Below are 72,089 nucleotides of genomic sequence, written 5' to 3' on the forward strand. Positions count from 1 at the left end.
TCGAAGCAATACACAGATAATGTATGAGGAGACTCTAAGGAGGTAAGTTGATCACTCTATAATAATATCTAATTGCCCATAGCCTGTAAATGTGAGTGTTTCTCTGTGTTTGTCCAGTATCTTGCCTTCCTTCACAGTCATGGCGGGGGTTTCTCCACACTCTGGAGTTTTTAAATGTGGTTTGGGGTTACGTGGTGGAAAACACAATATAAGTCAAATCCATGAGCAATTAACATACAAAAAGTGTATGTACCATATTTGACAGAATAAGAGTTGGCTTGTCATCAAGAAAAGTATTAAAACTATACAGGCGAATACCATCTGTGACCACTAGATGTCACTGAATGACAAACGATAGCTGGCACAGTACCGCTGGAATATGTATTTGGCTGGATGTACAAGCAAAGTGTCGCTGAAAAAGAAAATCTGTGCAGCAGAATTTAAAGCAAAAATGGTCAAATGTGCATCATAAAACAGAAAGAGAGAAGCAGAAAGAGTTCAGAGCGGGAGAAACTGTTACTGTGATGAAGAAAACTAAGAAGGCTGCTAAAGACAGGATGAGCAGAGCGGAGGAATAAATTCACAGAAGCCTTTTGAAACAGAAGGATTATTTTTGTTTTGTTTCAACTTCACGCCACATTTTCTGACTCAGATGCGACTTTGCGAGTTAGCTTTGAAAAGTGGACATTGGCGTGTAAACTTTAGCCTTTCACGACACTTTTCTTCTCTTCATTCCTCTGAAAAAAACTGAAGTCTTAATATGTTTACCTGTGACTTAAAATCATAGCCAAGAATACTATTGACTTACCCATACCCAGCATCTAAAAAATAAATAAATAAATAAAAAGGAAGATAGAACCTGTGAGGGGAAGAGGCATTTATTGTATAAGTAAAATGTAGATAAGAAAAAAGAAAAGACGGATCGTCCTCCACGTCTTATTCTTCTAAAATAATTCAAAGAGACGCAGCAGATTGGACTGCTGTCGTTTCGGTGGTGAACGTTTTCATGAAGCCTCTTCTTCCTCTCAGACACTTGACAGGCTGAACGTGTGGCGCCGCTAATGGAAGAGTGTCCCATTCACAAACAGAAAACAAAACACACACTCTATTAGCAACTCGCCAAAAACAACCTGTCTCTTTCCTCACCGCAGTCGCAATGAAAAAAAATAAAACAAAACAGAAAACAGAAAAATAATTATTCTCCGCTCGCCGCCTGTCACAAGCAACAAAACGCTTGAAATTAAATTTTAATATTCCCACGTTTTAGCAAAAATGGGATGTCACCGCTCTTCAGTCTCTTAAATCGTTTTGCGGCGAGGAATCGTACCGACTTTTGTTGTTTTGCTTTTCGCCGGCGTCGGGTTACATCATTTGTAAAGACGGCTGGATTTCTGTGGCGGAGCCACACTGTTTCAAGGTTATGTGTTTTTATTCTGAGGCGTTGTGTAATACACAATAATACACAATGATACACAATAATACACAATGATACACAATAATACACAATGATACACAATAATACATTCTAACACACAATAATACATTATAATTAGTGCTGTCAAAAATAACGCATTTATTAAATTAATGGATTTGAAACGTTTTATTCGTTAAAGAACTTTAACGTAATTAACGTAGTTTTGTTTACTTCCGGGTTTTTTTGTTTTTTTCTCAGCAGCATGTGCAGCGTCTCTGGATGCAGCACCGTGACGACAGAGCAGCACAACACTGAGCTGAATTATACTCAGTTTCCCCTTAAAAGTTCCCTGACGGCTGATTGAGAAAGTGAAAGTAACTAGCTTTACTTTGAAAAGCCGAATTTTACGATCACAGTACAGTAGTAATTCTGCAGCAAAACAGCAGGTTGCCATGTTGGCTACCTGCCAACATGGCAACCTGCTGTAATCATGACCAGGAGACCCAAACTGGTAAACCTGGAGGAAAGAATTGCAGGTAAAATATTAATTTCTCCTCTTTCTCTCTTTCCCTGGCTCTCCTGTATACTGTGTGTGTGTGTGTGTGTGTGTGTGTGTGTGTGTGTGTGTGTGTGTGTGTGTGTGTGTGTATGCGCGCGTGTGTGTGTGAGGATATTACAGTAATAATTTCACAACTTTGTTTCTAGAAATATTCCAATTCTCAAAGTGCAAACAAACCCTGCGCTCTAACAAAACACAGACTTATGTTCGATGTGTATTAATCTATTAATTTATTTGTGTTTTTATTATTGTGCTTATCAAAAGCTAAAAGGACATTATAAAAAATAGTCTTTTAATTTAAATATAATCTCTGTGTGTTGAGTTGACATTAATTCTGTGGTTTTCCCTGAATAAATCATTACAAACTTCAGTCTTCAGGAGAAAAACAATGTGATCAATCGCAATTAAATACAGAAAATTGTGCAATTAATTAGTTCATTTTTGTAATCAAGTGACAGCACTAATTATAATACACAATAAAATGCAATAATAAACTATAATACACAATAATACATTATAATACACAAAATATGCAATAATACATGATAATACACTATAATGTGCAATAATACACAATAAAACACAATAATACAGAGGGGTATTCAATCAGAGATCAGGTTGTCTTATATGTGGCTTCAATTTAGAAGAAAAGCTTCACGATCCCAACGTGAGAGGAAAAAACTGAGAAGAAGGAAGTTTATTCAAAGTTAAAAAGAGTTGCATCTAAAATCACTTTCAGGCTCTAATTCACTAAAGTTCTGCAATAAAATTGTTGGCAGTGCGCATGTGCTCCCATCTTACCTGCCGTTTTCTTTCTCGCTTATTTTATTGTGACGTCACTTTGCTTTTATTTCCCAGGTGTGTTGGTGGGTTTTTCAAAGTGGTGCAATAAAGTCGAGATTGTTTTGTATTCCGTTGCCAAAAGAACCTGAGCCCTTTGAAAGCAAGTGCAGTGTGCAGTGTCTCGAACTTTATCTGCAAAAACGTCTCCCTTATTCAACTACAGATCCAATCACCACAGGAAAAAGTTCCGTATTACTGTTAAAAACTATGTTTTCCTTCTGGCGTCATCAATATTTCAAAGATTGGCCATTTATTTCAGGCCTTTGCTGTCTTTTGAATCAACAAAACACTTTATGCTCTTTGTATTGCAGAAAGAAAGTTTGGTTTGTGAGAGTTTTTGTATTGAATGTCTGAAAGGAAGAAAAAAAAATCCTCAAAGGGTTTTTTGTTTTTTTTTGTTTCTGTCTCACTCCCAAAGTGAGTCTGTGAAAGACGCAGTTAGTTGTGAATATTTGATGAAATGAAGCTTCCCTTCTCTTTGGGAAAGGAAAGAAACAACTATATGTTGCTTGAAATACGAAATCCAGAGTGTGTAGCGACTGGTAATGTCATAACATTGACTATTTTAGGTCTAATAGAGCCAATCATGGAATCAAATAGTAACAATATGTCGACAACCAATAACTGAGAAAGTGAGTAACATAGAATTAATCCCCAATCAATGAATATGACGACGATTCCTTCCACTATACCTTTTTTTTTTTTTGTTAAGCCAAGATGCAGAAAAAGCCAAAACATTTATTTGCTGGTCCACTTGACAATATAGGCCTGCTTATGTGATAGATGAGACACAAATGTTATGATTCTAGGACCCCGTTTACAGTGGAGTGGGAACATGTACACAAAAAGGAAGATTTGGGAAAAGTGTGCTATGGCTTTTGTTCATAAGTCAGCAAAACGTTTCTGTAAAAACCGTGAATAACTGCAAAAAAAAAAAAAAATGTCCCATTTAAAGTCGTTTTTGGTGAAAAACACAAAACGAGCCACGAGCTTTCGCCATACTTTGTGCTCCTGGTGTCATTTAACCTTTACAATGTTTTCCACTGTTACTGGTACTTATCAATACTTTTTCGCTTTTGCTGATACTTTATTATATTTATCCTCTATTGCTGGTACGTGATTGACACTTATTAATTATTGCTGCTATTTTATTGGTAACTTTTCACTATTACTGGTGTTTTATTGATACTTTACCACTATTACTGTTATTATTGCACATACATGTGCACCTCTCTTTCTCTATTGAGTATTGAGAGAATACTAGTTGGCTGCGAGCTGCAGGCATACATAAACTTTCATGTGGAATGTTCTAGTTTATGTTATTGGCTTTAGTGAATTTGTAATGGCCGAAAGGTACTGTGTTATGAGCAGGTGTTACCATTACTAATTTGCCGCATTTATATTTTTATTGTGTTGAATCAGAGTCGAGTCAAGGTTTATCAATAATGCACAATCTCTGACACCATTGCTGTACAGTTTATTCAGAGATGAAAAACAATTAAATGAGCAAAACCAGAACATATTTGAAATAATGTTGCAGTTTATCAATCAATCAATCAATCAATCTTTATTTCTATAGCACTTTTTATACATGAAAGTAACACAAAGTGCTTCAACAAGAATTAAAAACAGTGCAAAGATAAAATAGATGAATAAAAAGCAGGTGAACACACACGCACACATGCAGACACACATCATAGGTGAAGACATGCCTAGTGATATGGAGACATGGCAGGACACTGAGGACTAAGGTGAGGAAAGGGACATATTTGGGCCGTCCACACTGGGGGCGGCACAACTTCCGACCACAGGGGGCGCCGCCCCACAGATCCCCCCCCCCCAACCGGGCAGACCAGCCAATCCCACCGCATACGCGGGGGACCTGCCAGGTGCCCGGGCAGGGAAACCCATGGGACGGCTCCACCAGTGGCAAAAACCGGCCACCACCAGTGTAGCGCCCCCTAGAGGAACCACTGGAGATAAAAAAGAAAATTAGATAATTATCTGAAATAAATAAATAAATAAATAGAAGTAGATAAATACATTGATAAAATACATAACTATATACACACATACATGTATAAAATCAGTTAAAAGCCTGATTAAAAAGGTGAGTTTTTAACCCTTTTTTAAAAACCTCAATGGACTCTGCAGCCCTGAGGTTCCCCGGCAGGCTGTTCCACAAACGGGGGCCATAGGAGCTGAACGCAGCCTCCCCGTGAGTCTTGGTCCTCATTTGAGGGACAATTAAAAGGTCGGCGCCGGAGGACCTCAGGGCCCGCGAGGGTTGATATGATAAAAGTAGTTCGGATAAATAAGAGGGTGCAAAACCATTAAGACACTTAAAAACTAGTAAATCAATAAGATGGCATTTGTAGGTTGAAAGGTTAAACTCGCACAATACTGTATTGCTCTCTGTAAGGTTTGTTTAGGTTTTCATTCATTAGGTGTGCTTCTAGTTGGAACTGCTGTCAGTGAAGCAAAACCTTCCAAACTGTAATGGGACGTGACGGCTGGAGCTCAGGAGTCAAGAGAGCGGCTGTAAAACAAACTGTTTCTGTGTGACAGATAAAAGTACTTCCTAAATCTAGAACAAGTCTTCATTACGTTTTCATCCCGAGCTTTGGTCATTGTCGTCTGCTCCATGTATTATTAGAAAACTCGAGGATGAAGGTGAGCTCCTCCCCCTGACAGGACAAAGGATGAGGGTGTATTTTTTTTCATGGCCGACATTTTCAGGAAAATAAAACTCATCTCGGGTGAAAATAAGAGTTTGTCTAAGGGGGAACTGTGGAGAGGTTTGTGGTTCGATATGCTCAAGGGCACTGCTGTTTCTGCCCGCGTGCCAAAAGTAGAAAGCAGCTCATTCCTCCATGATCGCTCGTTGTGGTAACAGCTGCTCCTGTGGACCTTCATACCTCAGCACAAAGACTGGAAGGCTTAACGACGGACTATTCACCTGCGGCAAGGACTCCTATTGTATCTCCTCACGCGAGTATTTTTGATATTTCCACGGCGCGCTTCCGTCTTCATCAGAGATGTTTCTGGCATTTCTGACGAAGACGGAAGCGCAATGTCAAAGACATTGAGAAACCCAAATACTTGTTTTGAACAAACTAAAGGCTTAATGAACTCTCTGTAGTGTTACTGACAGCCACCGGGATAACAATCCAACTTGATCGTCCATTTATATGAATTATTGAAGTATGTTTCTGTGTGTGCATGTGTGTGGCTTCATTACAAACAGCGGTAACTAGTGGCCCAACATGAAAACTACATCGCTGTCAGCGTTTCAAAACATTGAAAACGATGCATTTTCACTTGAAACGCGGCGTAAATGGGGCCTTAATAACTCAACAGCTGCCCCATAATCACATCACATTTATATTTTCCTTTAAGAGATTGTTCAAACGTTTTGGGGGAATTGTTGGTTTTTCGTGTGCATTGGAAGTCAGCAGGTTGTTGATCTCTTGCACCCAGTAAATAATACAGAATATGACATATGTTCTGGAATAACCGCAAACAACTACATGGTCAAAATGTCCAATCAAACTGATATTTTGCAAAACAAATGTAAATGACACTGAATGTAGAAATACAATTACAGTAATAAACTCTGCAAAACTGTGTTTTGTTCAGGAAGCTGTGCCAATGTGAAGTTCAATGAGCTGCAGCTTTACACTTTGACACTGGGGCCGTGTTCCAAAGCGCTGGCTGCACTTTTCTCGTACCGTTACGTCTCTTATTGTGAGAACATCTCCCGATACGAGCGATAATGAGAGCCAACACAGGCGCATTAATAATAAACCATCTCGTCTTTGATTTCTGGACGTTTCCAGCGTTGCAGAAGAATCAAACCCAACTGATGCAACCTTGACTGAAAATCTAGTTAGTGGTCCTTTTTCCACAACAAAATAAAGAGTCAAAGTGGTTGCTTAGCAACAGATATATCACTCTGGCCTTCCTCCAGCGGCAGGTGCTGTTGAAGGGTGTTTATTCCAAGCCGTCACAGAAAGAGAGTCAGAAGTTGGAGATGTGAGAACACTGTGACGCCCCACTCCCCCCCCCCCCCCCCCCCCCCCCCCCCCGGAGGGAGTTGGTCTCATAATTTGGAAGGTCAGAGGTCAACAGAGGTAAAGACATGGGGATGAGGAAGAATTTCATGTTTTGTTTCAGAAAGAAGTCTTCTATTGCAGGAGGAGGAGCCTGAACTGTCATCCGCTTTCATTTCCTACCGAAAAAATTAATTCCAATTAAAAGTGCCATGCAGGAATTCCAGCAGGTCCCCCTGGTTCTCTGTGAAACCAGTCTTCATCGCACGGTGCCTCGTCTGCCCATATGATGGCGCCATTGCTTCACACCAGAGCCATGCTGCCTCTTCCCCCCCTCCTCTGCAGCACACATGGAAAAATAACTCTCTTCACATCAGCATGGTAATGGTGGTGGTGGTGGGGGGGGGGGGTTCTAAATACGGGCTTCACTATGTACCCTCATAATGTGGCGTGAGCACTTAGGCTAGTTGATCCTTTGATGTCCCAGAAATGAGGGTTTTGGATGCAGGTGTCATTAAGGGAGACTTTCAGAGAGGGAAGCCGATGGAGAGTCGCTCTCCCATCAAAGTGTGTTTGCTCCCCTTTTTCTATGAGAAAATTCCGGATGAGAGTTGCACTGTCAGAGTCGAGGGGGGGGGGGGGGGGTGTTCTTTTTTTTTTTTTCTCCACATCTGAAGGTAACAGAAAATGCCGTCACGCAGTCCTCAGAGCATTTCACATGTTTGGAGGCAGACAGAGTAGGACTGTATGTGACTTTACATTGGGAATTCTTCTTTCAAGTACTGCACAAAGAGATGACAGTAGACGATTATATAATCTATTAACTGCAGAATAAAACATCTCATGCTTGTGAAGACTGGTTCGATCCTTCATGCTGTATATTTGTGATATATTTATATTTCAGTATATGTTCAAGGCAAGCAGAAGCTCTTTTAATTCCTCAAAGTTCAATCATTCCTCAGCTATCGCCCAACATCAAGCCTGTACTCTTTTCTCATAAAGTCACATATTTCATAAGCTTAATAAGTTTCAGGAAGTCTGATTCCAAAAGTAAAATTGCAGATACTTTATATTAAATTGACAGTGAGCAAATAGGTGATAAATGTAAACAGATGCATGCAGGCTGCAGTTCATCATCCACTCCTGAGGTTGGCATGTCGACCGCCACCTCAATCAGTACAAGAGCCCTTGCATGCCACGTTTACAAAGGATAAAAAATGTGAATAACAACATAGACGAAGCCCACTGAGCTGAGTGAGAGTCAAACATATCTCCATGTTACGAAGATAAATACACACAGGATATGACATTAAATCTGGATCACACGATATGAAATGTTAATGCCGGGCCTGAACGCGCCCAGAGACACACTGGGAGGCGGGGCTTGACCACACAAAAAGACAGGAAACATGAGGAAATCCAAAATGAGAAAACCAGTAAAGACACAGAAGAAGGAAGACACTGTGACAAAGATTGGATTGAGACCAGAAACACTTTTACCCTTCACCAAAGCAGAGGAGTCAAACATAAGGGCCGTGGGCCAAAGCCAGGAAACGACCAAGCAAATTGTAAAAATCACAAAGAAGCCATCACATTTTTAACATAGTTTTCTGAAGAGCAGTGAATCCAACGAAATGCTGAGACCCAAACTGAGATATTAGTGATGCTGCCGTGAAACAGAGCTTCTTCCCTGCGAACAAACGAGCCTCAAGCTGTCACTGCAAACCAAAATGCAACGGTTTTAGGACATTGCACTGTATTTTGAACCAGAAAGTATCATTAAAATTGGATTTTTGTTGCTATTGCAGTAATGTTTGGTCCTAATTGTTTGGTTACCTGTAAACAGACTTTTTAAAACTTATACTCCACAACCAAGAAAAATGTAAAGTATATCTTTTCTGGCACTGGTTTACCGTTTGGGCCTACTCAAGATGAAATTGGGTGTTTCTGTGGCCCCTGAACTAAAATGTGTTTGACAACTCTGCATTAAAGGATCCAAAACACATTTGGCCATGTTCAGTTGACCTGATTCCGTTGCTTTGAGGCGTCTTCCGCCTGGATGATTGAAAAAATTTACACATTAAGTGGTCTGGCGAGTTTGCTTTTTCTCTTTTCTTTTCTTCATTTTGGTTTGCTGCGACATTTACATCATTGGCTCATTGTTGTCTCAGGAGTTCCATGTGTTTTTAGCATATAGGTCATATTTATTCATTTAGCGTATACATGCCACCACACTGTGTTCCCTGCAGAAAGAATAAGAAAGACATCTTTCTCTCATTTTGCTCCATCAACTCCAACAGGAAGAGAAGCTGTCTGATCTGATTCTCCTGGATGAGTTTAATATTAGATTAGGAGAAGTTTAAAAGGCTCTTTCTGTTGTCCTTTAAGTGATTTACATGTTTGGTAGCAGATAAGGAAGCTGTCATGACAGTTTACAGAGGATGTTCCACAGCAAAGGGTTTACATTGTGTGCAGTTCAAAAGATCCCCTGATACGACTCGCTGGATGACTGTAGAACCCTTTAACTGCAAATTAAAACATATGGATGAGGACTGATTAAATCTTTCCTGCTGTACATTTGTGATTTTTATTATTTTTGCTGTGTGTTCGAGGCAGGAAGGATTTGTTTTAAATCTCAATGTTCAGTGATTCCTCATTCATCACTGAACGTCAAGCTTTTATTGTTTTCTCTAAGAGTCATTGACAAATAGAGTTTGGAAAGTCTGGCTTGTGGAAAGCATCCAAAACATCAGATTAAAAATAAATAAAACAGAAATGTTGCATTGAGTGTTATTTTTTACCTTACTTTTGTGCAAAATTCTCGTTAGTTTGTATTGATTTTGAATCATAGCATCTCATATTGTGTCTTGTTAATGTTTTCATACGTCACATAATTAAATGTCTAATGAATAATATTGTCATGTTGATTCTCATTTATTATGAATTTACTTAGAAATAAACGCTGACTGTCTTTTGAATGAACCTGCCACTACAGAATAATTATAAGCTGTTGGGTAGAAGTAAACATGTCATGATGTACCACAGGTGAAAGGTTGTTTAATCTTGAAAGAGTGTGTAATTAACAGTGGTAACTATTTGTAACTATTATTAATTATTTGTAATAAAATATGTTTCAAAGTCATTGCATGCATTTATTTATATGCAAACAACTATCGTAGATGCATTTATATAATGGCTCAAACAGCATCCATCTTCTATGTGACTTAATATACAGTCACTTAGAGTCTCATGGTGCTGACGGCAGCCGACAATGTCACCAAATCTCAAACAGAGCAGCTTTGCCATGATGGAACAGGAAATTCACAAACGGATGTTCATCCGATACCATCATGTCAATATGGAGCCGAGTCTGTGATGGAGGTTTCCAGCAACTTGTTGAATCTATGACACCAAAATGAAGACAGAAATGAAGGTGGAGAGGGTTAGTTCTGCTACTAGCAGGTTTTACCGGATGTTGATGAGACGTCATGATTCTTTTGTGGCAGCGAGACTTGGTAAGATCTAAATGACACAAGATCTACCGGTAAATGTTTTCCTTGCATGGCAAATCTTCCTGTTTTCAAATAAGAACCTAAGAATGAATGAGTGGAGTTCCAAAATAATGTCTATTCTACAAATGGAATAAAATCAAATTATGAAATGAGACATAATGGACAACTGGATCTTAAGGAGCCGAGTCTGAGTCAAGACAAAGACCAGATTATCTCAAGACCTCGACAAGACAAGATTTTGAAAATGTGATCTTGAGACCGGCCTCAAATACTATAAAACCAAGAATGATAGAGAAACAAAAAAAAAACCCACATTTACTATTCATTTAATCCAAGATTCAGGAAACTAATGAGTTTCTAATCCTAAATCTTCTTACCCAGCGTCTTATGGTTGGGTTTCAAACTATTTCAGCCATACTTCTGACTCGCCCTCACAACATGTCGTAAGGTGTGAGAAACTCGTCCTGGATGGAATAGATAGTGCTGCTGTGATGTACGGTACTTTGACAGCCAAGAGGCTTTTTGAACTCTCACTGAACTGCAGTCAGCGACCGAAAAACCTCTTTCTGGGCACCTTCTGTACGTCCAACATCAAGTGGCGAGACATAGACAGGAGGATGATACAACCCATGAAAGTTGCAGAGCCTAGTCTGTCAAATAGTTGGCCTCTTGTCTCACCGACTGATACTGAAAGAAAGATGCCAAAGGAACTCCTTGTATATCTGTCAGAATGTTGATGTCCACACAAGGATAACACAAAAGCGTAGTAAAGTTCATCATGGAGAGCTCAAACCAGTATGCAGAAGTTGGGTAACTGAATGTCAAATATCTTCATCTTTGTCACATTATGCATTAGCAACAGAAGAGTAAAAGTATTTTCATTAAAATTTGTTTTAATCACAATCATTAGGAAAGGAGAAAGGAAGGACAATTCGGAAGCAGTCGTAAGGTACGTCCGAAAAGTCTCTCCCTTCTCCTTATCTATGGACTTTACCTTAACCCCGTGGGTGATGTCATGGGGTTAAGGAAAGGTGTTAGGAGGCTTCCTAAAGGAGTTAGTGAAAGGCGATCTCGTTAGTGTTTCAGTCGGACCGCACTTTCACTTAGTGACGTCATAATAATGCAACGGTGGCGCCAGTTAGTGACGTCTGCCGTGGTGGGGAAAGAACTACAAGTTTCCAAAAATGGACTATAAAAAGTACATTTGGGTTTTAGATTATTTAAAGTTGTTCAATGCAGATTATTGCTTTGGTTACTTACATGATCTGCTCCGTTTTCCGCCGTCATGATTTTCCGTAAACCCTCAGATGAGCAGGTCCCTTTAAATGTTGTTGCCGCAAGGAATTGTGGGGCAGCATGAGCTGGTCTCCTTTGATAAAAGAAGCATCAGTGCTATCCTAGGCTAAAGGAGGCTGTAAAGGAAGCAACCAGCCTCCTTTCCTTTGCTTATTGAGAATTCAGACAGGCCTTATCATGTCCGCTACACAAAACACTTCCGTGGTTCAGTGAAAGTCGATAGATGAGTAGTTAGGAGGGATATTTTGGATGTACCCTTTGTCTTGTCTGCATCTACTATTCATTTGTTGCTTCCTGTTTGATTTAACTCGCCTGCTCCTCCTGTTGGCCTCCCTCCAGTGCACCTCATTATAATGCATCTCACCTGTGTCTTCCCTTCCTCATTCTATATTAACGCCTCCTCTCATGTGCCATGCCAGATCGTCTTTGTTCCTTCGCGTCGAGACATCCTGTGATTTCCAGCACCTCCGCTTTGGACTTAGTCTCATCCTGCCTTGGAGATTGTGTTTGGGTTCAATCTGATGCGCAACACGACCAAGTTGCAGGAGAATACGGACTGGGAGTTTAAGACACTCTGGAAGCCGCCATTGTTGTTATTGTCTAGCTACTCTACGTGCAGAAGAACTATTTGCTATGGCTGGGGTGTGGATGAGATGCCACAAGATGATGGGAGCGTTTTCAGTGGCTCCAAGCAACATTGTCTGGTAAACGGGGCCTAAATCCTAAATCCACTGCACCACATTCAATTGTCTAAAAATCTGTGTTTCAAATATTCTAATCATCGTTTCACCCTCCAATTAGTTTTTTTCTTATTAACATACCTTTTCTGATTTCATGATTGTGAAAAGAATGGAACTCAGAAAATGTATTCCCCTGATCCTGTATTTCTACTGATGCTGTTCCATGATTGAAAAACACACGGTACTTTTACTATTTCTGCTGTTGACTTTTATTACAAATTAAAATCATTCTGTAACTTTACAAAAAGGTCTTTTTTTTCTTTTAACTCATATGGGAACAAACTTGGTCTCTATCATCAAATCCGCCATAATAAAAGAGTTGAGGTTATTATAGGAATGTTTAATAGACTAGAAAATACCTTGAATAACCCAACAGAAATTCCAATTACCGTAAAATCAAATACTCTTTCATCCTCAAGTCAGACCTTAAGATTTGTTAAATATTTGTTCACACTTGACAAATAATTGAGTGAAGACATCGGATGTAACTTCCAACACGTTTGGCTTCTGGTGTGATGAACTGCAGCACTCCCGTCTGGTGATTCATTCTCACAGAGAACAGTTTGTAAAGCAGTGATGAGTGCTGTCAATGGAGCTTTATTTATTAACCTTCTATTTTTCCTGTAACATCGTCGTGTCTTATTACTCATGACTTTAAATGTCTTGTGGTTAAAATTTTTTTGTTTTTTTCTCTCCACTTTTGCTATCTTGTTGCGCGACTAAATAGACTTTAAACTTGGTTCTGATGACAGGTTTGATGGTGTGTCTCCCTTTTCTGTCCATTCAGACACTTGTATTTCACCAGTAGTATTGTATTTTCTTGACATGGTTGAGTTTCTACTGGTATTGGCACATGTAGTGTTGGAGTCTGTTCACAGAGGGAGGGGTGTTCAAATGTTGTCATTAAGGGCCTATTTTCACGTCGCAAAGACGCTGATATTTCTGTGTTCGGGCTTTTTGTTTACTCGTAAACAAAGCTGCAAGTCACCGAAATATATACCTGAAAGTGCCGACCAAAGAGGAGATTTGGTAGAACTCTGTCTCTCCGTTGGCATGTAGACACTCTGGGCGAGACACTTTATCATCACACTATGCGACAGCATCATGTGTGTTTTTATACCTTTTACTGTGTGGTTTTATACTTTTATTGTTCTTGTTTTCTTTACACTCATTTGAACGCCTCAGTTGAACTTTTTGCTGAAACATTTCCTTCTTGTATATGTCTTTGGTGTACTTATTCATCTATTGCATGAATGACAATAAAGCTAAAAGCTAAAAAATATGCGTGCTCTGTGTTTTTATAGTTTTCCAGGATTTTGATTGGTCATTTTATGCTTCTGGTTGGGCGGGGAAATGTCCGTCTATATACATACCTAGCTATGTGTCAGCGTGGCCTGAGCTATTTTAAGTTGAAAGTGGAAATTGTCACAGGTGTTCTTGTCGGAAATGATAGTGTTTAATGAAATGTTGACGTGTAATTCAATAGCATGGAACCTGATGAAGGGTTTCTCCAGAGCTTACCGGGGTCCAGGGGGATCTCTTTCTCGAACATGATTTATTTTCAATGTTAACCTTTGAATCAAATCTTGACAGAAAGAAAAACGCTCATGAATTATTTTATTGAAGCACATAGTTTCAAGACTCATTTGACCGTCAGCGTTACCGATTAAAAGGAATGTAGAAACAAGCTTAAGTTACGACTTATTGTATATAAAGACTTGTGAAGGACATCTAACTAGCAATTACCAATGTTGAGATGTCCAATATTAAACCAAAAATTCCTACATTTGTGAGAAAGCCCATGCACAGTGAGACTTGGGGGTGACTGTAGGGCCTATGTGGTCTAAGCCCTGAAGGGAAGCGCTCAGCTTCCCTCACTTTGAAAACCCCCGTTTTAATTAATGAATAATTCAGAACTTATATATTATTTATACTGTTGAATTGTTACTTTTTCTTGTGTAACTTGCGAGCGCTTCTTCAGCTCCTTGTCTTTCTCGGTGTCGACTTACAGTTAAAGTGTCTGAAACTTGGTAAACAGGATCTCTTAATTAGCATGTAAACAGTGGAAGAGACCCTTAAGGGCGTGTTTATTATACAAGGTGGGAAAATACAATGTAGTAATTAAAGAAAAAGCTATTTGCTAGCCACTGGGGATAATTGGAAAATAATAAGGCCAGCTTTCCGAGGACAATTACACAAATGAAATTTGACATTAAAATGTTATAAGTGGCTCAAGATGGAGAATTACAGCAAGTGTTTGTTTCTTGTTTTGTTTTTTATTTTATACCTGGTAGGTAGTGAAATGTGTTTGTATAGATTCTGCAGCCCAATCAAGTGCTGGATATATGCTGCAGCAGCAGCGTTTTAAGGACACAGCTGCCTTTAGATTGCATTAGATGAAGAAACCATGACAAGGTAAAGTCAGAAAAGTCGCCTGTGCCCATGTGGGGGCCGGCCTAATTAGGCTTATAAATCCGGTCGAAAATCTATGCGGTGGATCCACTCAGACCGCGACTTGACATATTCCAGTTTTTATCCCGAATCACCGGGGGCATCTCTTGGAGAACATAATCCTTAATGCTCCAATTCATCAAGCTCCCAGCACAGCAACACACTGACACAATGAAGAAGAAGCAAGAGTAGAAAAAAAAAAAAAAAAAAACATACAGTGGTGAGAGTGCAAACTTTCAGGTTGTTAAAACTCACAGCTTATCCATTTGGCATCAAGGCCCTTTTTTTGCTCTGCACTCACATTAGTCCAATCCCTTATCGCTCTCACGGTCCAGACACACTCAGATCTGGGCAGCGGAGGGAACATTGAGTTTTATATAAATCAATACTATGTCCCCAACACTTTGCCGCTCTCCCAGCACCCCGGGGAAGATTATAAAGCGCTTGGCCAGATCATCTCTGCCCCCATCATTTTTTTTTTCCTAAGGTGGGAACTAAGAGTTGGGGGGCGCAAGCCAAGGAAAGGCAGGTTTATTTGTGAAGGACTGTGGGTACACAAGACAATTCATCGTGGCTTACATAAATAGAAAGCAGAGACACAATTATGAAGCTCAAAAAGAAAAGGGATAAAAACACAATATGGAAAATTTAAGCTCCGTCAACGCGTCAAGATTTCAGGTGGAAACGCGTCGTTTTTGTGACGTTTACATGGCAACGTTTTGAAAACAATGTCCATTTACACGGAAACAGCAGAAACGCAGAAAGCTGATGTAGTTCGCATGTTAGGCCGCGAGGTGACCCTGTTGGTTGTTTTTATGATGAAACCATACACACATAAACATGCTGTAAACATGAACAACGACGAGAACTCAGATATTCGTATGGACAGACTGCAAAATTGGATTGCTAATACAGGTAACTCTTAAAACTACCAAGTCCCAGGATATTGTGAATTGTTGTTATTGTCCATCTCCTCACGTATGTGCACAAGAGCTATTTCCCATGCCCGTGGCGTTTTTTAAGTGAGTGAGTATGTTTTCTTGTAAACAGACACCCAGAACACAATGAAAGTGTTCCATTTTCACTTGAAAATATGGCTGCAGAAATTGGGCATAAATAAGAAGAATACCCAAATAAGCTTTGGGAGGTTGTTTTACATTTCAGTCAAACATTTCAGATGTTGCCATGTAGCATTTTGGCGAGCCGTACCACAGACAGATTTTCCTTTATTCCTTTAAATGTCAAATTTGACCTGTTTTGACATTTAACAGGGGTAAAAATATCCTAAACATCATTCTTTCAGCCTGGAATTACATGACATTTTTTGAAGTGACTCAAAATACATACAAATGTAATTACCAATGGAAGTTGGCCGAGTTATATTTTTGTCTGCATGTATTTATTTTATTAATTTGCATGTCTGTATTTTACCAATTTTCGCAAAAAGCAACCCACGCAAATTGCAATTTTCAGCGATAATTTGTCATCATCCGTGGAACAATTTGTTAGATTTTAGGACGTTACTGCCAAACCATTTCCGAATGAATCCCAAAGAACTGTTAAAAATGTCCCGTCCATTTTGACATCCAGGTAAGTTTATTCCACTGCGCAACCAAAAATTCCTAAAAGCTTCCCAGCCGTGTTTGGATCTTTTAGCAGGAACCAATGCAAAGTAAACGAATCGCGTTTATTCGTTGACGGTTTTGTCAGAGGTCAAACACACTACGAAATCGCCACCTCTCGATTTGTTTATCTTGAAAATTGGAACTAACGTGTAATCTTTCCCTCACAGAAAGCCCCCCCCCCCCTCTTTTAATGTCAACAAATAAGCCGACACGCTGTTATTGAAATCTTCGCTGAAAATACTATTCACAAGACTCAAGGCTAACAAGCAGCGAGCCCAGGAAGCCTTTCACTTCGACAGGTATTCAGACTTGGAGGGAGATGGGAACAGGTTGGATTAGATGGGATAGTCTGTTGCCTAAGCAACTGCTACACTCCACTGTGTTCGAAGAGGCTGCTTTATCTGTGAGGATTACACAGGGCGCGGAGATGAAGTAGGAGGGGGGGCTATAAAAAAAAAAAAAAAACAAGATGAAGGAGAAGAAAAAGGGGAGGGAAAAAAAAGAAGCTGTTCGCCTGGAGTCAAACAGTTCAGATCCGAGGCCAGAAGCTGTGTCAGTGCGCCGCTAAATCCCCATTCGGTTTAAACAACAAACAAAAGAAGGGAGTCTGTCAACAAGGCGCAGAAACAAAGTGGAAAGGAAATCAAAGAAGAAGGTGACAAGGAAGAGGGAGGAAAAGATAAGAGGCGGAAAATGAGGCTGATGTATGCTAAGTCCACTCCAGACAAAAATGATCCGGAAACAGCGGCGCTGCTTGTGCGTAAGCTCTGAGGTGAAACAGGACTGGATTAGGTTTTTATTGTTATTATTTTTTGTATTCCTTTTTTTTAAATGATGAAGCCGCCCGGGATGTGCCGCAGTCCCCCAGAGCTCCCGGAGCAGCTCGACTCGGTGACACTTGTTGGTATTATTTATTTACATCTTTGTTTCGTGGTGGCGGCGCGCCCACATCGCACGGCCCCGTGTCGCGGCGCGGCATGGCGCTACCGCTGCTGCTGTTGTTTATGATTATAAATTTTCATAAGGAGATTATGGAAGGATAGAAAGAGCAACACAATGAAAAAAACAACAACCCCTTTGCTTTCATCTCCGGAGCTCACAGGTGCCTTTGACAGGAGTTTGACTTTGCTGGATACTTGTACACAGACACAGGCTGCTGGAAGCGTCATCGCACAAGCTGCAGAACTGCGTCGACTGTCATCACAAGTTAAACTCAACTGCAGAATTACACATTTATTTTTGTTTTTAGAGTTTTACAGCTGATTGCACACATTTCTTGAGGAGCACATGATGAACAATGCCGCTCGACGACCTTATACCTCTGATAAAGTTAATGCATTTTAGAAATTAAATCAGAAAAAGTGTCGGTTCCGCGGACTTCTCTTTCAGGGGTCATCAAGTTATTGCAACTCACACTGAAGAACTGGCCAGTTTTAACACCAGATGGTCTTCCTGCTTGAGTCGGGATTCAAACCCAGACCTCCCCCACACAAGGTCAAGTCGACTCAACGTCACCAGAGGATACAATGATATAATCTATAAAAAAAACAACTTTTCCAATGTGTAGGTGTTGAGTTATTACCTTCGCCAATGAAAGTTGGGCCGGGAAGGTCATGTTTTCTTCTGCATGCATTTATTGATTTATTGATTTATATGTATATATTCTCAGTTTCGCAAAAAACTACTCACCTGAATTGCATGACATTTTCAGGGGTGATTTGTCATTGATTTTGGGACATTCACGGCTAAATGTTTCAGAACAAATCCCCCCAAAACTACAAAGAGTTTCCAATACAAAGGGGCTGGGAGAGGTACTTCATAGTGGAGGTCAGCATCTGTTGCTATGGAGACGCTCCCTGCTCAATGTTTCACACAGTGATATAGCCATAGATGTAAAACACTAGATGCCTCACGGTGCTGCCTGTGATGTGCCGACAACGCCACCATTTTGGGGAGGTCATCTGCTTGTGCTAAACATTAGGATCCCAGGCTACAATATCCACAAAAACATTTGTAGCTCGCTTGCTAGTCCACATAGCAACACAAAAAGTACCTCATTTTAAAGCTGAGGTAAAGCGCTATCCCATGGAAGACTTTTCCCCCCTCCAAATATTTTTTCCATGAGGTTTCCACAGGATAGAGCTTTACATCAGCTTTAAAATGAGGTATTATTTGTGTTGCTACGTGGACTAGCAAGCGAGCTATGCATGTTTTTGTGGATTTTCTAGCCTCGGATCTATATGTTTAGCATGGGTAGGTGACCTCTCCAAGATGGCGGCACTTGTAGGCACATCGCATCAACAGGCGCTGATAGACTGTGCAGCATCTAGTGTTTATAATTATGAATATAGCTACCTGACCTCGCTACTTAGCATTTATACGAGCCAACAGCCATCATGCCAGTGATGCTAACTTGGTTCTCTAAAGAAATGTGGCAGTTCTTTTAATGTATTGGGTTTTCCTTTGTTTACAAAAGAGTCAGGTATTTGCTTTGCGTGGCGCCCCAGTGTCATCAGCACCTGTGGGTTGTGTCTACTGCCAGACTGGCCAATCACGTCCAGCAGTGCTCCTCAGAAAAGGCTCATCCTGCAGGGATCAGGAAGCTTCTTCATGGGAATCTCCTCTTTGCCAGCCAGAACCATTGTGTGTGTGTGTGTGTGTGTGTGTGTGTGTGTGTGTGTGTGTGTGTGTGTGTGTGTGTGTGTGTGTGTGTGTGTGTGTGTGTGTGTGTGTGTGTGTGTGTGTGTGTGTGTGTGTGTGTGTGTGTGTGTGTGTGTGTGACCCAGCGAAAGGCAGTAGTTTGTAGTACTTTGTGATGTGAGGTGTGGACCTGGGTAATTTTGAGGTACTCTTTATTTATTTCATTCAGGTAGGTCACATTTCTTGATTTAATCCTTGAAAACAAGGTGGAAAATGTGTGATTTAATAGCAATCAACCTGACATGCTGGAATTGGTGTGTTTAGACTGTTTCTCAAGGTGTTATCTGTGGGACGATTTGTTTTATTAATTAATCTTTTGTTTATGGTTTTCAACTAACAGGATGCTCAATGGTAATTTGTCACCAAAATAAAGAACAAAAATAAATGGAGTTGTCAAGCATCATCTGTTTTCACACTTGTAGATTCAAGTTTGAGTAGGTATTGAAGCAGGAACATTAAAAGAACTTGATAGTAGGCAATATTACGTTATCATTATTATTATTTTTTTTTTTTCAACTGCTTTTTTCAACCGCTGCACCATTAAGCAACTTTCCACACAAGCATTTTAAGCAGAAATCACTCCCTCGGACAGTCGACTTAGTTTGTGCGGGTGTTAAAGTTCATGTGCTCTCACTTCGCTCCAGACCAAACGAGCAAACTGTTGAAAAACGTGGGTCTCGATTTACTGGCAGGTGAACTCTGGTGCTCTTTTGAACTATCTGTCAGGAAGTAAACCAAAAGGTGTCACGTCGAGCATGAGGTGCATTTTGAGTGGAAGGAAAACAAAGCCAACAGAGTTAGCCCGAGGAAGCTGAGGAAAACAAAGAATAAGACTTGTGGGTTGCAATGATGAGGTGAAGGGTCTCGTCAAAACATAGTCGAGATCACGATCGCTTGTGTCCACCAACAACCGATAGTGTCTTTTGGCTGGATGTGAAGCGATCTCACGAAATAGATTTCTGTTTATATCTTGTATATTAATACTGTCCGTCTTCCAGAGGTTTACAGGTGCAGATAACGGCAGCAGTACCACCAGCAGCCATTAGGGGTTGTGATGAGAATAATTAAAAATCTAAGAGGCGAAAAAACTGGTTGTAGGCCAACCTCAATATCAACGATAGTAAAACCTGCTGCTGTCACCATCATAGTAATTGGTAACTTTTTTTCTTGGTGTTTTGCTAGAATTCAGACTCAAGTGACGCCCCCTGGTGGATTGAATGTTAAACAATCGTTCCAATGCATTAGCTGGATTAAAGTCTAGATATCATTTCACCTTCACATCATTTGAATCAAACATGCGCTTTCCTGTGTACGCAGGGCATAAATGAGTTTATAGAATTGCTCCACACAACAATATATTCAAAAAGATTATCCAGATTCCGTTACAATGCCACCAAAGAAAAATAGCAAAAACAGAGAAAATTAGTCTACAATCAATGTCAATACTCTTCTAGGTGCTGGTTTGATTACCAAACAAACAAACAAAAAATATAACCTAGCACCAACCTCATCGTTTAAACGTATTGAAGATTTCCTTCATTCTCGGCTCCGGTGTCAGTGGAGTGAGGCTGTTGTGTTTCATTTGCGTTATCAGTTCTTGTATACCAGGAACCTCTGAGTCCTCTGATATGCTCTCCTTTCACCCTTTCAGTACTCAGAGGAAATGTATTCCCCCTGTGTGATCATTCAAACCGATCGTGTGACCGCACAACATTTTAGACAACTGCTGCTTTGATTGAGCTTCCAGTATTTAGTGAACGGAGGTGTTTTCATGGTGAAAGACATCCTTCGATTAACCGTGGCGTCTTCTTGTTTGCCGCAGTTTAAATATACAACAGGACGATGTGAATCCCCAGTGAATTAACGGCTAGCGTTGTGCTGGGTTGTGAAATTCGAACTGTCACAGCTCTTTTGGGAGTGCTTTTTTTATGTGTTCAACACCCAATTTTGAGTGTTAGCGTAACACTTCTGTGAGCCAACGCCACTCAGAATGTGTCACGCTGGTTGTGAGATTAGAAACGGCCAACAGCAGCCTGAACGTGGCAAACCTTCGGCTCCCTGGAAAAAAAATTAAGAAAAAAAATAAATTATTTGGCTCATCAAGCTTCAATTACGAGTCTTAGTTTGCTAATCCTGTGATGGAAAAGGGCTAATATTGCACACGCGTGACACAGACATGTAAAAGCAGTCGAGCTAAATGGATTAACTTGGTGGTGTCAGAACAGAGGAACAGAGCTTGTTTTGTGTGTGTGTGTGTGTGTGTGTGTGTGTGTGTGTGTGTGTGTGTGTGTGTGTGTGTGTGTGTGTGTGTGTGTGTGTGTGTGTGTGTGTGTGTCAGCGCTGCCTCTGCGGGGGAGCGAAGACGCCAGGAGAAGAGCTGTTTGACTCCTGCCTCGTCTTCACAGCGGAGCCCCCAGGAAACCGCGGCATCGAGCAGCGTGTGTGTTGTGCTCATGGCCGCGCTCCCCAGAACACAAACAAACACTGCCCGTCACGCCACACTTAACGGCGCGCGTCCTCGGAGACGCAATTACTCCAAAATAAAGAAATTAAAAGCGCTCCCCGGTGTAAATACGAATCCGCCGAACGCTCCATTAGCGCTGTGATAGGGTCTCCGCTGGGTTTGAACCCTGCTTGTTGCATTTGTTTACTTTTCGTTGTGTTGTTGATCCGGCCACAACAGTGGGACCCCCATTTACCCAGAGTTCCTGGCAGGTCAGTGCATTAACGGGCCAAATGTTCAGCGCTGCTGGATATGAGGCCAGCGGGGAGAGTGGGGAGTTATTTTTTTTATGTGGCACGCACTGGTGAATGTGGGAGGACACACACACGCACACACACACACACACACACACACACACACACACACACACACACACACACACACACACACACACACACACACACACACACACACACACACACACAGGCACGAGTGATTTTTAAAGCTGGATAAGGAGAGTCTGAGCATTAGCAACACTGTCTATTTTAGCCAACACTTTGTGAAAACCAAAGGGAGATCAGGGATTATCAGTGACTCATGCTTTCTCTGGATTGAGACTCACCGGCTGCTTTTTAGGAGACATTTTTAGATCTGTAACCTCCAGTGGATCTGAGAAGCGACTTGTACTCCAACAGTTTTTCACTCACAACTGGTGCGGCAATGCTAAATCCTATGTGACACCACATGCTGGTCTTAAAATTAGGGGTGGTCAGGTGGTATGTTGCTTTCTTAAGATAAATAAAAGTTACAGCACTTTCAACTCAAGGTTTGTATGGTCCCATATTGTGCAAAATTTAACTTATAATGGTTTACCAATGGTAATATGTGTCCTCATAGCCTGTGTATGACGCCTCCTTATTTGCTAGCACACGTTTTTAGCGACTGTGTGTTCATACAGGGGATTCAGAGATTTTCCCTTTTCTCGATTTTCTTAGGAAGTCTTTGCCTGTTGGCTTTGAAGCCAGATGTTTTCTCCCGGATTGACAGCTGTCAGAATGTCCTGGCTGGGATCGTCTTTAAGGAACTGAAGGCATGACTTCCTGTCCTGCTGAGCCACAAAAGATCTAAAAATAGGTTTGCAACCAGTCGTGAACAAGCGTGGTTAACAACCTTTTGTCAACAACTTTTTGTCAACAACCTGTAAAATACTTTTCCAGCACAAAGAGTTTGTTGCTGAATAGATAAGGAAGGAATAAAACATTGTCCACTTTAATTGTGCAGCATTACATTTTGAAATAAATCTTCTATTATTTACTGAAATTATTGGGAAGTTATTTAATTAGGGATTTTTTTTAACGTTTAAAATGATATTACTGGTAATTATGACATTATTGGTCATTGATAAATGATTGGTTGCTGAAATGGCTCCGAAACCTAGAACATAGCAAAGCGGTGTAGAAGATGGATGAATAGTTAGAAGTCTTTTCTCTTTTCTTTTCTACAGGCAAGTAGACTTTTTCAACATACCTTTGACATGTTCCGACTGGATTCTTCCATCTTTATCAGAAATCATCCATCTGGTGGTTGTGGATGTCTTTTATCAGCTGGTGTTCCAGATGGGTTACAAATCTGTGAAAAAGTGTCAGACTTTTAAATTGATTGACTATTTTTAAATATCTTAAAAAACAAAAACCTCAATTACCCCTTGAAGTGCTTTCAAGGACCACATTTGAGAGCCGCTGGTTTATATATATAGTCTTAGAATAATCAAATGAAACAATAATAGTAATAATTAAAAAAGAACCGCTGGTTTAAAGCAGTAGTCGTTAAAGCGTTGAGCAGACAGATGTGTTATATGGTTCTTCTAAGATCCCTCTGCTCGTAACACTTTGGTTCCTTATCTGGATTGCCTGTTAAATCTATTTGGAGGTCTTCCATTGTTTCCCCCCGGTTGTCTTGTCCTGTGTTTGATTCAGTAGTTTTCAGCACCATGGCTGTGAGACTGTTTCTCAATGGTAAGCGCTGCTTCACTGCCAGTGATTTCCCTCGTTAATTAAGAAGCGTGCCAGCTAAACTTGAGTAATTCTTCCTACAGTCAGTTCGCTCATTTGTTGATTTGCATTGGTTCATGTTTTTTTTCCCCCGGGTTACTGAAGGTGAACTTGATTCTCAGGTGTGTATTGTCTTCCAGCTCTATAGAGAACAAATACTCAACAAGTTCATTCAGGTTATTCAAGGGTAGTTTAACTCATCCAAGCAGCGTAAGTGTCATGAAAAAAAAGCTGTAGCTTAAACTAATCTGTTGGTTAGTATGGATTTGTAATGGCAGTTGTGATGAATATTTCTATTAACATTCTTTTTACAATTTTTTTTGTTTGTTATTGTTTTAACATGGTTGTCTCATCGCTTTTAATACCTGATTTGCTTCTTTCATCGATTGATCTTTAAGGTCGTTGGCATTTGGAACTAAAACCAGTAAAGGTTGTTCCAACCCTTGTTGGACTGACTGTCGTGCGTCAACAACGTCGCCCACTGGTACGCAAGGAGGAGAGGATGAGGGATGTCCACAGTTTGGAGATTCTTTAATAATAATGACACTGAGAGAAGTTGTGTTGTGCCACTTTAACAAGCAGAGGGGCGAAAGATACTTCATACAACACCATCAACTGAATCAACAGGGATATTTGGACCAGCAGAGTTAGAAGTATTAAATGACCATTTAACACTAAAAAATATCAAATACTGAACAATCCACAGAATAAAATAAAGATGCTAGATAAAGTTTTTTGGGGTATATATCTTAGGTGTCATCTTTTAGAAGTGGTACTTGGAGATTGAATTCTTAACTCTGTGTAACTTGTGTGGAGTCACGCTGGAGAATCTATCAGAGGCCAAAAATGCACCTTTCAGCTCCTTTTCCAATAAAACCCTGCGTTCAGTCCTTTGGCAAATAAGCAGCAGTTCAATTCAACCGTTTACAGCCTGGAAATGGCTTTAAATCCTGAACAAACATGGACGCTAATCTACTCGACCTGGGGAAGCGGCGGGGTGCTTCTCTGACAAATAACCATACGGCTCTCATAGAACAAAGCTGTGGCAGCGAGCAGCTCCGGTAGTACGACTCAGAACTCCGTGTTTAGAAAACTCAAACCCTTCTCCACTGAGAGGACTCTCTGTTGAAGATGCAGGTGTTTGGCTGACGGGAAGATTCGAGAGGCAACTCGAGAAAAACACTTTTCTGCACACAAGCAACAAGTTGTTAATTAAACGGCCTCGGAAATAAAATGCATCAAGCAACGAAAATCGATCCAAACGAGACATTAAAAGAGCGAAGCTCCAGCAGAAACTATCACTGAAAGTGAGTGCAAACGGTGGTTCTTAAAGAGTTGACAGCGGCTGAGACACCGAGTGGGTGTCACATCGATAACATCTGCATTAGAGACGAAATCAAAGCCTCACGTCGGGACGTCAGAGTCTGATCTTCATCGTCTGCCAGGAGTGTCACCCGCCCAGCTCGTCTCTTTGAAATGGATTATCAAAAGGTAACACAGCATATTGTCACGAGGGGGGGTGGAGGAGGGGGCGTCGGCTACGCCAGCTGCTGAGCACATCCTCCACATCTGGCCCGCTCCTCGCTGCAACTTCCCCTCCGAAGGGGAACAACAGTCGGTAAAAAGATGTGGTGGTGGCAAACTCACAAAGGACGGCTGAGGTGACGAGCCTTCTATCTGTATTCAAAGAAAAAGTTGGAGAAAAGTGAACTTCAAGTGTTTGAAATGCACCCTCTTCCTACAGGTTGTTATTTTTTTATGTAAATAGGATCCAGATGCTTCAAAGAGACATGGAATGACCTCACAGGGATGCTAGGAAGGACAAAATCAAATCTGAAAGACCTTAAAATACAAAAGAACCATTATACAAATCCATAAATGATACAATATAAAGCCTAATTTATATTTTATACGCAAATAATACCCAAATGATGCGTGTTTCTGTGAACCACGTCCACGTGATCCAGATGATGATGCAGTAAATTTGTATTTTATTGTTAAATTCAAGAGTGAAAAGCACACACTGGGCAGGAGCGGGGAAAAACCTTTAGTTGCAGCGTTGTTCGGCCACGTTTTCACACCTCTGATATTATGGACGCCCCCGTGCAGGAAGCGAGTCTGTAGATCGTCACTACAGTCTGCTGGCTTCACCCGGAGCCAAAATGACAAACTGCTCATTGTGACCGGAAAATAAACACGACCAACAAGTTTTATGCGGTTTTGCGACAGATCCTTCGACGCCTCCTTGCGTGATGGTGGTGAACTACTTTGCAGCTCATCTACAGTAACCTTGATGCAGAACTTCCAGGGCTGAAGGGACTGTGTGGAGGCTACACACCGCCACGATACCTACTGTAGTATATCTCTGCTTGAAGAAATAAATACAAATGAAAGAACTGCAAGGAGTCAAACAACAATGTCATCTACTTTTCTGTGTTTTTGAAATGTTTCATTGTACCTTTTTGTTGTGTCGCCCTGCATCTTTACTTGTTTTCCGATATTTTGGATTTTTCGTGATTCCGCTCGTGCTCTGACCACGTCTTTGGCTTTCTCCTACTGGACAAGTCGCCTGATCTGATAAATAAACTCTTTAAAATACAATTCCTCAGGTCTGCTTTTGGGTGTGTGACAATCCGTGTGCAAATGATGAGAAAATTATAGAAAATCCTAGTATCACCTAACAACCACAAAACGTAAGCTAAGTGACACACATGGTACGGTAAAAACATCAGAGAAATGATCCGGAAGGATGAAAAGAATTAAAAACTGACCTGTAACAAAATATTGTATATTGGTCACATAGAGAGTGTAGAGTGAAACGTAGATATAATTATACAGTTTCGTACATGAGAGGGGAAAATAAATAATGGAAACAATATACATACTCAATCTATATATACTCTAACATATTTAGATGATGTATGTCACTTCATGACCACAAAGAGACACAGAATTTATTCAAAATCTGAAATGACAGTCACCTGAGTATTGAAACACAACTGAATCACAGAATAAGCAAAACACAAAGTTGGAAAACACACAAACAAACAAAGATCAATTAATCAATCAAGCACTGGAAAACATTTGTAATGATCGCAAAGAAACACAAAACAATTAAAAATAAAAACAGACAAAAAAACATTAGAAAGTCTAATAAAACAAACATCAAGTGATAGAAAATGCACAAAGAATTCCATTAAAAGTTAAAAAAATTGCAAAATCATCACTCAAAATGACTAGAATGCAGGTGCCTGATCAAATATAAAACAAAGAGTATTTTCTTTTGAGACAAATTAAGAAACAAAGCAACTGCAAAACCTCACGAACAAGGGATCGATTGGAAAGACTTGTTGTGGAACAGAAAAACGAATAAAATATCAAAACAAAAATGCTTGAATGAACAATAAACAATGTTGAAGCAACCACAGTACTTCAGTGATGACCAGAATTAGTTATAAAATGACCACACTGATATATAGGTGATATATCAGATGAAATGTAAAGAAGAAAAAATAAGAACACAGTAAATAAGACAAAATTACTATGAAAACCATCCAAGGTACATGTAGAAGGGCCAAAGAGTCACACCATGACTACAAAGACACAAAAACAGAGGATAAAACATGCAAAGAACGTTACACAAAATGACTACAAATAAAGCCAAATCAACCATGAAAGGTTAGAAAAATAAATAAGTAAATTAACAATAGGAACAAAGAAACCACAAAGAGAAATCAGTGAGACAAACTTTTAAAAACTTAAAAAAAAACAACCCCGGGTGTGTGTAAACATGGCCTCAGTCATTCTGCTCAGGTGAAACACATTATTATGGATATGTGGCGTCTGTACAGCATTAACATTCCCCATGGCTCCCCGGGGCGAGCGGGACTGCCTCCAGCCTACAGGTTGGTGCTGAGGTGGAGGAGGAGGAGGAGGAGGAGGTGTAGGAGGAGGAGGAGGAGCAGGAGGAGGTGGGGGACTTTTGAAATTGCCGACAGCAGAGTGAAAAAACAGCGGCGTGGCTTTTGTTGAGGTTTCTCTACGTGAGCAGAAGAGGACCTCGGATGACTGAGCCAACGCTCCTCCGGACATTCGCTCACACGTTTGAAACACTCTTTGACGGATTTCTGTCTCCTCACGGTAAATAATCTGTTTGAAGAGCACAAAGATTGTTGCTCCAGATGGCCCGGCCCCTGTAGAGCCCCGATCTCCACTACGGAGCGGCTGAAGCTATCAAATTAACAGAAGCACCGCGGCAACACGGTCAACAAGCTCAAAACAACTCCACAAACTGAGGGCTAAAAGTTACTTCATGAATTTTTATAAAGTTTGTATGACAAATATCAAATATTGTGACAAGATTACAAATGGATTTGTCACATTGTATTGTTGTATGGTCACTCTTTAATTTTTCTAATTTAATTAAAAAAGTGCCTGGCTCCGCTCTGGCCCAGTAACGATGTGGGGCCGGCTTAGCATCCGTTTTGGAATATATTGGGCTTTTCTTGTGTGTTCAGGTTGTTCGTCTGTTTGTGTTTCAGCATGTTTTTGCGTGGATGTGCTTCATGGATATTGATATCCAGTATCTATAGTTGGCAAACGTACTTCATTCCTTGGTCCAACCCCCTACCAGGTATCAACCCCAGGACTGATGCGGTCAAGTAAGGTGCTTCACATAAATATCTTGAAGGAGTGGGTGCAGCGACCTGAAAGGAAGGAAGTGATGCTGATTGGAGATGTGCTGGAGGAAGAGGAAGTGCCTGATTCTTGACCTGAACGACAAACGGCAGCAGGTGAGAGAAATGTGTACATCAGAGATACTTCAAGAGAATCGTGGGGAGCATGACTTTTCTCAAGGAAGGTACATCTGTGAGACGGCTTAGTTACAGGATTCCTCAATGGCTGTTGGCCTCCTTGAGCAAAGAAACCTGACGCTGTCCCCTTGGAGCATCGAGACGGAGACGGCGTAACCCAGTGGTACTACTGCCAAACAATAAGCCTGTGTAAGGGTTATTGGCAGGACGATGCAAGAAATTGACAGCTTTCGGGACACCATGGGGCTCTTTCAGTTCACGGCTTTGCCGTATGGCCTGCATGGAGCTCCAGCTACATTTCAGAGGCTCATGGAGCAGGTTCAATAAATTAAGATAACAGAAACAAAGCTGCTTCAAGTTAAAGTACAAATCTGGCCTGTTATTATTTTGAAATGTTTCTTATACATAACTGTGATAAAGGGTTGTTTTAGTTAAACTAGCATGAGGAAAATGAGAAACACTGATGGCGTTTTAAACATCTGCTGCCGTCCAGAAACATCTTCTCAGTGTTCCAGTATCACACAACTCACCTGCATTCCCCATGTCGTCCAGCAGAATGGCTCTGTGGGAGAAGGCAGACCTGCCACGCTGCCAAAACACACGCTGGGTTTAAAACAACATGGAGTCACTGGAGACTCCAAATTTAAACCTAACTCACTTGTGTTTTCACGACTTTGGCAGTCTGAAGCAGCTTGCAAGATTTCACAAAGTGCTGAGCCTCCATCCACTGTGGCAAAATGTTGGGATCAACGTCTCGTCCAGATAATCTTCAACACACTGCGAGGCCACAGCCGTCACACACAAAGATGTAGAACATCTTTGTGTGTGACCATCGGGACGAACATCGGGACGAGCAGTTTTGCAGCAAATCTCATCCTGAAGTATACGTCCTGAGTCTGCGTTGGTGGTTTTGTTTTGTTTTTTCCCAGCTGTTTGATCCTTTACCTTTAAAAAAATAAAAATAAATAAAAAACCCATTGTATCCAAAGTATGGCTAGCTGTCAGTCTTTGTGCTGTGCTGGCAATTCCGACAAAAGCAGGAATGGGAGCGGGCAGCACCTGGTGGAGCCGACATGTAGTATAACATCCTTTCAGTTTGTCAAAGTAAAAAGCAATCATGTCTGAGAAACGACTTTCCTCTGAAGAAACTCAATTCCAGGTAATACCTTTGTGTGTTTGTTTTTCACCCCCCCTCTTCTTTCGACTAAAACTGGGATGTATCTGTCCAAAATCAAGCGCTATTATGTGACTTTGTTCCAGCAAACTGCAGAATAATACACCAGATCGATACGCTTCTTGATTACAAATTTCTCCGGGGAACTGTGCTCAATATATATTGTTAAATTGATCGTTAACGTCACGCCAGCGTTGCTTATATGCCAGAGGTAGAAAGAAAAATGAAACTCAGGAGTGATGCAGTGACAGAAAGAGAGAGAGAGAGAGAAGGCGGGATGGGGGGAGGAGGAGAGAAAGAGCATGAGAAGGAAAGAGGGGAAAGCTATTGAAACGTGCGAAGTGGCTGAGTGTAAAGGCAATCCTTTTGCTACCCCGGTGATGACAGGAGTGGGCGGGCGCTCGATATCACGGCAGCGCAGAGGTGGAGCGGCAAATCTACCCTTCCCTCCACCAGTCCACCCATCTGTGTGGAGGCAGTGGAGTGAAGTCCGTCAGTCAGGAGAGGAAGGACACGAGGTGTGGAAAAGAGCAGGATGGATGGATGGATGGATGGATGGATACGGGAAGAGGGGAACCAGAGAAGTGTAGAGCGTCGCCCAGACCTCTGTCAGCCTGGTCGAGTGTTTACACTTGTCCCTTATAGTCCCATTCAGAAAAACACCCGGAATGAATGCTGCAGTCCTTTTGTAGACGTGGATTCCATGTGAGCCCTGGTGTGTATTAAACAATTATTGTTTCACTTCTGAAAGCGAAGTCGGGTGAAGAAAACATGGAACCTCAACGTGTCACACTTTGTTGGGTTAAAATGACCCCTGGTGCAAATGTCCAGTCCATTTGTGGAAGAGTAGGCGCTAATGTCCACACTCTGTTGTCTGCTAAAGCTTAACTTATGGGAAAAAAGACAAAAAAAAACATTGATTTTAAAACGTTGCTGTGTAAATGTGAAATTTCTCTGAAATGAAAACACAAATAGTGTTCATTTCCATTTGAAATGTTTGAAACAGCTCATTGTCCTGCGGTATTGTGAACAGAGAACAAAAAGGAGAATGAAAAGCAACCTGACATGGTCAAACATGACAAAGGCAAACAGTCACACTTTGGTGTGTGAAGAACCATAAATTCCTCCACAGGCTGCCTGCCAGTTATTTTGGTGTCTTTGGTAGTTTCACACAGAACAGCTGTGATCAACATCGTCCTTCATTTAAACAACAAAACAACACGTTGGTAATAGTTTTGTATAAGGATCGGTTAGTAGACCAACATGGCTGGACACCGATGGAAACGTCTAAAGTTTAAAGTTGGTGAGTTAGTTGATGATTAAGGTACCAAGAAGAAGTATGGGTCAGGTCAACCTGCACTTTATTGCAACAGAAAGACACTGAACTTCTTGATACACAAGTCGTAATGTAATGTGACAAACACCTGTGTAAATGAGCAAATATTGAAGATGTGATAATGCCGGTAATCACAGAAACACAAATCCTGCACATCTTGCATTTTCCAAAACCAAAACATGTTTTGGCCTTACTCACTATAGTGCAGGAAAGATAAACTGCTGTTACAAGGTGGGAGTATGTACCACATATATTTGGTACATTAGCAGATTTCTTGGAAAACCACTTGTACATTTCTCACTTCTCTTCTTGAAAGAATAAGACATGAATTACCTCAATTGGTGGCTTGAGCTGCTCATTTCAGGCAAATGCTACAGGACAATATTCTGTACAAAAAAAAAAGTCTGAAAAACAGGTTCAATTCTAGGATCCTAATTACATAATTACATGACGTATCAGTATGTATGTTAGTATTTATGTCAATTATCTGTGCATTTGAGTGCTTTATATCCACATCATTGCACCTTGAGAATTACATTTTCAGTTTCAACATATGAGTACAATAGTTCCAAATCTATTCTATTGTATTGTATTGTATTCTGTTCTATAAGTCTTTGTAGTTTCTCAAAACAATCCACACATCAAAGCTAAATTCTTTGAAGCCGTTATTGACCTTTTTCCTCACCGAGCCCATGAGTAAGCCCCCTAGTGGCCAAAGTAATTTCACATTAGAAGTCTGATTCGGGAGGCTGTCGCCTGGTAACAACGTTGGATAATAAACTGAATCAATGAACTACTTGCAATTGAGGTTATTCTGATTTAAACTGTGTTGTTTTGATGATTAATTCTAACTAAGAAGAAATCATATCTGCTGCCAAGAACATTCAATAGTTTCCCCTCATATCGAGGAGTCTATTAAACTACCAATCCACCACTTAGTTTTCAGAAATGTACATGTTCAACTTTCACGGGGGCTCGCCAAGAGGTATTCCTGCTCAAGCACTCTTCCCAGTCATCTTTACTATTACTCATAACGGAAATCAATCCAGAACCTTCCGAGCATTGCTGCCGAACGGCTCCTGCTGTAAAAGATGGAGGCGACCTTTACATGGGAGGCGCCCCGTTTTCCTTACCCTTTTGCGTGAGGCGTGTGGCCACACTGGCGGCCTGGCTGAGAGCCAGCCACAGTGCAGCCGAGTTCACTGCCACAGGAAGTCCAAGCACCCCCGACGGTGATCCGACTGCAAAGTTTCCCCAACGCAATTACTGTGTGCAACTTGCACTGACTTGTTTACTTTCCTGACCCACGTTAAAAACAAAACTAAATCCAGTTGCAGTTCGCCCGGTGTAAATTAGACCTGTGGATACACAAATGAGGCAAAGCTGTCAAGAGACATTTTTTTCCAGGTCTTCTCTTCAATCAGGAGTCCAGTTACAAAATGCGGCAGGGGAGAAAAAAAAAAAAAACAGCTTTGTTGGTGGTTGCAAATTGGCAGCATTCGGTTTTCCGATTCCTGCCGTGCTGGCGGAGGGCTTACCGTGAGGTTTAATTGAGCTCTGTTGATAAATGACAGCACATCAATATGAGTGGCAAGCAGGTAGGTGCACAGACCAAACCGACAATAATGACATCACTCATTTCCAATCACACACATAGCCACATGTACAGTACACACACCCACAGGACTGTCCACTGCATCTTTACGACATAAAGTGTTTCATTTATATTTGACACCTTGTCATGCACTTCACAGAGTGAAAAAAAAAAGCTGACTCTGCATAATCTGTGATTAAAGGTCAAAACTTCTGTTTCCACTCCATTCATATTTTATGTCGGCGGAAAAGTAATTTTTCAGTGTAGAATCTCGTCAAAGTTGACGAATCATTCGGTTCTTTGCTGATAAAGTTCTTAGAGGTGAAATGTCTCAATAAACTGTCACTTGGAAGACTGAGAATGTTTATAGATCATTCATCAGAAGATTTGATAAATATAAATAAGAAATAAAAAACAAAACAAAACACTGATGTGGCCCCAAAATAGACTTGCAGCAAATTAACAAACTAGTTTCAAATTTCCTTCGTGTAGTAAATACCAAGAAATGCACATATTAATTATTACAATTAATTATTACAATCGTGAATATGTTATGTTTATTGCATTTGAATACTCATTTCTACTGTAATGGTTTTTGAGAATCACCTGATTCTATATCCTGCTTTATCTTTTTATAAATGTTGGTGCTGGAGTTTGTTTATGTAATGAAACAACACGCTATAAACATGAACAATGGTGAGTACACAGACATTAGTATGATGAAGTTGGATTGTGATTCCTGGTGACTTTCTATAAATCTGCCCAGGAGAATGTGTACTGGAAGTCATGACCCTCTGGATGCAAACATTGTTCTCGTTATATCTACTCACACAAGTGCAGAAGAACTATTTCATCTGCGGGATGCACAGAAACAGTGTTTCAGAAAAGTTGCTTTTTCACTTGTTTCCGTGGAGACGGAGTCACAGCGGGTTTTCAGTGACCCTGAGCACAGCTGTCATGGAAACGAACATCCAAAATGCTACAAAAGTTTTCAGCTTTCACTTGAAAAACGGGGTCACTAATTAAATCAGGATACATTTGTTTGGAGTGTGAGAGGAAGCAATTAAATTATATTAACTAAAATAAAATTAACTAAAATAAAATAAAATAAAATTAACTAAAATAAAATTAAATAAAATTAAATAAAATTAACTAAAATAAACTAAACTAAACTAAACTAAAATAAACTAAAATTAAATAAAATTAAATAAAATTAAACAGTTTGAACCTATCTTGCAATGAACCACTTGACCAATGACAAAAATCCAGTAAAGACATTTTCTGATCATTTCCTGTTTACAATATAACTTGCCTTCATGATTGACGAGAAATGTTCAAATTCCCCTGATTTCTAAACGTGGATGCCAACAGAGAGTAATTCAAAGGCTGCTAATGTTTCAGGGTTTGTTTGATTCCTTTTAGTATCTGGAGCAGCTTGTCAGACTGAACAAAAGTGTCTGCGTTTTTAAAGGCTCAAAGGATTTTGGACTTGAGGTTGAACTGGAGGATGAAAAAAAAAAGAGAGAGAGAGAAAGCGGGGAAAAGCACGGCGGATGCTAAGAAAAATAAAACTGTCTAAAGACTCGGGAGACGAGCTGACCTGGGATATTTGTGGCAGCACAATGGTGGTCCTGAACAGAAAGGTAAACCGGGGCTCAAAGCGTGCGAGGGAAGGAGGGCAAAACAAAGGACCTGGGAGAGAAGTGGTGGTCCGGACAGACAGCCGCACGCTGTTCCAGTTTACTTCAAGTGGGCAAGAGAGAAAGTAGCTGGACACGTCAACACGAACGCACATGCCCCGACTGTCTGATGCCGAGGAGTGTTTGTATGTTGGGTCAGACTGACTGAGTGCTGCAGGTGTTATTTACCCATAGCTCTATGGTGCGGCACTACGCCGTGAAAAAGCACTGATGTGCTGGTTTCAAAGAGCCTTACCGGCTCTTTCAGCATCGAAAAGTGCACTTAGGGAGCCTCGGTAATTTTCTATCCCTTCCCTCATCTCGGGTCACATTATGATGAGCAATAGTCACTCGCTCTTTCTCTCATCCTCTCTCTCGCTGCTGGTCTTTCATCCTCACCCCCTCCTTCCATCTCCACCCCATTTTTTTCCCCCTGTCCGAGCTATTTGTCATGCTACACTGAAGCTTTGTTGCAATAATAACAAGCCTCGACTTTTACAATAAAATAAATAAATAAAAATCCCTTTTAAACTCAGCGTGCTCCTGATAGCGAACTCGGTAATCAGGATTTTCTGCACAAAATTGCATAAGATTAAGGTGCAAATGCATCGCCGACATATTGGAGATGCAATCATTCAAAGCGCCGCTGTCGGTGGTCAGGGATGCGGTGGGGCACATTAACAACGAGGCGCGAAAAACAGTGTGTTGCCAATCAACGTGCCGCCATGATTACATAAGGTAGATAAGCATTAGCATAAGAAGATTACTTATGACACAAGGGTGGATCGTCATACACGCTGAAGGGAAAGACTACTAAAGCTTTACGCTTAAAAAAAAAAGATAACATAGAAAGCATTAACTGAATTTCATGAAATACAGCGTCTTGGGAATATTTTGGCAAACCATGACACCTCATAACGTTAGAATTATTGCTTTTAAGCCTTCTCTGTTGTGTCTTTTGAAGAGTTTTCTTCATCTGCAGCCGTCTGAAAAATGAAATATATTCCTCATGGTATGTTGAAATTAACATTTCAGAGAGGTTCTGCCTATCATAAGTTAAAATATCTGTCTTGCTCTGGTCCTTTGAAGATTTTTAATAACTGAACTACCTAAATGCTCACAACTGCTCCAAATATACCTGATTCCTGTTGTCCCTTGGACCCATCCTCAACAGTGAAATGGAACTAATCTTTGATTGTCCTCTGATGCACAAAGAATTATCGCTATCTTAAAAAAAGTATTCAATAGAATGTGAGTAAATAACACATACATATCCCATGTAGTAATACCAGTTGAGCGTCACTCTAGTGTCCAGTCCGCCATCGAAACAAAAGATGGACGAAATAAACCAATTAACCGACCCAAAAAGGAGATGCTACATCATGTTAAATCAGTGATGGAGGACCGTAACAGGTGACCAACAGCAATTTTTGTGCACTTCTCTTGCTACAAAGGAAATCCAGTTCATATCCTAATGCTGTGTTTTAGGACCATGGCGATGCTGTGTTGTGTTGATTCCTGGTGCAAGCGCCAGGTTTAGGCAAAATCATAAACTGAACTCCTGGAACAATGATTCCCAAATTGTGTGTCTGTCCTGTCCATTCCTCTTCTCCCATCCATGACCTCAACTGGAAAAGCAGAAAGTCTCCACCTCTGGTTCTGCTGGTTTCTTCTTGTTAAACGGGAGATTTTTTTTCCTTTAAAAAAAAATCACTAACAATCACAGCTGTAATCTTTTAGACTTTGGTTGTGGAAGCAAACAACAGAGTTCATTGGCACGTTGTCGCCAAACAGCCACCGACTTCCTCTGAATAACTACTTTATCTGGAGCATTTGCTACAACTTTAGTACTGATCTGGAGCTTTTTCTGTCAGTTCCATCAGATTTCTTGCTCAAATGGAATTGTTCAGTTTTTCTCCGTAAAAATCCCTTAAGACTGTGTTGCATTGGGGCTGTTTAAAAAAAAGAAAAATTGAAATAAAATAAAATGTAATTTAATTATTTTTCTGGAATATATATGGTCTGTTTTGTCTTGAAGTTGGTTTACCATTGGTCATTGTAGCACCATCCGTCATTTGTACAGTACATTTTCGAAAAAGACGAAAGAAAAAATAGCGGACGGGTTGGTCAAAGCCGGCTAAAATATGGGTATAATAGCCGTCACTAAATCAACAATCCTCCAAGCGAGCTTGGTAATCCTTTTCCTCCCACCCTCCTTGGAAGCAGGTGCCCTTTTGGGAGAGGACCTCAGGTGGCATCCAGTCTTCAGACCACACGATCGGGTCTTTGTCCAGGATTGTTCATAAAAAAAAAACAACAAAAAAAACCAGCCTGCACACAATTGTACAGAGCAATTACTCTAGCTGTCAAATACACATAATTCATCTAAATATATCTATAATGTCCATATTTATCTAATTACACTCATACAGACATATTATGGACTTATCCACACAAAGCGCACAAAACAACTGTAGTAACACAGAATGAACACATTTTCTCAACAAAAATCCTACTGGTTTTATAACTTAAATCAACTTTCACACGGTACAAAAACTCACCAGGATTGTAACTCCCTCGAGGCACGAACAACACAAGTGTCTTTCTTGGTACTGGTTAATTTGAAGCTCCCTCCAAATCCACCATGAAAACTATAACACACACACATACAACCACACAGTATTAATGATTGCATCACCAAAGTAAACATAAACATGAAAACACTCGGAAAAGTAAACTACAGAAAATACATTAATTACCTCGTTGGCTGCGTGCCGTGTAAAGGGGGAATTATCTTTGGTCTTCGGATGTTCCTTGAACACTTTAACACTTTGTGACTATTAATGCTAGTAATAATACCCACTTAAATTGGTCCTTAAATTCGCTGTTTATCTAACCCACTGCGTCACGGACTACATTAACTTCTGTGTGGAGAACACCGTGCCGACCCGGAAGGTCCGGAATTTCTCCAACAACCACCCCTGGGTGACCCCTGAGCTTAAAGCCCTCCTGAACCAGAGGAAAAGGGCTTTCAACTCAGGGGACAGAGAGGAGCAGAGGAGAGTCCAACACGAGCTCCAGTGGAGGATCAGGAAGGCCAAGAAGGACTATGGGCAGAAGCTGGAGCAGAAACTGGCACAGGGCAACGCGCGTGACGTGTGGAGGGGTCTAGAGGACATCTCCGGATTTGGACGGAGTGCCAGAGGGACAGCTGATGGAGACCAGCGCCGGACGGACGAATTCAACCAATATTTCAACCGTTTTGATTCTCCCCCCACTCCCTCTGCCCCCCGTCCTGCTCCCATCTCTTCACACATCTCCAGCTCAGTGGACACTGCCCCCCTCCCCCGACCACCTTTACCTGCCTCCTGCCCCCCCGCACCCACGTCTCCAGCCCCCACCATACGGACTTCCTCAATCACCTCCCCTACCCCCAGCAGTCTACCCCCGTCCCCCCCTGACTCCCCCCTCTCCATCACACCGGACCAGGTGAGGAGATTGCTGAGGCGACTGAAGACCTCCTGTGTGATCCTGGTTCCTAAAACAGCACACGCCAGGGAACCGGCCCACTACAGACCAGTCGCCCTGACCTCCCACCTGATGAAGACCATGGAGCGGCTCGTCCTCACCCACCTCCGCACTGTGGTGAGCTCCACCCTGGACCCGCTGCAGTTTGCCTACAGGCCTAACATCGGAGTAGAGGACGCCGTCATCTACCTGCAGCAGCGGGCGCTCACCCACCTGGAGCCCGGCGGGAGCCCGAGCGCTGTGAGGGTCATGTTCTTTGATTTCTCCAGCGCTTTCAGCACCATCAGGCCGGCGCTGCTGCGAGGGAAGCTGGAGGACGTGGGAGTGGATGAACATCTCACTGCATGGACCATTGACTGCCTCACGGACCGACCACAGTATGTACGGCTGCACAGCTGTGAGTCTGAGGTGGTAGTCTGCAGCACCGGGCTCACCATCTACACGTCGGACTTCACCTACAACACGGACAGCTGTCATCTGCAGAAGTTCTCCAATGACTCCGCCATCGTGGGCCGGGTGTCCGAGGGGAATGAACTGGAGTACCGGTCGGTCATCATGGACTTTGTGGACTGGTGTGAGCGCAACCACTTGTGCTTGAACACCAGTAAGACGAAGGAGATGGTGATGGACTTCAGGAGGAAGAGACTACCACACACACCGGTGAACATCCAGGGGGAGGACATTGAGGAGGTGGACAGTTTCAAGTACCTGGGTGTTCACCTCAACAATAAACTGGACTGGTCACGCAACACCGACACCCTGTACAAGAAGGGCCAAAGTCGCCTCCACCTTCTGAGGAGACTGAGGTCCTTCGGAGTGAGCAGGCCTCTGCTCAGGACTTTTTATGACTCTGTGGTGGCCTCTGCTCTCCACTACGCTGCCGTGTGCTGGGCCCCGGGCAGCACAGAGCGGGACAAGAACAGACTCGACAAGCTGGTCAGGAGGGCCAGCTCCGTCCTGGGCTGCCCCCTGGAGTCTGTGAAGGAGGTAAGCGACAGGAGGGTGGTGGCTAAGGCCACCTCCATCATGGACAACACCACCCACCCACTGCACGGGACTGTAGAGGAGCTGAGGAGCTCTCTCAGTGGCAGACTGAGACACCCTCAGTGCAGGACGGAGCAAGTCCTTCATCCCCACTGCTGTTAGACTGTACAACAGGACTGTGTAGTAACAGCAACAGTATGTGAAACAACCCCTGCATCTAGGACCCTTTATCTAAGTCACTTAATTTTGTAAAATTGTACATAAGATACCTCTATTCTACTAACTGTGTGCACTGTCCTTGCCTATTCTACTAACAGTTTGCACATTCCTCTCCTTTCCTCATGTGTCATACAGTTCAGAGCATCCTTCTGGACAATGACAAAAACACAGATAATTCGTGGAAAATACTGCTGGACTCGTTTCATGTCAAACCAAGTAGTTTCAGAAAATCGAGCTAAACATGCTCGATTTTCTGAAACTACTTGATTCTTGCTTCATTCAATAATCAAAGTTTCCCTGTTTGTATTTTAGTTTCTACAACACACTAAGAATTGATTTTCAAGATGTTTTTACTGTTTTATCATGGATTTTTGCTCAAATATACGTGATATGTCTTTTTTTCCTGTTGCAATTTGTGACAGTTAAAACATTTTTTTCTTAAATGCTCCTGTGTATTTCAGCTCCTGTTGCTTTTCACCACATTTTGCACATTAAATTTCTCATTAATGACGAAAATTTTAGATGATTAAACACATTTTTGTCCAGGATCCATGGTTTCTCTCACACATACGAAACAATCTTTCTTCTCCACACTAACAGGACTCAACCTCCAGGAAGGAGATCTTCTCCAAAGCTCCTCCGCTGTGTACACTGTCATAGCGGCAGTTGGGGAAGGCTGCTACGGGAAAGTCTTCCTTTGTGAAAACAATGACACTCACGAGACCGTTGCCATCAAAGTCCTCAAAAAAGCCATGGCGGAGGATGCTAAGAATGAGGTAAATGTTTGGACCTTTACTTGCGCTTAGTTTTTTTTTTTTTGTATCCAAATATATTCTTCAACATCAGAATTTGTTCGAGGATCCTGACACACATCTTCCGCTTTGTTCTCTCCAGCTGGCAATGCTTGACGCTATTAGCATCCTGGATCCTGACCAAACCAACTTGGTCAGGTACTACGGCTCTTTTGTGCATGAGGGCTACACATGTTTGGTCTTTGAACTCCTGTCCATGGATTTGTACGACGTCATTGATCCGCCTGGACCCATGGGGTACCAGCCATTGAGTCCGTGTGACATCCGGCCCATTGCACAACAGGTTTGTCTTATTGGCTCCAATAATCCCTTGTTGTCTGATCAGGAGAGGAAACTGTGAGTGTGTCCTCGCTAACCTGTTTGTCCTCTCATGCTTTGTCTGTGCAGCTCCTGGTGGGTCTTGATGCACTGAAACAACTGGGCATCATTCACACGGACATCAAACCGGACAACGTCATGCTTGTCGGTCCAACTAACAGACCGTACAGAGCTAAACTTGTGGATTTCGGAGCAGCACTTCAGGTCCCAGACATCAAACTTGGGATGATTCGCCAACCTCTTGGCTACAGGTATGTTCACATCCTGGTCTCATCCACACAACCTGTGTCAGTCACAGGCTCTATGTTGATCACTTCTTCAACTCCCCTGCATTTTCCTCCTCAGAGCTCCGGAGGTGTCCCTTGGCTTTCCTTTCACCGAGGCCATCGATGTTTGGGCGGTGGGCTGCATCCTTGCCTTCCTCTACTTGGCTGACAACCTTTTTCCTGTAACCTGTGAATATCGGATGGTAGGTCTGCTTGTACCAACATATATCCCCAAGAAGTTGGAAACCTTGTGGGAACATCTGCTGATGTGTCTGTGATTCTGTCTGCAGATGAGGAGCATCGTTTCGATACTTGGTCAGCCACCAGACCACCTGCTCTCCGCGGGGGGTTTCACCCGATACTTCTTCACCGAGAAGCAGGCTGGTGACGATTCCAGATGGCGGCTGATGGTAAAGGAACTTTTCTGGTTGATCTTAGTTTAATCATCCGACTTGAACATTTCTATAACAGTGGTGATAATTCTGTTCCTGCAGACACATATGGAATACCTGGTGGCCAACAATGCGATGCTAAAAGGGGAGAACGAGTTTTTTCAGCTGCGCAGCCTGGATGATCTAGTTAAGGTAGGCGCTCTCTCACTGCTTCCATCTTCTTCACTTTGTCACATCGATTTTAACAAGGCGCCTTCATTACTGACTGTAATTTATCTACACATTTTTTTAATGGTTTGACACATACAACCTTCAAGTAACTTGATGTTTAGAAGAAATGTTTTGTGGAATTACAGAACATTTCTTCAGGATGCTGAAGTAAATCATTTTAACTACTGGACAACTAGGAAAATATCAATTTATGAATAAACTAAATAATACGGTGGCTCATTTCACCAGGTTATGTAATTTTCCTTGTTACAAAACTGAAATAAGTTTTTTTGTCTGCTGCTTGGTTTTCGCCTCGTCAACAAGTCAATGTCCGAAAAATTCCACATTGAGAGACGTTTTCCAAAAGTTGCATTTTCAGTGGCTCCAGCACCGTTGTGGTGTAAACAGGCTCTCTGTTTGTTTGTTGTGATCCGCCTCCGAGCCGATCCACTGACCTGACTTTCTTTCTTCATGCAGATCTCTCCAGTCAGGGATGAGGCGGACCTTGAGGATAGGGAGGCGCTGGTCGACCTCCTCAAGGGGCTCTTAAACATCGACCAAAATCAGAGACTGACCCCCCGTGCTGCACTCGAACACCCCTTCTTTACTATGTCGTACCAGCAGCCGCCCCCCCAAAGTGGACCGTTGGAGGAGGAAAGTGAACCCCCCACCACTGCCCAACTGGACTGCCAAGACTCGGACTCTGGCTTATCTCAGCTGTCAGAGTCTGATAGCAGCTTTGTGATCGTCTCAGAACTCTGTGACGAGGACCTTCTTGAGGTGGGTTCCTCTGAGAGTTCTGATGACAGTGGAGCAGAACTCGCTGACCTCTCAGACTTCCTGAGTCACATCGTGGCCAGGGTCTCTGCCACCGTCCTCAAGGACCAAGTCCTCGTTGAGGAGCAGAGCAGTGAGAGCTCGCTTCAACCGGCAGCAGAACAGCCTCTGCCAGGCGCCACGTCCACAGGACGAGTCAAACTAATGAGAAAAACAATCCGCAGATTCTGTAAAAGAATCCAAAACACACTGTGTTGCTGTTTTGTCAGCCAGACGGATTAATTCATTTTGGTCATTTTATTCATTTAGTTAAGATTGTTGATGTTGTTCATTTAGTTAAGATTGTTGATATTGTTCATTTAGTTAATGTTGTTGATATTGTTCATTTAGTTAATGTTGTTAATATTGTTCATTAGTTAATATTGTTGATATTGTTCATTAGTTAATGTTGTTAATATTGTTCATTTAGTTAATGTTGTTGATTTAGTTAATGTTGTTGATATTGTTCATTTAGTTAATGTTGTTAATATTGTTCATTAGTTAATGTTGTTAATATTGTTCATTTATTTAATTTTGTTCATATTGTTCATTTAGTTAATGTTGGTCATTTTGGGGTTTTTTTGGCAAATAAAACTCTTAAAAATTTTTTTTGAATTGTTTCTTCTTCCAGGGGTTTTGGGGGGTTGTTTTAGTTTGACAAACTGCTGCCTGAAATAAAAGCCAGTGTGGCAGTCGATGCCAGTTCCTGGATGATATCAACCAACATTTTTGAACTGAGGCTACAATATATGACATCCTGTGTGATTTGTGACGTCCCACTTATCTCACATTAAAATGACCCAAATCAATACTTGGTCACTCAGTGGCAGTGCAACACAATTAGCTTTACATTTTACTGGTACTGACTCATGTCCTGGACAGACATCTGGATGAGGAGCTTTTAAATACATTCTCTAAACTTAATGGGATTTAAAAATATATATCTATATATTCTAGTAAGAACAGCTGATTTTGTTCTTAATTGACTTATTTCCTGTCACATTCAATTAGGTGTCATGCGGAGCACCATTTATGTAGGGATTTCTTACCTCATAAGGATCACTAGGTACCATTTATGTTGCATTTGGCTCTCAATGATGATGGATAATTATCGAAGATAGTTATTAATTATGTTGTTCAAATTTTAATCTGATCTGTATCACAATACCTCGGAGCACCACCTGTTTAACAGGAACTGATAGCCAATTCAGCTATATCAGTCTCATAAGATATACTAAAGAGTTGATTAGGAATTTTAATTAATAGTCAAATTAATTACAATAACCAGAATTAACAGTAAAGCCTGAAGGATTTTGGAGTTCTTGACACAGAAGAGGTCGACATTTCATTCACCCTTGTGCACATTAACAACACAGCAAGTATGATTCCACAAATTATATTTATTTACAATGAAAACAAATACAGTTTTTGTCAATGGTACCTTGATGTCATTTTTCACAACTCTAGATACAAAACTCAAAACAGTCAGCACTTGTATCATAGACTGTCCAATGTTCAAAACACTGCATTGGTTATTCATATCTTTAAAGAAAGCTTGCACTCACAATAATTGGTTCAAATAACTAATTTATCCAGAAATACCATAGAGACATTTCTTTAAATCACACACACACAACATACACATAGTTTCACTGTTTAGTTGTTCGCACAACCATTAAATATTGTAGTACAAAATATGTGACACGTGTTTCATCCTGTCATATTTTCTCTCAATTCCTCTTTTTTCACCAAAATATAACGAATTACCAGCTGGACATAACTCGCAACTGACCTCTGGTTTAGTATTACGCCCAGTAACGAGCAATGTGATCGGTCAAACTATACCATCGAACTCTCCACCACGGTGACAAAGCACGGCGTCGAACATTTCATTGCTACCACGGGCCCGCCGGTTTTTGCGCGCGCACGTCGCTTAGACGCGGAGAAGCTAGCTATAGCTAAAGAGGAGTTTGCCAAATTGCAGCGTTTGGGCATCGTGAGGCGTTCTAACAGCCCGTGGGCCTCGCCGCTTCACATGGTGCCGAAGGCAGACGGGTCCATGTGGAGATTTTCGCCGCCTTAACAATATCACTGTGCACGATCGCTATCCCGTTCCGCATATTCAAAACTTTTGTGTGCGTTTGGCGGGCAGGGCTGTGTGGCGGCCGTTAGGACTCAGGCCTCTCACCCAGCAGGAAGATGGGAAAAGGGGCGTGGTTTTAGCGCTCCCGCGCCTGGGCTGTTGCCATACTGTTTAGTTGAGTTTTGGCGGTTGCTAAATAAAGACGAGTTCCTACCTTCAGCTCCGACTCATCCTTCGTCCTGCCACACCATGTGGCATATTCATTTTGAAAGGCGGCCTCTGATTGATTCTTAACTCTCTGACTCATTTCGATGCGTTGAAATGCTGAAGCATAGACGAGGAATTTGGAGGAATTTTGTTTCCAAATTGCTGAGGAATCCACACAGGTGGTACTAATTCCATGGACCTATGATTGATCAAATTTTTCATTTCCAAAACTTTGATACGCTTGGATAACTGCCCAACATTCACCCTTTTTATTGAAGAATAAAATATTCTTTGCTGTGAAAATGCTGATTTTGATACAAGTATTGATAATCATGTTTGCTCCATCATCAATTTATGTGTGACTGTGACATTCTAAGATCTTGGGACTGAGCAATTGGAGGCCTGCAGATAACAAATACGTCTCTAATATTCAATTAAAAACTAATAAGAGAATAATAGAAAACATTTCACAGTTCAGAATCTACATTTGCACAGTGTCGGGGTGCAGATGGAAGCAACGTGTCAACGTCTGGGGGCATAAACAAGCTCATGTCGTGAAGTTTGGAGTGAGGTGAGTCAGGTACAGGTACAAGTGAAAACCATCACCACTGAAAAGAAGCTATCACCTCAAAAGAAAAAAGACTACTTTTTAACAAAGCAAGAAAAGGAGAAAAGGAAATATATTACTGTTAAGCAGCAAAATCTACATGTCCCCCCGCCTACTGGTCGCCCAACCAAAAAACTTTGGACACCCAGATATTTGGGACGGACACCAAAAACACAGAATTCTGCCTAAAACCATGCCGAGCGAAATGGTTTGAAATGGGATATGGTTTGTACGTCATTTTGTGCATGTGCAACTTTAAGTGGTGCATATGTATGTATGTATATATGTATGTATGTATGTATGTATGTATGTATGTGTGTGTGTACATATGTACGTATGTGTGTATGTATGTATGTAATATATATTATCCATACTTCACTTCTGAACCTTTAAAAGCTAAAACTACAATTCAAAACAAAACAAACCAAAAAAATAACCCATTCAAAAAAGCTTTTTCACGGCTTGTGGTTATTTGTGTTTGGTGAGGAAAATCCAATTCCCCCATGTGAATGTAATATATTACACGTGTCTATGTAAATAAAATTAACTCCAGATTTAATGCAAACCATCAACATTTATGAATGTAATTTCCCCAAGGAAGGTTCCTTTGATTTCAAGTCATTTTGTGGTACTTTTTTCACCGAGAGCGAGGATTACGTAATTTGTGAGGAAAATAAACTTTCTAGGAAAAGAAAAAAAAAATGTGAGTAGTTTTCTTTGTTTATTCCATCTCTGATTTGGTTGAGCAGGCATGATAATAATATGTAAAGGCGGTAAACAACGACGCTACATTTCAGACACATTAATTGCTTAATTGCAGCAAGCGTTTTATCCGCCATATTAACATAAGCAATTCCTTGGAAGGATAGTGCTAGCATAGCAGAAAATTGTCCTGGGGGTCTTTGGGGAATTAGAAAGGCAGGCTGCATGACTTGGTGGAGGGAGAAGTCTAAGCTAGCGGAACCGACATTTGAAGCTTTTTTTTTTTCCATCCCTAATTATGATCCTTCTGTGCACACCCCTCCACCCCCCCCCCAACACTCTTCCAGAGCTCATTTCATTCACTTGGAAGAGACTTGTCATGTGGAAAATAGGCTTTTCTTCCTCTATTATTATTCTTTGTGTCCCGATGAAGAGACGTCGTCTCAACACAAACTTTGTCATTATCCAAATTTAATTTTGGACCTCCGATGATGCTACATCTTCCTCCTAATTGTTTCATTTCCAGTATTTATCGAGGTCACGCGGCCCCTCTTTCACAGTGGGCCCGACAGACTTGCTCTTTAAACCTCCCCCCGTTTACTTTTTGTATTTATTTCTCGCAGTTGTTCATCTTCCTTCATTTCCCTCCAAACATTGCCCACCCATCCGGCGTGAAACAAAGAATGAAAATCCCTTCTAAACGAGATCGCCCACCGTGTAATCTCCCCCAAAAACAAATGACGGGACACCCGCTGCTTTAGCGAAACGCCGCCCTGCTGACACCTCCCCGCGACGACTCGCTAGCTTGCGCGCGCGGCCATACGCACCGCGCTGATGGCAGCCGGGGCACGAAAAAAAGACGCTCCGGTTTCATTTCCATTTACCCCGCGCGGTTTGCTGACTCCGGAGACGCTCGTATTAACGGAGGGAAAGATAAAGTAATGAAACGCCGAGGGAAAGAAATCACCGCGGCGAAATCTGTGCATGCTGCTCTGTCTTTCCCCACCTGATGCACTTTTACCACGCAGAGCGTTTCCACCTCGTCTGCTCTGACTCATATCAGTAATAAAGGTCTGTAGCGGTAAAAAGATCTTTCACACTGCACGATCAGTCCTGTCGGCACTTTTACCTCGGGGTATTGCTGCAGGGTGAAGTCCGCCGACGCACCTTTCCCCTCCCTCGTCGAACACACACGCTGCGCCGTTTCATCCCGACGCCCGTCAAAGGCCTCGGTAGGAGTATGAAAAATAAGACTTCTCCTCCTCTTGTCTCCTTGTTTAACCCTCTTCTGCTTCTTCTCTCTATTGTTTTTTTTTTTTTTTTGCTGTCTTTGTTTGGTTGTGAATGATAAGCCAGAAAAATTAATTAAACTGAAAGAAAGCGACATCCTTCAATGCTACGATTCCTTGTTGTAGAAGAAGAGGAGCTACATTTGTGCTGGCAGAGCAGGCTGACTGTGTGAGTGCTGCCCTCACACCGCCGATCGCTCAGCCCGTGGGCGGCTTGATGGCTTTTTAAGTTGACGTTCGCGACATCTTGCTTTATTGTATTGTGAAATAGTCTATTAAATAACAGCAGAAGTGTAAAGCCCTCTCCAGACTGCATTAGCAAAGCCAGAAAATGGCTGATAATTGGACGTTATTACCACAGGATACCAGGAACCTTATCCTCTGCTGAAATGGCTTAAATAAATCCTCTATTTTCAATAGCAAAGGATAACTCTGCTGGCTTAAACATTTGCACACGTGCTTGCGATATCACGCTCCACCAATTCTGTATACTTTTTTCAGAACTGTGTTGGTTTTGGAAAATAGAGATCATTGTTAAAAATGGTGCATGAGAGCATACCGCAGATCCTGAAGACTCTGTAGCCTGTAGTCGAGCAGTTTGGGCTCTTAGAACGTATATGGAACAGACTTTCACTTTTGTTGCAGGGTGGTGTCAAGTAAGAAACAGTAGGTGTCAACATCAGAACATGGACACAAACTAAAGATAAACCTCTGAGAATGGAGCTGAGGCCAGAATGAATGACGAATGTTAAGGAGAGAAATCTGAAAAACGGGAGAGAGAATCATTGAAACAATTACCGGTAACTTAACTGCACAACTGAATATCAACCTGGAGAAGTATTTAAACGGTTAACAGAATAAACCAGCCTAAACATGCACAACCAAAACGGTCCAGATAAACTACAAAAATTTACTGTACCAGGTAAGAAAAACCTTCTTCAGCGAGACGAGTTTGGTCTTTGGAGGAATTGGAGGAGGGATTTTAGGTTTCCTGATGATTCTTCTTCTGAAGTCCACAAGGAATCTACAACACCAACCAGACAACCAGACGAGCCAAAAAGACGAACCAACTAACAAATCAAGCAACCAACCAATAAATCAACGAATCAACCAACTGGACAAACCAGACAAACAAAATCAACCAACTGGACAAACCGATCCATACCTCCATTATGTGTATGTATTGGTCTGTTGGTTGAGTGAACATATTAAAATGATGCTATTTACAGCCAATTGTTGTCGGAAATACTCCAAAATGTACCTTCATAGTTCTGAAACAAACAAAAAAAAAGGTGATAACTCCTATTTTAAACATTTTTATCTTGTTTTAATTCAGTTTTAGTGATGCAATCGCACAGTCTTAATTTACTCTTAATTTTTTTTGTTGCAATGTCAATTTTCTTTACGAAGGGGTTTGGAAACATCGGAATGTTTTCATTTTTGTCTTTGCCTTTTTTAAGTCTCAGGTGTTTTGTTTACACTATAGAAGTGTCTGCCATAATGACTGCTGCACCTGCTGATTTCTGACTGCTGCATTATTGTTTTTCTGATTATTTTCCAGCTCTATTCTGGTGTCTTCTATTCTTCCTTCTTTCCCTCTCTCTTTTCATTTTGACGCTGACTTCTTTTGGGTGACAACTTGCTCCCATGGAAACTGAGTTGTACCATGAAAGCAGTGAAAATATGAATATCTTCCATGTGAATATCAAAACTGTTTCCTAGAAGAGATCTGGAATGAGATCAGCAAGAGAAAAACACAATTGTTTTAAATAAATGGCTTATATTTACAATTGGTATATTTGTCATTACTAAAACATTTAAGAGGAAATCAAGCTTAAAAATAAAAAATGTTTTATCGGATAAATGCATATCTTTGCTTGACTTGAAGACAAAGTGAGTCTAGAGTTAATTGAGTAAGCTTCAATTCCATATGTGAGGAATGAAAAGTCTCATCTTTTTTTTACATTTTATGAAACATGTATATGATGTGTATTGCCTAATGGCTTAGATGAGTAGTTTGGATTACAAAGGGGGGTTAGTGGAGTGGAGTGGCTCCACATCGAACCCCCAAAAAACTGCTATAATTAAACATGGCTTCTGCAGGTGTAAAATCCATTTATAGCATCTTGAGATCAGTCAGTCCACTGAGAAAATTTACAAGTGAAACACATCATCTAAGAATAGTAAGAACTCAGAAAACAAGCAAACTGAAACATTTCCGGCACGCAGACGTTCAATTTGCCGGCTAGTTTCCCAGAGGCTGCTCTGGGTCTTCAGCAGACAGCAGATTGATCACACCTGGTGTGAAGCGGTGACGATGGAGGAGGAAGATGGGGAGGCGGTTTGTTTGAGGAAGCACAGCAGATACACGCGAAGCCTCAAATCCCAGTCTTCTAAATTTAAACTCGCTGTTCTGAGTGTGTTCCTGCTGTCGAGTGTGTCAGTGTACGGGGTTTTGTGATTGGTGCGCTCGTCAACAACCAGAAACTGACTGGAGCTCTGGTCAACGATCGCACTCAAGACTCTAAACTCACACTTACATGTGTTTCCTCACACTCGGCTTTGATGAATGTTAAACTTTGTATTCCTGTTACCTTCTATAACTCACCTCCCTCATCCATCTTGTAAGTAAAGATTCTAAATCAAAGGCTGAGGAACAGCCTTATCTGTCATGACATTTACTATGTGCTGCAACTCATACTCATCATATGACCACTTTTTTCAGTACGAGTAATCAAACATGTGGCTATTTCGAAAACAGTAATCAGATTAAAGTTACTTCTCCAAGCCACCATGCATCACTATTGCAGTGTCCTGCAGGATGAGTTTCTTGTCTGGAAAGCCACTTTATTATTAAAAAGAACCAGGCGCTCTTTCATCCTCCTCCAAATGGACACACACTCATGCAGTCTGACCTGACCACCCCCCCCCCCCCCCCACTCTCTCCACTCTCTGCCAATCACAGGCCAACTTGGGTGCATCCATGTAACAGAAAAGAATTGGAACCAAGAAATGTCAATTTTAAACCATATCATTACAACAATAAAACAACTGCAGAGATGTTATACTATTTTTGTAATTTTTTTCTTTTTCTTTTAATCAATCAATCAATCAATCAATCAATCAATGACTATTTGTCCCTGAGGGGGGGATTTAAAGGCCACATAGAGCAGGTCGGCAAATAATAGATACATATTGCAACAACAGACAACAACTCTGGGTAAATAAACACCAGTAATAGTAAAATGTGAAAATAAAACCATGCGTCAGATATAAATACAACAAAGAATGAAGGTCAAAGGTTAATTATGTATCAGCAGGTGCAGGAGGCAGGGATCAGCAGAGTTTTTGATAAAACTGGGTCTTTTTTTTTGAGACGTGTCGGCAGCTGCTGAAAGTAGGTAAAAAGTCACTTGTAATCTAAGAGAGTTACTTTTAAATACAAGTAATCACTAAAGTAACAAAGCTACTTTTTAAAGGAGTAACTAGTACTCAGTAGTCAGGTTACTTTTTCAAGGTAACCGAGGCAACACTGCTCTCAATACACAGGCTTATGGATGTGAATCTGAGCCAGGCCTGTTTTTGATAGGTTCTCCACTTTTCTCCCAAAAGACATATATGATGACACAAAAGAAAACTAAAGTTTAAAATTTTAAAGTTTAATTATTATTGATTCCACAAAACATCTTCCCATCTTCCCTTGTGTTCACATTAACCTTATAATCATAAACACATTTTAACTTAGAATGAGCCAAACTAAAATAACGTGGAGTACAATAACAACCTTTAGTATGTGGACTGTGAAGTAAACAAACATCATCATAACTATGTTGTTTTTTTTCCCCCCAATTTTATTTATTAGAATGTCACAACTTTCAAACTGGATTAATATGAACAACTAAGTTTAACCAACTTTCCTGAAAATTTTTGTTGTGTTTCGGAGGTCCTTTTTCATGACAGTGTTGCACAGAGCCACTAAAAATTAAACCTTTTGGAAGTGGCTCCCAAGGTGAAGGTTTTTGGAAATGCTTAATGATAAACTATAATGTGTGGCCTGTGAATCGGACGCTTTAGCTACCTGTCTCCAAAACAATCATCTCACAATGCTTCTGTCACATGGGACTGTCCATGACGTCTGCTGGATGCTAAAAGAGTCAAGAGACTGGAACGAGATATCTTTTTTCTGTTTGGGAAAAACTGGAGAATGGCACGGTGATGATATGGAACGATTAGTAGGAAAACACATTAGACTGTACTTTTCACAGAAGTGATTTTATAGTTGACACTGTCAGGATTACAATCTTAGATCCTTGAATCAGCATATTTTTCCAAACTGAGGCAGTGCCGATGCTCTCGTAACAATAATTGAACAATATTTGTTGAAGAGCTGAAGAGAATAGAGACTATTTCACTGAACTCCTGTTGAATGTAAAAGATACATGTATTCTGGGTAGCAGATTGTTTTAATACCTGGCTGCATTCACTTGAAGTCCCAACAAACATAGAGAGTTTGTGAATGAAATCTTCTTCCAGGGATTCACAGTGTGATGAACGCAGGTATTTTGCCAACTTGGAGCGAACCCAACCCGGCAGGCGGATCGGTCTGTTTCCTCTGTTCTTTGGCTGACTTTCTTTGGTGCCCTTAAAATTCCCACACTTGAAATCACTCCACTGTCTAAATGAGCGAAATCAGCAGTGTGGGCGGGTGAAGTCAAGCCAACCCTTCAGTGGTAATACTACAGAAATAAAAGTCTCCCTCTCGTTCTCTGAGTCTGACTCTGCTATCTAAACTTTTCTTTTCTTTTTTTTTTTTTCGGATTGCCAGGTGACAATCTCTGCAAAAGGGCACCACCAGAACTGCTAACAACAGTTCAGAGGGAGCGAAGCAGCATCGATCGAGCCTGAGACTCCTCTCCCCCGGCTATCTCCTATAAAGATCTAACGCTATGACATGAAGGTTTGACGCCAGAAGGGAAAGGCTGTTGCTCAGAGACAGTCGAGTGACCGGCACTGATAGGAAGCGAGTATTGAGTGACACACAGTTCCAGACTTAAGCTGTTTATACACCTAATAAATCTCACACATCATTAAAGCTATAGGCTACGGGAACCTTGTTAATTGCTGTGTTGACACATGACTGCTCTAATTTAAAACCATGTTATTTTTTCCCACTTCTTATCAGGATAAATTCGCATGAACCTGCTGTGAATACCAAACATTTTCATGTGTCGCCCCTGAAGTATCGTGCTCAGTGTGAGGTTAGAAGCATCATTACGCGGTGACGGAGCCAGTTCTTTGAATGTGTGGCGCAGTGGTGGCTGGTGATACATTTCTTAGGTACGGCTCTTTATAATTCAATTTCAGTCAATGTTAACTTCATTTAAATACAATGCCTGTATAAACCACATTACAACCATCTTGCCTGTTTTAGATTAAGAGAGGGCCCCAGTGATGAAAACTATTGTACTTTTAAACAGCAAGTGAATAGAAAGACTTATCAAATAATATTCTTTTATGAACATACCTGTAAACAAATACAAGCAGAAGCTTCATTAGTCCCTTTTAGAAAATAAATGACTTTTGGGGCTGGTTTACCTGAAGTGGTAGTCTGAGTTTAGGGAAAACAAAAGAAAATATCAGGTGTATTTTCAAACAACAACATCAATTCATCTCTCAAAAGCATTTTAGAATGAAACAAAAAAGTGCAAAATAAACTGCATTTTTTTAAGCGCTTAGAGTTTCAGTCATTAATAAATATGAACATATCTAAACATTTATAAACATTAACAAACTTGGACACATTTGTAAAATTCTCAACACATTTGTGTTTGTGTGCATTTAAAAATCACTATGGTGGAGAAAGTTGAACCTGACCTGCAGCTTTTAAGACAAATTTCTTCTTTCAAATGAGTAAATTAGACAAGAAGTGACCGAGTTAATAATCAGAGACTCACCGCTTGTTGTCTTCATTTCAACATCTCATAAAAACAATGACAACATACCAGAACTGATCCAAAAGTCGCCCCAAGTCTTGGCCATCAAATGATGGTTTTCATTTCATGTCACTGTGGTGTCACTGTGGTGAAATCCTCTCTTATATTGAAGATTATCTGGAGAAAATTAAGCGAATCCAGTTCAGGGTCCATTGTTAGTTTGTTGGCATAAACAGATTTTGACAGTATTACAGTTTATTAATATATTTTATAATAAAACCAATCCTTCTTACCAGCCGCCACTGGTGTGGAGGTTTATAATTGTGGCTCTAAATGATTGGGATTAGATTGATGATTAGACAGCATTGTGTAGAAAGGGAAACATTAAAATCCAGAATCACCTGAGCCACTGCGTTGAAGCCTATTATTTTCCAAATAAGATGAATTGTAATGACCGATTCCAGTCCTCACTGAGCAGGCAGGCAAATTAAATAAAACGAGTGGTTTCTCACCAAGAATAGCATTTTTGTAACACTGTTTAACGCAGCATGAACACTGAAAGACACTTTCTTATCCAGGCCCTGTTTACATGACAGTTTCAAGTGAAAGTGCATCGCTTTGTTTACACAGCAACATTTTTAAAACAATGTCCATTTTTACAGTCACGGCAGAAACTCTGAAAACGATGTAATTTCCGTGTTGGGCCACTAGTGGGTGCTGTTGTTTGTTTTTGTAAAGAAACCACACACATGTGCAGAAAACAATACTCTATGAACAACAACAATGGGATTACGCGGACATTCGTATTGACAGATGACAAAGCTGGATTGTTATTACAGTGATTCTCAACTATAAAACTACCAATATGTTCTGGGATTCATGACATTTTGCAGGCTGCAATTGTTAGTTGACTCATGCATGTGCAGAAGAACTATATATTGCGGCTGTGGTGTGCGTGTGTGCAGTAACAGCTTTTCATGGAGACGGGAGAAGTGTTGTAATGATGTAGAAAAAAGGCTTTATGAAATCTCATTATTATCCTGAACTGTGAACTGAATTCTACATGTTAAAGAAATCCGTGTTGCCTTGAGGTTCGTCCTACCGACAGCATTCTGGAAAAAGGTAGAATCATGAAATGTTGTGACGGACCCCAGTTCTCCAGCAAGGACAGTGGAAGTTGTCCTGCTTTATTTGTACTAAATGTTAAACGATGCCTGTGTGATGAGTATTGACTCTACGATTCTCATAAATACATTTAATTTGTTCAGGTCAATAATCAATAAAATCACAGTTAGGTACTTTAATCTTGTGATATCTCGTACTGTATGTCTCTCTTCCGTCTGTCACTGTTGTTTCACTTATGGTTAATAATTGATTACTATTAGTTTTGATGTAACTACGCAATAGTTTTACTTTGTATACACCCATGTTTATCTAGATTTATAATCAGAAATGGTTACAAAATGGAAGAAGGCATCCCCCTGAACCCCCTGATGCCCCTCTGGGACTCAAAATAACACTGCGGAAATTCCCTCATACAAGTACGACTCTGGACTGAGGTGGAGTGATGAAATGTACTGATCCTGATATCGAAACATCTCACAGCACAACAGCAGGGTTGGAATTTACAGTTATAAGCAAACCAAATCTAAAAGACAACTTTATAATCTAGAATTTGCTCCAAAATCTGATGCAAGCACATTGAATGAAAGCAAGCTGCTCATAAATGATCATTACCGAACAATGTGCTGTCATGAAAAGTGATGAAGAGTGACCAGGCTTTCATATCAAATATGTCAAATTATTTCATGTACAACGGAAGCACAAAGAAAGCCGACAGCTTTACCCAAATAGCAGCACATTGCTATTTTAACACCGCAGTGCTGATGGGCTCGCTGGGCTTTCAGCGGCCACTGTTGTTGAAAACAGCTGCATTGGTAATGCTGCATGGCACTTTGGGTAAAAGCAGCCATCAGGGGGCTTGTTATTAGTTTTACCTATTAGACCTGTTTCTGTCATGAATAGGAATTGTGGCCGGAGAACAGAAAGGATAATCCGTGGGGGGACTATTAAGGCCACAGAAGTGACGCGAGGGGTGGTGCTAATGGCTGTTTAGGGGCTCTTGTACTATTTTGGTTCACTCAGTCTGATGTCGCCCAGGAAAAAAATTCAGATAGGGCACGAATGAAGCCGCCACCGTGTGAGCACTCACTGGCATGGAGTGTAATGTGTACAACAGGGTTTTTGAATCTGAATGAAAAGCTGAATTCCTATAGCACTGAGACAATGAAAGCTGCCAATGGTCAGCCATTAGTTTTTATTGTCAGCTCCATCAGACCCAGATCAGGTGCCTGAGAGGAGTTTTGGAAAAATATAATTTAATAAACAACAGTCTTTTTAGAAGAAAGTCCTCAATACAATACCTATTCCACATCTCATGCGCAGCTTTGGCTCCATGTAATTTTGTGATCCTCATGCCAGCTTTGAAATGGTTTTTAATTCAGGTACAAAGTGACAATTTAGGTTCAGAATTGTAAAAGGAATACCAATTAATCAGCTCTCACACTCAGCTTGATAGAATTTACAGATTTGAATCTGCCCGGTGAGTAGAGTTCAGTAACAACTGGTTCACTTCTTAATTGGTAGTGTTGACTGTAAACACTATGACAAACAGATCTACAAATGTACCTGAAACAAATAACCCAACCCCCATTTAAGGAAAATGTCATGTGATGGTTTAATATTTATTATAATAATTATTTGGTTGTTAACTGTTAACACATATAAATGAGCAGAAAACCTGCCAAACGAGCACAACAAACTGGTGTTTCTGGAAAATTCCGAGCCGAGCAGACACCAAACCAGCTAAAATACTCCAAGTTTCAACCGATGTCGGCCATCTTGGATTTCTCTGCCTTGCCGCCAGGTGCATACAGTCCAAAAAAAAAGCATGTGAGATTAACTGATGACTCTGAATCAGTTTCTGTGTGTTTTTCCTTCAAAGTTTTGGTGAAAATTGCTGTATTTCAAGATGGCTTGTGGCTTTCGCTTATTATTTGATGGATAGAAGCGTATTTGTCGTCAAATGCACCACGATAGTTTTAAGAGCAGTGACGATTGATTAACTTCCTTCCGTTTCATTATTCATAGTGTCCATAGCATCACCATAGCAACCACAAAAAACTCAAGCGTACATTTCTTGTTGGAAAAGCTGTTAAAACAAAGCTAAAGTAACTCACGCGACCTGCCTAGAGGAAAGAAGAAGCAGATGAAACGTACCCACGCTACAATATCAGAGATGTTTTGTGCATCATTTGTGAAATGACTAGGTGTTTGAGCTGTGGGCAAATGTGGGTATTATACATTTTGGAGTGAGACTGGGTTGGAGAAGAAGATGTTAACCTGGATTCTTCTTCCAGATTCGAGCATCAACTGTTTAATCTTGAACTGCATGAATATTAAAGAACCAACTAAAGATACAGCCTCTTGAATATGGTAGTTTTCATCATGTCGACAGATGGTTGCTGGTTTTTTCTTTGGTCCTGAAAGAAACAGAAAATAAATAAATATAAGATACAATGAAAAGTAAGGAAAACGATTAATTTGAGTTGAGGCAGACCTGAAACACCTCCATCATCACACAATTTGTTTTGCTCTTTTAATCCTGATCTGGTGGTGGTAAATTCAAAATTAATTATGCATGAATTTGATGCATAAATTAGGGGTTGGGACATGGAGGGGGGGCAACCATAGATGAAAATGGAAATCATAAGGCTATCAAAGGACAGTTTCACAAATCCTTCAGCGCATGCAGAAGATGGAAAAATAAATGTTTATTCTCGGGTCACTGCAAATGTTAATTACAACAGTGTTCTTTTTTTTTTTTTTCTATCATACTTGCGAGCCAGAACAGTGCCGGGCTCAGCTGATTACGACTGCTGTCAGTGATGCGTTGTAAATGACAGCTTGTCAACGCAAAGGACTTTTCCAATGACGGGTTGCCTGTTCCTCTGAAGATCACATTCCTCCGACCAGCCGCCTTCAAGGAGAAGTGATTTCAGTGCTATTAGGGTGAACACGGCACCAACCGGTGTTTACACTGATTAGATATGCAGATATGATGCTCTAACAGGCTCATGGTGCGCTTGCATTTATGAATGCACTCATAAAAAAAAGAAAAAGAAAAGAAAAAGCACAGTGTGGTCAATGTTAGGCTGCAAAAGCAAAGAATTAGCGGGGAACATTGGTCTCAGCTCAGGCCCCTGTGCCCGCTGAATGATTGCACGTCTGTACGCTGCGTGTGTGTACGGCCCTAAATGGCTGCTTTATTTCAATTTCCATCGGAGGCTGTGATTGCTGCCATAACCTCTCAGCGAGTGTCTGAGGAGAACGCCTCTTCCTCTGTTTGCCGGCTCCCAAACGTGCACTTCATTCAACAGAGTGCTCACAGCAGCGTTTTCAACCCAACACAACGGTAATCAGACCTTCGCCGACAATAGTGTTTTTTTGTTTTTGCTTTCCCTGCTCCTCTTACCAAATGATTTAAACCTAAAATTGGCGCTACTCTCACTGTGATTCATCGCAGACATAAAAAAAAAAAATGGGTGGGTTTTTCTTTTTCTTTCTAATTGGAAGATTGAAGTGTTTTGTCCTGCATACCTTCAGGTCTTTAAAATGTTTTTAAACATGTTCCAAAAGGATAAAACTCGTAGTTTGCTCTGGTCTCCCTTGAACACTTTTCTAGACCCCAGTCGGGTGTTCAGAAAAAATAGATATTTCCCCCCCTATGTTTTCAAAAATAACATCCACATTAGATCATTTAAAAATATTCTTACACAAACCAACACAAAAACCTTGTTAAGAGCTACTGTGAGCATGACAAACTTATAGGCAGCAGTGGTAATGAGAAAGCATAAAAGCCACGCGAGCAAAGAAAAAACAACAACAAATGGCTAGAATTACTTCCTGTTCCTTCAGCGATGATGCTACAAGAGTCATGTGTTTGGAGTGATAGAGAAGTGGAGCGCCTCCTAAACAAGAAATATACAATAATATATTGAGTGGGAATCATGTCAATCAAAGTATAAGACATATTGTCACTGTTTTTAAGACGGTAACTGTAAACACGCATTGATGATGCTTCTGACGCATATTGTGATGTTAAACTCCGTCCCCGTTGTGTCAATCAAAATTGTGCTGCAAATAAAAATAGTCTCGAGACCGGCATGCACACATTGGTGGATATACATTTTTTTAAATATTCTTACATTTCTCTGAGGAGTTTACTAAATGAATTAAAATGTGGTGCTCATCAGATGCATGCATCATTTCAATGTAATAAGTTTAATACAAACATTCAAGTCCATTAAAGGGGTCATATTATTCAGCTTTTCAACACTTCCACATGGTCTCGTTGGTCCAAAATCATTTTATTCAAACTGTATTACCCCACATCCAGGTTTTCCTTGATTTTCCGCCATTGGAATATTGGATCATTGGAGCTGCATTCAGAATCTGCTGTGTCTGTGTGAGCTGGACTGGCTCCACCCACACGTGCCCATCTTGGGAAATGGAGGAAGTACTTTCTCTCGTGGTGCCATGTGACAGAGCAGAGCTGCCAAAGTGTCAAAGAGAGGAATTGGAATTGGCTAAGCCCCCAATGACATCACATATGGTTTGAAATCTGATTGGCTTGTTGGAGCAACACACTTTTTGAAAATTGAAACAAACCAAAGCGAGAGATGAGAGACTTTCTTCACTTCTGGAGCATCTTTCCAGGTAAGGGGATGAATAGTACTGTTGGAAAACCTTTAGAAAGTAAATTTTGCATAATATGACCCCTTTAAAAGAAGGTACAAGCATCAATTCATCTTTGGCTAAGACCCGCCCCCAATCCCAAATGACCCAATAACATTCAAATACAGACTGAACGGACTTGGACAAACATTCTCAGCTCCGTTGAGAAACATTAGAGCTGGAGACACTTTTGTTGTTTTCTGGGCTATTTTAATCATTTGAGATCCACAAATGGTCAAACGATGTGTTTATGCAACAGTCATACGAGGTGTCCTCAAAGGATAAACAACGCAAAAATCCAGACAAAACATGGACGGATAACTCATATGGATGAGGCTGTGTGGCAGAACACACAAACTCAACCGTTGATTTAGATACAACAACATTGTAGAAGACTAACATTGCTTTCCACTCGAGGTGTTGGATCGAATTCATGGTGCCACGATGGATTTCTTACTACTGTCAAAGAAGTGGAATCTGTCTTTTAGAATCAGTTGCTAAAGTGCATGGAGACTTTACATTTTTCCCCGTTTATCTTTACCTGAGTCAAAGCATGTGCTTGGACAAAGTTTAGATAAACCACTATAAAGTCTTTAAGAGGCTTTACACATTCAGATAGTCTGGGACTCGGTTCACTTGGGAGGGAAGGGAGCCAACAATTTTCACACCTTCAGTTGGTTCAGGTTGCGTTCACTTGTTCATGTTCACTTTAGAGACTGGACCAAACTGCCTGCCAAACGTCACCCAATTACAGCAGCTGTTCATTTGAGGGCATTGTTGCCTGAAACAAACACTGACCAGAGAAGAAATAAAGAATGAACACTCACTCATTGCTTGGTCCGGACCGAAACTGGAAGTCCTGCCACTTTAGCCTATGGTGGCGAGGATAGTTAGCTCGTGGCTAATGGGTAGCCACAAACAACTGCATTATTTAGGGTATATCCGAAAAGTCTGTCCTTTCTCCTTATCTATCGACTTTACCTTAACCCCGTGGATGACGTCACGGGGTTAAGGAAAAGTGTTTAGAAGGCTTCCTAAAGTAGTTAGTGAAAGGCGATCACGTTGGTATGGCAGCTGGACCGCACTGTCACTTAGTGACATCATAATAATGCAACGGCAGCGTAAGTTGGTGACGTCTGCCGTGGTGGAGGAAAGAACTACAAGTTTCTGAAAATGGACTACAAAAAGCACATTTGGGTTTTAGATTATTTAAAGTTGTTTAATGCAGATTATTGCTTTGGTTACTTACATGGTCTGTGTCCTTTTTTTGGCGTTGTGATTTTCCATAAACGCTTGGATGAGTAGGCCCCTTTAAACGTTGTCGCCGCAAAGAATTGTGGGGCAGGATGAGCTCGCCTCCTTTACGAAAGGATGCATCAGTGCTATCCTCTGCTAAAGGAGGCTCTAAAGGAAGCTACAAGCCTCCTTTTCTTTGCTCATTGAGAATTTGGACAGTCCTTATCATGTCCGCTACACAAAACACCTCAGGGGTTCAGTGAAAGTCGATAGATAAGTAGTTCGGGGGGACATTTTGGACCAGATATCAATAAGAGGCTTCCTCACCACTTTGCGTACTACATCATCCTCTCACTCCGTTAGAAAGATCATTTGAAAAGGAAGTGAGACCAAAGTTTTCAAGGGGACCAGAGATCTCTTGTTAGATCACGTTCAGAGTTCGTGGACGTGTTCACGTCGCCCAAACAAAACAGTTTTTCCCTGAACAGAACTTCGGTCTGGATGAAACGGGAATGTGAACACGCCCTAAGGTACTTCAATTCATCATGGTTGCATTCGACCATTCATTCACTCCAGATGGTGGATTGAATGAAAACCCAAACTTCTTCTATTATTGAAGAGCTAAAGCTCATAGAGAATACTTTCAGGGAAATAAAAGGAAAGTTTTGGTCACGTCTTGCCACATTTGTGTCATTTTGTATCGCCCGAGGTCGAACTCCAGTCATTTTAACACTTCTACCACAAGGTGAAGTGTTTAGACACAACACCGTTCTACGTAATTATTAAAGCCAATCACTGCAGGCATTGAATTCAATTTATATTATCTGCATGTATTCCTTCATCCAGACCAAAACAACAATGTGTATTTCTCTAGTATCTGAAGGTGAAGTGGATGGATGCCTTGCATTTTCCTCTACAGTCCTACAGAGGAATACATGCAGTCTTCACATGGTTACCTTGCCCTCTGTCTCTCTAAAGAATGATTTCTTTCAATGTGGAGTTTCAGTCTCTTTTATTGTTCACCACCACTATAATGTAAAGTGTTTAGATGCAGCGGCCTTCCACCAACTGCTGATCTCAATAATGTGGTGTGTGTAGTGTTTAGACTACGCCTGCAGATTCGCCATCTGTTTCCTATCTGCCACTCTGTTGAAAGCATTAAATAGGCTGATTATAGACATTATCAGTAAGTGCCACCCATTGTGACAACAGATGTGGGTTGCTCCGGCGGCGATGTAGAACCAGTCGGTTACAGTCGAACGTCCCCGCTTTCAAGTGTACATTTCTCATTGTGAATGTGTGAATGGTTGTTTGGGGCATCCATGAGGCAAACAGGTGAGGAAGGAAAGCAGAAAACTGTGCGGGAGTGCAACCTCTGGAGAAAGCCGACCTGCTCGTCTGCCTTTCATAATCAATAAGATCAGTAAAACAAAACAAAACAAAAAAACACACCAGTTCAACACCATGGTGTGTATTTCCATCTTTTCTGTGAAACATCGATTGAGCAGACTTCCCCCCTCTCAGGCACCTTAAACTAATTAGGCCCTCAAAGTACAGGAGGGGGAGAAGTATCCGACAATTAACTCCAGCCCCGTGCTCCTATGGCATTTGGTTTTCAACGTGTTCCATTGTTAGCTATTGACTAAATGCCACACAGGCTTCGATCCCCGTCGACCATTAGCATGTCTGAGATTCTCATCTCATAATGCGGCTCCAGTCGTGTTTACAGTCCAGTCTCTTGCACGGCTGCTGTTTGTCAGGGCAGATGAAATGATGGAGTGTCAGCGCTGCTGAAATATTGAGTGTCTCTCTCTCACACCGCAGAAGACTCCGATGCTGCCACTGCTGGTTATTGGTAATAAGCAAAGTAGATGTCACTTTGTTTCGGAGACTGAATGTGGGAGGAAATGGCCCTCAGTCAGTTCACTGAACTGATTTTTAATTGAACTACAATCTACATCACAAGCTCCATTTCTGTTCAGAAAAGTGAATATAACTCATGCCACACAGTTTAACAGTAGGGCTGTAACGGTGCATAGCGAGAGGCTTGAAAATCAATACGAATGTGACAAAATAAATTGGTGGATTAAAGAAAATGCATGGCGGTGCAAACAGCAGAGGGTTCAGTCTCGTTTTGTCTATTGTTTTAGAGCCGAGATGCTCCCCTTCCTTGAGAAAAGTCCCACGTCGACACGTCATGCAGTGTGGAGAGCAGCAAGATAATTGGTGCAGACGACGATTTGGAATCACAGACGGTTCCCTCCAGTGTCAAATCGGAGGTGTGGCAGGATTTCAGCGCTCCGAGGTTGGAATGGCGAGAGAATAATGGACAAGACCCCAAAAAAATCTGTTCAAACCAACATGATGCATCATGTAACCCCACATCAGTGAGAAGCTCCAGTTTGGTCAAACCCTTAACCTTTGATTGTTTATTGAAGGGATTTTCTTCATTTTCAGTTTATGTCATCTGACATTTGTTTTAAAAGTCACTTTAAGCTGATTCTTTTAAAAAGAAAGATAAATATGTCTTAATTGGTGCCTTACAGTCTGTTATAGTACCTGCCTCATGAATAAAAAATAAGTTTAATTTGATATGATATCAAAAAGAAAATGAGAAAATACAGTTTGGGATTTATGAAATGGTAAGGAATAACAGCTCGACTTTGAGTCACTCCTGCATGCTGGAGCTCTACACTCTACCACGAAGACCGAGGCCCACCACCCTACCGAGAAAATTCATTTTGTATCGCGTTACTACAGCAGCCTGAAGAAATACATGTTTGTGCATTAGTAACAGAGGCCAAACAGAAGTAATTTTTGTAACTAGAGCAACAGTGAAGAATTCCAAATGTCCACTTACTTGATGGGGCATTTATAGAAAATCTTTTTTTACAAACTGGAGTTTTTGAGAACAACATTCAAATATCTGCAAATTATACTGAAATGTCGGAGAAAAGTTACTGCATAATTCAGGATTTTTGGTTCAGTAATAAAATGCAATATTCGCTGTTTGATGTGTACTTGAGGTTGAAGTCACATACTTGGTGAAATTATTTCATTATAGAGCTGCACGTTGACGCATCGCTTTACTTTCCTTCCTCGAAGCAGGAAGGTCGTGGGTTGGAGTTTGGGCCAGGTTCTTCCTGTGCGTGCATTGGTTTTCTCTCAGGCTTCCTCCCAGAGTCCAAAAACAAGCATTTGAGGCTAATTGGAGACTCTAAATTTTCCCTTGTGAATGTGTGATTTGTCTGTTTGCCCTGTGATGGACTGGCCATGGCGTACTGTGTGCCTTCATCCATATCAGCTGAGGTTAGATTTCCGATGCATTTTCTATGTTTTCCTGTTTTTATTAAAGAACTGTCTACAATTTGATCATGCTAGATTATTTATGTATCTGGGTTATCCATCACCCATGTCTCTCAATCAAAATGCTGCATGTTTGAGGTTCATATGTCAAGGTGTCCTTGAGCAACCCTAAACTGCTCCCAACAAATGGACTGAGCACCGTGCATGGCCTCCAGTGGTGTGTGAATGTGAGTGTGAATGCAACATCGTAAAGTGTTTCTGGGGCTGTTCAATCAATGCAAAAGCACGATATCAGTGGAAAAGCCCGATATGAGTGAACTCCAATTACCATTGACCATTTGTATCTAAGCAGCGCTCGTGCAGAGCCAGGCCAGACACCCTGCTGTGGGTTTGCAGCAGTGATGTGCGGTGAGGTTCATGGCTGGTGAGGCACCGACGACTCTGGAGTCACATTTACAATTATAAGAACTGAAAAGAGCATCTTATTTCACTATTCGTCCAACAGCATCAACTGGTAATGCTTCATATTCATCAGCATTCCTCTTTCAGTCACACTGACACCAACACAAATATAAACACAGGAACATGTTTGTTCAACAAAGAAAGTTTCTTTTATAGAGCTGGTTAGAGCTCCTTCTTGTGTCCAAGCAATCCATATGTGCTGGAAACAAATAAAAGTATAGAGATGTGTGCAGCACAAGTTGAATTTTGACCTTCAATAAAGATTTCTGTTATTTTTGAAACTTAAAATTCTGGCGCTTTAATCAATTTTATTAAGACCAAATTTCAGTTCGGGCAGCGACATGTGACCCAGTTTGTATTGGATCACAGTCAGACATAAGGCTCAGCTCTCCACTGCCTCACTCGGGATTTCTGACTTGATGTCGTCGCCAACTACTAAAACCCGGCGGATTTTGCTTAATAAAATGTACAAAATGTGTAGAGTCATACTGAAAATGCATCTTTAACACAAATCAGTGGAAAATATTAATATGCAGTCTATATACGTTTTTATTATTTTTCTTTTTTCATGATGGCAGGTGAGGCACTGCCTCCCCTGCCTCCTCTGACCGCATGTCACTGGTTTGCAGTATAAAGTGACTGGTTCACTGGATTACTGGGGATTCACAGCATCTCTTGAGAGATTGCACCATAACAACCACAGATACAGCAATAAAACACAAACAAATGAGTTCTTCGAATCTCCGGTGGAATAACAGCCATTGACTAGAATGGGGCGGATTCATAGCGCCTGGCGTGGCAGAGCCGTGACGCACCCAGGGACATTTTGGACTGAGGAAGTTCCTCTTCATCCTCTCTGTGTCGTCTTTCAGGCAGTGTTGACGCCACCCTGACAGCAGCAGAGAGAACATCCTGGCTCACTGGTAATCTTCCCGGCCTTTCACCAGCATTGTTTGCAGCAGGTTGGGGAGGATGGCTCTGATGGTGCACCGCCAAGCGAATCACCCTCCAAGGAGTCCTGCTGGGTGCTGCTGCCCTTCCTGGTAATACTGTAATTACTCCAGGCAAAACACTCAATGGTGCAGGTGCAAACGTGGAGAGGGAGCTTCTCGTCCCTCAGGGGTCTGAGTTGGTGGAGACGCTTGTCAAGCTTTCTTCACCAAGGTGTGGATGTGACAGGACCACGTTAGATGTTGACACCCAGGTATTTCTTGAAAGATCCATTCCTAACAAATGGTGGTGAGGAAACTCACAGTGTTGGGATTTGAACCTGTTACAAGCTCACTTCCCAGACTTTTAGCCCATACTTTACAGACCAGCAACTAGTAAACTTAACGTAACAATTCCAGTCGTACCTTGGAGTCATACTGGACTCAAACTTTGCCTTCAAGAAACATATAAAAAAGATTGTCAACACTATAAAATTCAACCTCCAAAACTTTAAAGAAATCAGGCCTTTTGTCTCCACCACTGCTGCTAAATCATATCTTCATTGTATGGTCTTCTCTCACATAGAGTACTGTTTTACCGTTTGGTCATCTGCTGGCATCACTGCACTAAAACCTGTGGAACAGCTGTATAAAAAAGCCATAAACATACTCCTCTCACCATTGTGAGAGGAGTATGTTTATGGCTTCCTCCCCCTTTTGGAGGAATTTAGTAGACAGAAAGTGTCAGGAGGTAGGCTGGGATCTCCCTTTAAGAGTGGGCGGGTCACAGGTCTGGGCGGTCCCGTTCCACACCTGGGGCCAATTCCAGTCATTACCCTGCCCTATATATATGTCCTGTCTGTGTTTATTCATTGTTGGTCTGTTAGTCATCCATGTCTCGTCCGTCCTGTCCAGTGTTTTGGAGTCATGTCTGCTGCGCTCCTCAGGTCGAGGAGCAACCTGTAACTTGTCGGTCTGTACTGTCATTGTAAATAAAAGACTTGATAGAACTCAGCCTGCCTCAAGAGTCCTGCACTTGGGTCCTGTCCGTTACCCGTGACAAAAAGATGGCAATCTTGGAACCAGATCAGCCACGAGAGGAGACTGTGAGGTTCCATCCAGGCGAACCACCACTGGACAAAACATTATTTCAGTGAAAGGTTAAACAAGCTGGAATAGTCATCCAATTACTATTAGAGAGTCTTCCACCTTTACAGCTTTTAAAAGACAGAGCTCAAACTCTGGTTAAAGGCGAATCAATCCTGTGATCACTTGTGATTAAACGTTATAGACTGGGGAGTTTGTTTATATTACAGGGGTGGTTGTAAATAGTGTATATGCTCCACGTTCATGTTTGTTTGTTTTTAAATAATTGTTGTTGTCTTAAATGTAGGCCCCGAGTGTCCATGAATGTGCACTGTCCTCTAGAAATAAGCTAATAGAGAAAGAAAGTGACTGTCTGTTTGAGGTGGATGAACGTCCACGGAATTGCCGTGGAGGGATTATCGTCTGTAGCCCAGGTTACACGTTCAGAATTCAGTAAATGACAGGAGATTGGAGTTTTATGAGCTTGTAAGAATGGCTGTAAGTAAATGTGGCACCTGGTAGCAGTGGTCACCATCAGCACTCAGCCACAAAGACACAATTACGCACCGTCTGTCTCTGTGTCTTTATTGAGTCGGTATGAATACGAGGTGCACGTGCTCTCTGTCTTCACTGCCATTAGATTCGCACGCGTACACACAGATGCACATAAACAACTCACAGCCAATTATTCTTCCTTTAATTATTTTACAAGCTGCCCTTTATGGTGATTACCCTGACCTTTTTCCCCTTACCCGAGCATCTCTTCCACTCTGCCTCTGTCATCTCACCATCTTGGAGGCTTTTAGCCCCCCTGTTGCAACGGCCTTCCCACAACCCCCCCACATCCCCGCTACCGTCCACCATAATCGACCGGGAAAAAGACTGAGACCAATTAAAAGTATTTTACCCAGCACTTAAGGCTGACAGGAGCTGGCGCACTTGGCTCAGAAAATGTCATTTTAGCCACAAATTCATGAATGTGTAATTGTTGGGCTAATGAACCTGATGGCTTGAGTGTTGCAATAGAGGGACCCCCCACCTGGGGAAGCGTATGTCTGGGGTGTGTTTGCCCGTGCTATTTTGGTTCTTTTTACTCATCAGACCCATTTACTCGGCCATCAAGAGCATCAAACTGATTTCTCCATTTTCTGAGTGAGATTGGGTTTACAAAGCCTTTCGAGAGGGAAGACCAAGCACACATGTCTTCATTCTATGTATCAGCAACTTGGGAAATACAGTTCTTTGATTAAGTTCATTGAGTTCTGAGGTAAAAGGGCTTTGGTGGTATCACATTCAATCACATTAGTAAAGTGAAACGACTCTTTATTTCCGCTCCATAGATATGGAGGAGCAGGGATCTTCTCACATTTCACATTTGGCACAACGGAGTTTATTGGAGACATTTAAACTGTATACCATCATGTATTTACCATTGTCAACATATCAGTTAACACATCATAACAACTTTCTTTCTTTTGTAATCTAACCTACTCATGAAAATCTAAACAAAACCAATGATTTGAGTCGTATCATATAGCACTTGTTTGAACTCAGGTGATCTGTGAGCAGTGCAGGTAAACATCACCTTGTGGGTGTGCTTGTTGTAAGTGGGGACTTCCTGCAGGATTCAAACCAATGATCTCACCCTCTAAAACATATAAATTCAAATCAATTCACTATTCGTTCTATAGTACGAAATACAACACCGTCATTTCAAGCCACTTTTACACAGGAAAACACAACAATTTCACAGATAAACTCCCTTTTAACAGGAATAAAACCTGCAGGACCAGGCGGAGAGGTGCAGATGTTCTGCAGAACCAGACTCAGCATTCTGCTGTTCCGGATGGGACAGAGCGACAGAACAACAAACAACAAACAGACTTTAACAGGCACAATATTAAGCATTGCAAGTGATTCCAGATGTAGTGAATGACATTGCTTGTTGTACAGTAACTAGCATTTACTCCTGTACTTTGTGCGATCTGGGACATTTACTATTTCATATTCATAAAGGAAAATGTGCTCAATCGCCAGTGTGAGTTATTCTGGCTCGTCAGCCAGACTCAATCCGCAGCGCGTCCTGTTGATAGATGAGCTTCTACACGTCTGCGCATGCAATATAATGTTTGTGCTCATTTTCTATACGTATATAAGGCCCTTTGAGGCACTCATGTGACAAATGGTGTGCAATAAATTTTACTCGTCCATTTAAACTTCAAATTATTAGTATATAATTTCAGATGAGATGCGTTATTACATGCAAGTAGTGTATATATAGTGCATCTGCAAAAACAAACAGCAGCACGAATTAAAACGAAACTATAATTAAACCAAATTACAAGACAACGTCTTGCCCTTTGATAGATATGAAGAAGTGTAAGCTTGTGCTGACAAACTTCAGTGCAGGCAGGAAATATATAATTACAGGATGAATCATGTGTAAACAGTTGCAGATGAAAGCAGATTTTATCTTCTGCAGAGAAGATCTAAACAATTATTTCAGAATATTTGTAAGTTTACTTTGAGTTCTACAGCAATTATATTTGTTCACTTGCACTCTGACTGGAGCTGCAACCATGGAAACTGCAGCAGAGGCTCATGGGTATTTTGTTTCAAGCCTAAAGTGACACATAAGGGACAATTTCTATGAAATATTTTAAAAGGGGTTTGCAACAGCCATTAACTTGATAATGACAAACAATGTTATAATTTTGGTAATTCTGCACGAGATAAAGCCAGTAACATATCTTGTCAATAATGTAACAAAATAATATATTTTTAGAACCAAGTTTGTGTCCTTATTGAATGATGTCTAGCTATCTACCTATTTTCTACACAAAACCTGCAAAACAATCTTTTACAACCCAAAATATTTGCCATATGTATTATTACAGTTATTTCATCTGGGGGGAAAAAATCATTTAATTTCAATCATGTGAAAAGTTATTACATTTATTGGCAAAAATGTTGAATTGAATATAATTGGTTGTAAAGGTATTTGAAACACTTGTGCTACCGTGTTCGAGATAAATGTTGGTAAAATACATTTCAAGGCACTTTTACCCTGTAATTTTCATTCGTATTTAATATAAAAAAAAATGTTTTTCTACTATTACTATTTCTATTACTACTATAATTCATTTCATGATTTCCAATAAAATTGATTTTTGATCAAGTATAAACAAAGTCCAGTTCGCAAAAATATCTAATAATCACAACAACCTTTAGTTGGCTTGCTGAGATTTGGCATGTAAGTAAAGCACCGTGTCAACTCATGATAGTTTCCATGATAGTCAAACATAGTTTCCAGTACCTGATAATAACATCTGAGGTATTGAGATGTGAGGTTATTCTCTACAAAGGTTGATTTTTAAGATAAAGAAAAAATATTAAAAAGTATATATTTTTTATTATTAGCCTTTATTTAGACACATGAGATTAATAATCTATTTTACAAGTGATATTATATATATAACATCACTTGTAAAAGAGATTATGTTAGCATCATGTTAGCATTACTCTGCTTTTATGTTTGCCTCTTCTAATCCATTAATTTATATTCCATAAATTTATAATCTCGTAATTTAAGTTGCATTTACAGCAGCTTTGAGCATCGTTGCCATATAAACAGACACCCAAAACGCGATTAAAGTTTTGCATTTCTACTTGAAAATGTGCAAACGGGGCCTAAGCTGATTTATTTATAGTGATGGAGAAAAGCCTGGTAGTTTGAGAAAAAGCCACGTTTGCACAGGGAGAACATGCAGCCCAAGACTGGACTCCAACCGTGGATTTCATTGAGCAAAATGAAAATATACACCAGCCTGTGGAAAGAATACAAAATCACTCAATTACTATCTTAATGTTGCAGAATTGGACCGAACTGCCATACATGTAACGTTGCAAATTGTAATAAAATCTTTGAGTAAAAGTACAAGGTACTCTTCTATGAAACAGTTTAAAGTATTATTTACTTTAAATGAATCATGATTGGCAAGAATCAATTCACTTTAATTGTTTACAACATGTCAATTTGTAATGCAGATTGCACAGCTAATAAATAGATCAATCACTTTAATGTAGTCAAAACTTGGTATATTAACCCTACTTACAATAATAGCATCAATTGTATTGGTATAAATATCTATACAAGTAAAATAACCCAGAAGTACTGCTTCATAGCAGTCATTTCTGTATGTGTGACGTTTCTTCCGCCCCATTAGTTCGTTCAACCGCAGCATTATGCAGATTGCACGGTACGCAGTGGCTTGCGTTCCTCAAGTCCAAAGCTCACCGATGCCTCGGGGGGGTGGGGGAGATTGAAACATACAGCTTGTGTTGTTTACGGTGCAAAAAACCCTCGGCGTAAGGACTGTGGCAAATTACCATACACACCTCCCGCCAGAGCGCCGCTGAGTGACAAAGGTCACAGCACCTGCATATGTTTGTAATAGAGTCAGAAAGTGGTTCAACTCGCTCTCCCTGGTGCAAAAACCTAAATGCCACCTCATTTAAAAGCTCATTCAAATTAGCCCCAGCGCCGGTGAGGCAATCAATCATGCTGCCAGGCGCAGGTTGGAGGAGGACCGAGGTGTAACCCGGAGAAGTGGACAATGTTTCGACATGTACCTGTGTGGGGGGAAAAAACAACAACAACAAAACATCCAGATGTTTATTTCTTTGTTCTAATAAGTGCAGTATGGAGATTTTCCTGCACCAAACCAGGTTTGTTCTTCAGAAGCTCGATTATTATTCAGTAAAAAGGGATCAGCTGTGCATTCGGAGAGCCTGTGTCCGCTTTTCTTTCTTTCCGTTCATCCGCGTGTTGGCCCTTCCCGGGGTTATTACACGGGTCCCCGCCAGGCTTTGTTTGGCCTTCCACCAGGCTCCGGCGGGACCTAATGACTTTCATTATCAGATGGGGGAATTTAATTTGAGCTGCACCGCTGTCAGAGATGAGCAGCCTGATATGGTGCCACGCAGGAGAAAATAAAAGAGTGAGTAATTACTCTTTAGGGGTGTGGGCGGGCGGGGGAGGGGGAGGGAGGGGGGGGGCACTGTGTGCAGGGCGTCGGGAGCGCGGTGGGTCGCGGCGCGGGGGAGAAAGGAGCAGGCGGAGGCTCGGAGAGGCGCAGAGCGTGGTTTATGAAAGAAATCAATAGCCAGTTGCCGCTGCCAGGTTATGAGATTTTGAGTTGGGGATCTGTTTCCTCATTGTGACCGGAGCAATGGTCCGCGTTATTATCCACAGCGAACCCCCCCCCCTCCTCCCAACTTGCGATGGGTGAGCAAACAATGGAAGCGGGAGGGCCAGTGCGAGGAGCTCGGGACACGAGAGCGAGGCCAGATTAGTAATGTGTGATTAGGAATCTATTCACTTGCGGAATTACCGCCTCCTACTTCTTGACAAACATGCCTCCTTTCCCCTCCCCTCCGCGCGACACAAACCTGACGTGACTGCCTCATTACTGAGACGGAACGAGGCAGCCACTGAAGAGGAGGATAAATATTCATCACTTTCAATTTCCCAAACAGTTTGATGCATCAAAAGATCGGGCTCTATATAATGACTACTTTTGCAACAGCTACAATATTGTGGGCTGATAGGGGAGAGATTTCCTTCTGTGCTGCGTCGCCTTGCAAACATTCAAACTTCCTGTGGAAAAAAACAAAAAAACAAAAAAAAAAACTGTGACTTTGGCCGGCAGGAAGAGTGACGCAGGCGGCGCCAACCTTGATGAAGACAAGCAGGCTGCAGTCGATGGAAATCTCTCGGAGGTGTGCCATTGCCAGCGCCGCTCCCTGCTCTTCCAAGCATTTGTAAATCTCCCATCTGTCTCCACAGGTCCCTCCAATAGCAGGATGCCTGCTCTGCTGCGGAGCATCAGTGTGGTGGGCTGTGCTTATTAGCCAAGCAAAAGTGGCTGCCAAACAGCATGGGATAAAAGAAGCTTAGAGTCTTCAGGTGGAATGGGTTTTTATTGTTGTTTTTACAGGATACTCTTAGTGTTTTTGCCATTTGTGTGTTAATTTAGGGGGTGAAAAAAACCCCAAAACTGCATGGACGGCTATTGCCGGGGGAAACTAATGGAGACGACAGTGAACGAGTCGCTCGACTTCTTATTTTAAAACAACCAGCTTGCGGTTTCTCTTTCATTTGCCAGACCTGACAGGAGCACTGTGCAGATTGACAAATCCTTGCATCTCGTTGCTCCATATGCCTGTTCGCCAGTGTCTATAGCATCTGGCTGCGTCATGCTCCGGCTCCAACATGGCTGCAGGAAATGATTCGCTGCCATTCCCAGCAATGTGTGGGTGCAAACATGTCCACGTGTGTTTAGTGGCCCATCCAGCCAAACTTCAGCTGGGTTCTGCCCCCAGTTCTAATCCACGTGTGTCGGATCAGTTTAACTCTTCAAGACATTTCTGAGAGGCTTTAATCATGCAACTCGTTTGGTCACATATGAGAATGTGAGTTGGTTAGAAAAAAACAAACAAAACAAAACAAAAAAACCTGAAGTGTGTCAGGGGATCATTGTTTCAGTGATGTCATCTATCCATACTGCTCAGTATTAATGAGGGTAGTGGGGAATCGTAAACACGGGAAAGTTCGCCAGTCCAC

The sequence above is a fragment of the Blennius ocellaris genome (genome assembly GCF_963422515.1).
Source record: "Blennius ocellaris genome assembly, chromosome: 5".
In the NCBI taxonomy this organism is placed as follows: domain Eukaryota; kingdom Metazoa; phylum Chordata; class Actinopteri; order Blenniiformes; family Blenniidae; genus Blennius; species Blennius ocellaris.